This window comes from Nicotiana sylvestris, chromosome 12 (genome assembly GCF_000393655.2).
Source record: "Nicotiana sylvestris chromosome 12, ASM39365v2, whole genome shotgun sequence".
NCBI lineage: Eukaryota > Viridiplantae > Streptophyta > Magnoliopsida > Solanales > Solanaceae > Nicotiana > Nicotiana sylvestris.
The window spans coordinates 134567995-134640083 of NC_091068.1; the positions used below are offsets into that span (position 1 = coordinate 134567995).

Here is a 72089-nt window from a genome sequence, read left to right on the forward strand (position 1 = left end):
ATCCTCAACTGATGGTAGCTAGATCTCAAAATACTCTTCGAAAACACTTTGGCACATTGAAGCTGATCAAAGAAATCATCAATCCTCGGCAATGGATACTTATTCTTGGTTGTGACCTTGTTCAACTACTGATAATCTATGCACATCCTCATCGATCTGTCCTTCTTCTTAACAAACAACACCGGCGCACCCCAAAGCGAGACACTAGGCGTAATAAAGCCTTTATCAAGCAAGTATTGCAACTGCTCTCTTAATTCTTTCAACTATAGCGGGGCCATACGATATGGCGGGATAGAAATGGGCTGAGTGCCCGGAGTCAAATCAATGAAAAAGTCAATATCCTTGTCGAGTGGCATCCCTAGCAGGTCTAAAGGGAATACCTCTGCAAACTCACGAACAACATGCACAGAATCCATAGAAGGAACCTCAGCACTAGAATCACAAACATACACAAATAAGCTAAATACCCTTTTCAACCATACACCGAGCCTTAATATAAGAAGCAACCCTACTGACAGAATGACTGGGAGTTCCTTTCCACTCCAATCAAGGAAAACTCGGCAAGGCTAAGGTCACGGTCTTAGCATGACAGTCCAATAAAACATGATAAGGGGATAACTAGTCCATCCCTAAAATGACATCGAAGTCCACCATATCGAGACGTAAGAGATCTACACGGGTCTCAAGACCCCCAATAATGACCACACACGAGAGATAGACTCGATCTACAATAATAGAATCACCCACCGGTATAAACACATATACTGGTGCACTCAAAAAATCACAAGGCACAACTAGATAATGGGCAAAATAGGATGACAGATAGGAATATATAGACCCTAGATCAAATAAAACTAAAGCATCTATACTGCATACTGAAACTGTACCTGTGATGACTGCATCAGAGGCCTCAGCCTCAGGTTTGGCTGGAATAACATAACATCAGGGTTGGGCCCTACCTCTCTAAACTACATCCCAAGGACGGCCTCTTGTTGGTTGGCCTACACCTTTAGCTGCCTGACCTCTGCATCTAACGACCTGGCCTCCACCTCTAACGGCCTGACCTCCACCTCTAACAACTCGACCCCTACCTCTAGCTGGCTGAGCGAGCGGTGGAACACTTAGTGCCTGAACCATGGCACAGGAACCCTAATACCAAGAACTGCTCGGTGCTCGAGGGAAAAATCTAGCAATATGCCTCGTGTTTCCACAAGTATAACAAGCACTACTGACCTTGACGGCCTGAGTAACCACCCTGAAAACTCTGGAGCGATGGTGCACTGATAGGAGCTGGTGGTGCATTGTAGTGCAACTGATCAGAATACTACATATGAGAACCACTCCCACCTGGAGCAGTGTGAGAAACCTGAAGTGTTGAATGAAATGGCATGGAAGGATGTCCCCTACCAAAAGAATCCCTGCCTCCAGATGAGGCACCACTGAACCTGCCCGAATGACAGGGCCTCTTGTCAGACCCCTGACCACTCCCCTGTGATAGAACCATCTCAACTCTCCTGGCCACATTGGCCGCATCCTGAAAAGAAATCTTGCTCCCTGTTCCTTAGCCATCTGCAATCGAATCGGCTGAGTGAGTCCCTCAATAAACCTCCTCACCCTCTTTCTCTCGGTGGGAAGTATGATAAGAGCATGACGGACCAAGGCAATGAATCTGGTCTCGTACTGAGTGACGGTCATAGAACCTACTGGAGGCGCTCAAACTGCCTCGGATAGTCCTCTCTCTGAGTGATAGGTAGAAACTTCTCCAGAAATAGCTGAGAGAATGATCCCAAGTCAAAGCCGGTGACCCAGCTGGTCTAGCAAAACAATAATCCTTCCACCAAGTCTTGGCAGAACCTGACAGACGAAACGTAGCAAAGTCGACCCCATTGGTCTCCACTATCCCCATGTTCCGAACAACCTCATGACAACTATCTAAATAGTCTTGGGGATCCTCTGATGATATACCACCATAAGTAGTAGTGAAGAGCTTCGTTAACCTGTCCAACCTCCACAAGGCATCAGCAGACATAACTGCACTATCACCAGTATGAGCCATAACACCCAGCTGAACTACCCTAATTGGTTGAGCTGCTGGAGTTTGAAACTGGAGAGTCATCTGCTCTGGAGTGCGAGTAGAGGGAGTTTGTGCTCCTCCCCCATCCTGAGAGACGGCTGGTGCTACAGGAAATAAGCCTGCCTGGGCGACACTCTCCATAAGGCCCATTAGATGGACAAAAGCATCCTGGAGTACCGGGGTAGCGATAAACCCCTCTGGGACCTGAGCTGGCCATGCTGGAATGGTCTAGGCTGGAGCCTCATCCTCGAACTCTACCTGAGGCTTTGCCGCTGGTGCTGCTGCTCTGGGCTAAGCCCTGCCCCTGCCCCTACCTCGGGCTCTAGCATGGCCTCGGCCTTATCCTCCACCCCTCATAGGAGCTACCATTGGGGGCTCGAGTTGTTGATCAGTAGATAAAGATACACGTGTTCTCGCCATCTGTGAAAGAACAGAGTAGAAGTTCAATTAGCATTGAGAAATCAAGTCACATGACAGAAAAAAATATATGTGAAGTTTTCCTAAACTCTATAGCCTCTGGGAGATAAGCACAGGTGTCTCTGTACCGGTCCATTAGACTCTACCTAGTTTGTTCGTGAATTGTGAGAATTAAGCAACCTAGAGCTCTGATATCAACTTGTCACGACCCAGAGTTCCCACCCTCGGGAGTTGTGATAGCGCCTACTCGTAAAAGCTAGGCAAGCCAATTATTAGGGTTCTACACAATAAAACAATCAATCCAAAATAGTTATAAACAGAAACTAAAGTTAAACAGTTGATAAATGCAGAAGAGTTATAACATGAATAAATAATCCAATACGAGTCTACCCACGGATCTGGTGTCACAACTTCATAAATATCTACAAGTTACTACAAATATTGGTCTGAAAAGAAAATACAACCGTTCTCAAAAAAGAAAAAGAGATAGCAGGAAACTAAACAGGGAAATGGGGACTTTAGGCTCTGCGGAAGCCAGTAGATTTACCTTGGTGGGAAGGCAGCTACCTCAGCTACTCATCGGGTCCGGTACCGAAGTCTGCACAAAAGAGTGCAGAGTGTAGTATCAGTATAACCAACCCCATGTACTGAGTAAGTGTCGAGCCTAACCTCGGCGAAGTAGTGATGAGGCTAGGACACGACAATCATATATACATGTGCAGTTAAATCATATACGGACAGAATTATAATAACAGGAATCAATAGGATAAGGTGGGAAGGGGACATGCTGCGGGGAATATCATATTGTAACCGTAGACCAATAAAGAAGCATTAATAAAGAAGTATAATGAACATCACAACTATATCAACAAAATGATAAAACGGTAACACGTGCACGACATCACCCTTCGTGTTTTTACTCTCGTCATCACCATATGAAACATCATCAATGGCACGACATCACCCTTCATGCTTTACCTCACATAGTCATGGCATGGCATCACCCTTCGTGCATTATACCTTACAATATCGGCACGACATCACCCTTCGTGCATTAACTCAAATCATGGCACGACATCACCCTTTGTGCATTAATACTCATAATATCGGCACAACATCACCCTTTGTGCATTAATACTCATAATATCGGCACAACATCACCCTTCGTGCATTACACTCACTCACAATATCATGCACGACATTACCCTTCGTGTTTTACAATCTTCCTCACCTAAACAATAGAAACAATATGTCCCGGTAAGGGAGTCAACAATATCAACAATAACGTCCCGACATGGGATTCAGCTATAATCAATCTCGTTTTTAACAATTACTTTACAAGAATGAAACTCAACTTGTACCAATTCTCAACAATAATCAATTACCAAGAAACTTTCATAAGCTTTGTTCAACATTAATAATCATCAATTTGAGCATGGTCGATACATAATAGAATCACAATAATCATGATATAAGACTCACAGGCATGCTTAACAACAACGTATAGATACTCGTTACCACACCTATACGTCGTATTTCATACAAACACATAGCAAATAGACCACAACTCTTATTCCCTCAAGTTAAGGTTATGCCAAACACTTACCTCGATTCCACGGACAAATTAAGCCTCAACTACCACTTTACTTCTCGGTTCCACTTCCAATTCGCTTCTATCTAGTCACAATGTACTTAATAACATTAATATATGATAAATAAACCAATTCTAATGAATGAAAATAGGTTTCCAATTGTTTTCCCAAAAGGTCAAAAATCGGCCCCGGGCCCGCTTGGTCAAAACCCGAAGTTCAAACCAAAACCCGATCACTCATTCACTCACGAACTCAAATATATAAAAAGATGTTATAGATTGAAGAAAATAAGTTAGAAGTTGTTTACCTATAATTTGGGGAAGAACATTCTTCAAGAAAATCGCCTATGGGATGTTTAGGTTTCAAAATGTGTAAAAGTGAAGAAGAATCCCGTCAAAAATCCCACATAACAGGTCTCAGATGTCGCAATTGCGAACCCTTTAGAATCCTATCATATCCGCAATTGCAAAGGAAAACATCGCATTTGCGATGGCCAGGCTTCGCAATTCCCACCAAGCGTTCGCATTTGTGAAGAGGGCTTGCCCAGGCTTGGTTCGCATTTGCGACACTGGGGTCGCATTTCCCAAACCTGAGCACTTCGCATTTGCAACGCCTGATCTCGCAATTGCGAGATCAGAGGCATGTTACACAGCTGCAACATAACAGCAATTTTCCTAAGTACGAATTCACTCTGTGACCTATCCAAAACTCACCTGAGCCCTCGGGGCTCCAAACTAATCATGCACTCAAGTCTAAAAACATCATATGGACTTGCTAGTGCGATCGAATCATCAAAATAATATCAACAAAACCTCAAATTCATGAAATTACCCAAGAACATTGAAATTTTCATTTTCTCAACTATAGGTCCGTTTTATACCAAACCAATTTCGATTGTTATCAAATTTCACATATTCAACTTAATTATTATTTTAAACTTGTACCGGGCTCCGGAACCAAGATACGAGCCCGATACCATCAAGAAAATGCATCATTTCACTTCTAAAGGCCTTTATATTTTCCAGCAAATAATTTTCTTTAAAAATTCTTTTCTCAGTCTTGGGAACTTGGAATTCGATTCAAGGGCAAACGCTAGAGTCCCGTATTTATTATGGACCCTACAGGACCGTCCGATCATGGGTCCGAGTCCATTTACCAAGAATGCTGACCAAAGTCAACTTTAACCAATTTTAAAGGCCAAATTCATAAATTTTCTTATATTTCACATAAAAGTTTTTCGGAAGCATGCCCGGACTATGCACGCAAATCGAGGTGAGACAAAAAGAGGTTTTTAAGGCCTTGGAACACAGTTTTCACTTCTTAAAAAGAGATGGCCTTTGGAGTCATCACAGAAGCTTGGCTTTTACGAAGGAAAATTCAACCTGCGAGTGGTGATCATAGATGACTTCGAGTTGATAGTTGGATTGGAATTCCTGAGGCAAACCAACATCATGCCCATACCATATGCTGACATGCTACCGATGATGGGAGCAAACGGGGCCAAACCCTGCATTTTCCTGTGCATGCCTATGAAGATGGCCGCTGAGAATATCTCGGCCTTGCAATTGAAGAAGGGGGTCAAAAGACATGAACCTACATTCCTGGCAACCCTCTGTATTGAATATATATAACGCTCCTCGGGTCCCATTACTACACCCATGAAGGAGCTGCTATTAGAGTTTGAAGATGTCATGCCACAGGAAATGACAAAGCGACTCCTGCCTAGGCGCTCTATGGACCATGAGATTGAGTTGGTGCCGGGCGCGAATCCACCCGGCCGGGCACCTTACAGAATGTCACAACCTAAACTCACCAAGCTTCGGAGACAATTGACGGAAATGCTAGACAGAGGGATCATCGTGCCCTCCAAGTCCCCATATGGGTCCCCTGTGCTATTCCAAAAGAAACATGTTGGCAGCCTGCGACTCTGTGTGGATTATCGGGCTCGAAACAAAATAACTATGACGAACAAGTACCCTATTTCGCTAATGGAAGACTTGTTCGATAGATTGGGTGGTGTAATGGTGTTCACCAAGATAGACCTGAAGACAGGTTATTTGCAAGTTCGAATAGCAGAGGGCGATGAACATAAGATGACTCGTGTGACAAGATACGGGTTGTATGACTTCTTGATTATGCCGTTCGAATTAACTATATTTTGCACCCTGATGAACCAAGTCTTCCGAGAGTACATTGATGAATTTGTAGTGGTCTACTTGGATGACATTGTGGTATATAGCCAAACACTGGAAGAACACCTGGAGCATTTGCGGAAGGTCCTAGCCCGATTGCGGGAGCACGAACTATATGTGAAGCTATCCAAGTGCTCCTTCTCTCAAAAGCCGATTGACTTCCTCGGACATGTCATCGAGGAAGGGAGGATTAAGATGGACCAACAGAAGATTCAGGCAATCACATATTGGCCGCCGCCTAAGGATATCCACGCCTTAAGGGCGTTCCTTTGCCTGTGCAACTTCTATCGGTGATTTGTGAAAAACTATTCCCTCAACGTAGTATTATTGACAAAACTCCTCAAGAAGGTCACGCCTTGGGATTGGGGACCCATGTGAGTGGAGGCCTTCAAAGCATTGAAAGAAACTATGTCTAGTAGCCCTGTTTTGGCCCTCCCTGATCTGGCCAAGCCATTCGAGGTACAAATGGATGCATCCGACTACGCTCTATGTGGAGTCTTGTTACAAAAAGGACATCCTATAGCATACAAGAGCCGGAAGCTGAAGGATGTAGAGCGGCGCTATGCCGCCCATGAGAAAGAATTATTGGTTGTCGTCCATTGCATGCACCTTTGGAGGCACTATCTACTGGGGACCCTATTCGTGGTCAAGACAGACAACACATCTATTAGACATTTCATGACCCAGCCGAAGCTGAATGGTTGGCAGGCCAGGTGGTAGGAACTCCTAGTTGAATTCCACTTCAACCTGGAGTACAAAAGTTGGAAGACCAATAATGTTGCTGATGTGCTCAGTAAGAGAGCTGACCTAGCATAGGTGTGCCTAATCGCTGCCCTAAGGGGGAGCGAAGTAGCCACCACCATCAAGGACGAAATACAGGATCTACTCATCAAGGATCCTGCTCCACAATATTTGGTTAATTTGGTACGATGGGGGAAGATGGTTTCCTGAAAGTGAAAGGGAACCGACTTTATGTTCCTAAAGGAGGAGATCAGTGAAGGACTCTTCTAGAGGAATGTCATGATACTATGGGGGTTGGCCATGCTGGTGAAGAACGCACCATGGCATTACTTTGTCGTGCATATTATTGGCCTCAAATAGACGATGACGTTGGTCAGTATGTGAAAACTTGTCTAGTATGACAGAAGGACAAGTCGAGCAGCTTGATACAAGTAGGACTCTTGGAACCACTAGTTGTCCCAAAGAGACCTTGGGAAAGCGTTTCCCTGGATTTCATTACCGGAGTGCCCAAGATCGAAGATCTCACAACTATCTTGGTTGTGGTGGATTTGTTTTCCAAGTATGCTACCTTTATAGCAGCCACACAACATATATTAGCAAAAGATACAGCTCGACTCTTCTTCTCTCATCTCGTCAAATATTGGGGCCTGCCCAAAGACATTATTAGTGATCGCGACTCACGATTCACTAGCAACTTTTGGACCAAACTCTTTAAGTGCCTTGGGACAAAATAGAGTCACCGCTCAGATTTTCATTCGCAATCAGATGACCAGACAGAGCGGTTCAATGGTATGTTGGAGGAATATCTTCTCCACTTTGCAGTCGGATCATAGAAAAATTGGTTGAAGCTTCTGGATGCTGCCCAACTGTGTTTCAATTTACAAAAGAGCTCTAGTACAAACAAAAGCGCTTTTGAAATTGTTACCGGACAACAACCGCTACTCCCACACACCATGAATGCACCAAACATGTCTAAATCTCCTCGAGTTGCCAGCTTCTCAAAAGAATGGAAGATAAATTTGGAGATAGTGTGGAGCTATATTGACAAAGACCAGAAGCGGATAAAGAGGCATGCTGATCAAAATTGTCGTTTTGTTGAATACCAAGTAGGAGACAAAGTGATGATCAAAATCCTAAAGCGGTACTTGTTTGCAGGGGGTCCATAACCTCGCCTATTGAAAAAATACATTGGACCCTTGTCCATTGAAAGGCGCATTGGGAAAGTTGCATACCGGGTGGATACCCCAGCTTGGTGGAAAATTCATCCTGTCTTCCATGTCAGCCTTATGAAACCTTTTCGGGAAGATACGGAGGCTCCTTCACGGATCTAGCTCACAATACGATCCTTCATGGGTTGTATGACTTCTTGGTTATGCCGTCCGTCTTATCTAACACTGATAACTAGGGATTTTGATACATTTTAAACCCCTTCTTACTTATGTTTTGATTAGAAATTTGTACAAAATAGTCCTAAAAAGGCTCACAAGTTGTGCTTGATTGCAGGTTTGATCAACAAAGTTACAAGATGTCAAAGATCGGCTCAAAAAGGAGTGAAACTTGCACAAGTACCAAGACAAGACAAGCTCAAGCAAAGCAGGCTCAATGCGGCTGCACGCCATTCTATCCGGTCCACACAAGTGAGCTTCAGAGAGGCGGACTTCCAGGCCAACAGGCAATGCAGCCGCATGAGATTTAATGCAGTACGTATTGGAGTCACTGCAGCCGCAGTCGATTTAGTGCGGTCCGCAAAACCACGTATCAGAGAAGTGCCAGTTTGGAGATTGAAGCCAATGCGGTCCGCACTCCATTTCATGCGGACCGCACTAGAAGCCACCGCGGCCGCACTCGATTCTGTGCTGTCCGCATTGCCCGAGTTCAGAGAGCTGAATTTTAAGTCAAGAGCCTTAGTGCGGCCACACGTGATTTTGTGCGGTCCGCACTAGCCCCGCAGGGGTATTTTTGTCCAGATTTTTCAGCTTAGTATAAATAGCTTCTTTTCCCTTTTTTTAGGTTATCAGATAGTTTTGGTATTGGGTTGCACTCGTGACTTCGAATATTTTAGCTATTTGAGTAATTTTATCTTCATTTCAACATTGAATCTTCTAATTTATCTTAGCAATTAATTAATATGAGTTTTTCTTCATCCATTTCTTTGTTTTCTTCTCTAATTATGAGTAGCTAGACCCATAAGCTAGGGTTGTGGCTCAACCCTAGTGTGGGTAATTGATGAGTCTTGTGTTTTCGGGCTAGATTGACTATGAGTGTTTGATATTTGGGCTAACTTCATGTTTAATTGCTGAATTGGTGATTGGAAACAATAGTTTATGTTTAGTTGACTTTGGCTCTTCTTGAGAAAGAGAGCCTAAATATCTGAAATTGGTCCAACAAGGAATTGGGGCGTACTCAAGAGATTGATAGCCCCAATTAAAGGGTTAAACTTAGAGATAGTAATACCCGACTTGAACCTTGATTGCTTGTGCAAATTTGCATACTCAATTGGTCTTTAGAAAGTCAATTCGGCCAAAATCAATCGAACCACCGAGAGGTGTAGAGCGGGTAAAATCATGCAACGATTATATCATACTCTCCAAATATGTCAATCATGCCTTAGACTCAAGTATCCGTCAATTGACCACCTAGGAAAAAGTCACTACCCTAGTGCCTTTTAACCATTTGAACAACTAGCAATAGTTTACTCTTAGCTTATTCTAGTTTAATTTAGCAATGTAGTTTGATAAAATTAGAAGTAAATCAAAAACCCAAAAATGTTAAGAAGTACAATTTGGAACACATACACAACTCCACTTTAGACATACACCCAAATCCAACTTCTAGCTCCTTGTGGAAATCGATCCTGACCTTAATCGGGTAAAAGCTTCTTCGACCCTTTCTCGCTACTCAATAGTAGTGCAGGGTTGGCCTCGATCACTTTTTGGCGCCGCTGCCAGGGAGAAAACGGTTTTTTCTATCTATCTAAATAGTTTTGTATATTGTTCTTCTTTTCTTCTTTGTTACTAATTTTGTTTGTGTCACAACTCAGGTACCAAATGGCAGCGAACAACGCCAATGACCCTCTTGGAAATGTGATTGCGGGGGAGGAGGTAGATGATGTCAGAGATGATGAGGTGCCGCTTGTACCTCAAGGACAACGTAGAGGCCGCCAGGCTAATGCTAATGTTAATGACAATATCCCAGACCCTCCTCTGCCACCTTTAAGAGCGGCTCCTAGAGTGCCTCCGAACCAAGGCTATGAAAGTGCTATTGTCCCACCCCGAATCCGAGCGGGCAATTTTCAAATAACCAATGTGATGTTGACCTTACTAGAGCAACGTGGGTACTTCACGGGCACTGCAAATCAAAATGCTTACAAGAATCTCAAAGGGTTCGTGGATACATGTTGGGGGAGCAAGCAAACTAATGTGTTCGAGGATGCTCTTAGGTTGAGACTCTTCCCATTATCACTTAGAGGGAAGGCATTAGATTGGCTCGAGCGACTTCCCAACCATTCCATCACTACTTGGGATGAGTTGGCGGATAAGTTCATTGCAAAATTTTTCTCACCGGGGCATATGGCTACATTGAGAGATGAGATCTTGGCGTTTAAGCAAGAGCCCACGGAACCTTTGCATGAAATTTGAGAGCTTTATAGAATAATGGTGAAGGAATGCCCCAACAATGATATGACTAAGGCGATGATCCAACAAACCTTCTACAAGGGCATTAATACAACAAACCAATGCATAGTGAGCCAACTTGCTGGGGGAAAATTCATGAAGTTGTCATCTGATGAGGCTTGTGACATTCTTAACGAGATGGCTGACACTTTTTATACATGGCAAAATAGAGCCAATGTGCCCCAGGGTGACCCCACGGTTATTCATTTGCACAAGGAATTACATGATCATGGGCAGGCTATAGCTGATTTGACAACCACGATGAACCAACTATCGAAGGAACATTTGCAACAAGTTCAAAATCCTCGCCAAGTAAATGCCATGGAGGGTGTTAACATGCTTGCCAACAATAGAAGACAAAGAGGGCAACAGAACCAAGGGAATTCGGAGTAATTTAGCAATGATTGTGGTGGATTTCAAAATGATGGTTATGATGAACAAAGTGAAGATGTGCAATACGTAAATAATTATCAAGGCCAAAGAGGCAATTCTTCTAACCAACAATAATGGAGACCCCAAGGCAATTGGGGCAATCAACAACAAGACAATGGTAATTGGGGGAACAATAACTAAAACAACAACTGGTGCAATCAGAACAACAATCAAAACAACCAAGGAACTTGAAATGGTAATAACAACAATTGGGGTAGTAATAACAATCAAGGTTGATGGAACAGTGGAAACCAAGGAAACCGGGGGCAAGGCTTTCAAAGGCCCCCAATATACCAACAACCAAACAATCCACCCCCATTTCCATCTCAAGGTCCTAGTTCTTCTAGCAATGATATTGGTAGAATTGAAATGATGTTCGAACTGATGATGAAGAAGAATGTGTACTCGGATGCTTAGTTGGCTTCCTATAATACCTCTATCAGAAACTTGGATGTGCAGTTAGGCCAAATCTCACAGTCTATAAATACTCGCCCTAAAGGTGCACTACCAAGTGATACGGTAGTGAACCTGAAGGGTGGGAACAATCATGTTATGGAGTTAACAACAAGAAGTGGGAGAGGCGGTGATGTGCATGCCTCCAAACAAAAGCAAATTGTGGATGATGATGTTGAGTTGCAAAAAGATGAAGTTCCTTTGGTGGTTGAAAATGTGATTGATGAAAATGTGAATGAAGAAGTGAGGATTGATATTCAAGATATCGACGTGGAAACCCAAAATGACGTGAACCCGTCTAGGGAACACATAATAGACATGCTGGAGCCGGTTGTGCTTAAAGCCAAGGCTCCTTTGCCAAGGCCACCTCCACCTTATCCTCAAAGGCTTGCGAAGCAGAAAAATGAGAATCAGTTTAAAAAGTTCATTGACATGATGAAGAGCTTATCCATCAATGTGCTTTAGTGGAGGCTCTTGAACAAATGCCAGGCTATGCTAAATTCATGAAGGACTTGATAACAAAGAAGCGGTCTATGGATTGTGAAACTATAAAGATGACTCACCAAGTTAGTGCAATAGTGCATTTAATGGCCCTGAAGCTTGAAGATCCGGTTCTTTCACCATTCCTTTCACCAATGGGAGTGCGGATGTTGCTAAAGCTCTATGTGATTTGGGGGCTAGTATCAATTTGATGCCCTATTCTATTTTCAAGACTTTGGGTATTGGGCAGCCGAGGCCGACTTTCATGAGATTACAAATGGCAGATAGAACGATGAATAGACCATTGGGTATTATTGATGATGTGCTTGTCCGGGTGGACAAATTTATCTTGCCCGCTGACTTTGTGATCTTGGATTGTGAGGTAGATTATGAAGTTCCTATCATTTTGGGGAGACCTTTCCTTACTACGGGGAAGGACTTAGTTGATGTGTAAGCAGTGGAACTCACCTTCCGAGTGGGTGAAAAAAAAAATGGTCGTTGATGTTTGCAAATCGATGAAGCAGCCCAACAGTACCGAGGTGTGCTCTTTTGTGGACCTCGTCACAGCAGCGATAATTGATGACACCAGTGCAATGATCAATGTGGAGGACCCTTTGGAGGCCGTATTGTTGAATCTCGATGTCAATGATGATGAGGGCCGAGTGGAGTGCGTGAATGCTTTACATGGAATGGGCTCTTACTCTTATTAGCCTAGGAAATTGTCTTTGGACCTCGAGAATAGAAACACTCCACCAACGAAACCTCCAATTGAAGAGCCTCCAGTGTTGGAGTTGAAACCACTGCCTCCACACCTCAGGTATGAGTTCTTAGGCTTAAATTCTACTTTGCCAGTTATTCCTCTTGTCTTACTAACATGCAGGTTGATGCCACATTGGCGGTGCTTCAAAAGCGGTAAAAGGAAATTGGATGGACTTTATCTGATATTCGGGGGATAAGCCCCGCATTCTGTATGCACAAGATTATTCTAGAAGATGATGCAAAACCCTCCGTGGAGCATAAAAGGAGGTTGAACGAGGCAATGCAAGAAGTTGTAAAAAAGGAGGTGATCAAATGGTTAGATGTTGGGGTTGTGTACCCCATCTTTGATAGCTCGTGGACTTCACTGGTGCAATGTATACCGAAGAAGGGTGGCATAACCGTGGTTGCAAATTCAAAAAATGAGTTGATTCCTACCAGAACCATCACCGGTTGGAGGGTATGTATGGATTACAGTTGAATAAAGTGACCCGCAAAGATCACTTTCCTTTGCTTTTTCTTGATCTGATACTATACCGACTTGCTGGGCGTGCCTTATACTGTTTCTTGGATGGGTATTCTAGGTACAACCAAATCTTGATTGCTCTAGAATATTAGGAGATGACCACATTCACTTGTCCATATGGCACCTTTGCTTTCTCTAGGATGCCTTTTGGATTGTGTAATGCACTGGCTACATTTCAGCAGTGTATGATGTCCATTTTCACTGATATGGTGGAAGACATTTTGGAGGTGTTCATGGACGACTTTAATGTTGTGGGGGATTCATTTGATGAGTGCTTGAAAAATCTTGATAGGGTCTTGGCCCGTTGTGAAGAAACCAATCTTGTTCTCAATTGGGAGAAATGCCACTTTATGGTGAAAGAGGGCATAGTTCTTGGGCACAAAATTTCAACGCATGGTATTGAGGTAGACAAAGCAAAAATTGATGTGATTTCAAGGATCCCTCCCCCTTCATCTATCAAAGGAGTCCGAAGTTTTCTTGGGCATACGGGGTTCTACCGGAGATTTATCAAAGACTTTTCGAATGTGGTGAATCCCTTGTGCAAGTTGTTGGAAAAAGATACTAAGTTCGTGTTTAATGAAAAATGTATGGAAGCCTTTGAACTTCTCAAGCATAAGTTGACCACCACTCCTATCATTACCGCACCTAGTTGGAGCTTGCCCTTTGAACTCATCTGTAATGCGAGCGATGTTGCGGTTGGCGCAGTTTTGGGTCAATGAGTGAACAAAATGTTTCATCTGGTGTACTGTGCAAGCAAGACAATGAATTATTCTCAAGTGAACTACACGGTGACCGAGAAAGAACTTTTGGCTATTTTGTTCGCAATGGAAAAATTTCTCCCGTATCTTATGGGTGCTAAGGTTATTATTTATACCGACCATGCTGCACTCAGATACTTGATGACGAAGAAGGATTCCAAAGCTAGACTGATGCGATGGGTCTTGTTACTTCAAGAGTTTGATTTGGAGATTGTGGACCAGAAGGGTAGTGAGAACCAAGTGGCAGACCACTTGTCCAACCTGGAGGAGGAGGGGAGGCCTCGTGATGGCATAGAGATCAATGATTCATTTCCTGATGAACAACTCTTTTCGGTGTCGATGAATGATATGACATGGTTTGTCGATGTTGCTAATTTCCTTGTGACTGGTATAATCTCTTCTGAGCTCTCTTCAAACCAAAGGAAGAAGCTCAAGCGGGATAGTTTGGATTTCTATTGAGATGAGTCATACTTGTTCAAGATTTGCACGGATGGTGTTATTCGAAAGTGTGTCCTGGAGGAAGAGCAATTGAGTATCTTGGAGGCTTGTCATTCCTCTCCCTATGGTGGCCATCATGGCGGGGCAAGGATGACTTCCAAAGTTCTTAGTTATGGGTTTTATTGGCCAACTTTGTACAAAGATTCAAGTGAACTTGTGAAGAGGTGTGATGAATGTCAAAGAGCAGGTGAAATTTCGAAGAAAGATGAGATGCCTCTCAATACCATTCTTGAGGTTGATATTTTTTATGTGTGGGCATTGATTTTATGGGCCTGTTTGTTAGCTCGTGTGGGAACACATACATTCTTGTAGCGGTGGACTATGTTTCAAAGTGGGTTGAAGTCGTGGCTTTGCCCAACAATGAGGCCCGGAGTGTTGTTGCATTTCTCAAGAAGAGCATCTTTACAAGGTTTGGTACTCCTCGTGCAATAATAACTGATGGGGGGTCTCATTTTTGCAATAGAGCTTTTGACACTTTGCTTTCAAAGTATGGTGTCAATCACAAAGTTTCTACTCCCTATCATCCTCAAGAAAGTGGTCAAGTTGAAGTCTCCAACAGGGAAATCAAAAGCATATTGTCAAAGACGGTCAATGCAAATAAGACCGATTGGTCAAAGAAGTTGGATGACGCTCTATGGGCTTATAGGACTGCTTACAAGACTCTGATTGGTATGTCTCCGTATCGGTTGGTGTTTGGGAAAGCTTGCCATCTACCGGTCGAGTTAGAGCACAAGGCCATGTGGGCATTGAGGAAGCTAAATCTTGAATGGGATGTTGCAGCAAATCATCGTGTGGAACAGCTTAATGAACTTGATGAATTCCGATTCCATGCCTACTCCAGTTCGTCCTTGTACAAGGACAAGATGAAGTACCTTTATGATAAATATCCTCGTAGCAAGGAGTTCAAAGTTGGTGATTTGGTTCTCTTGTTTAACTCTCGGTTACGTCTATTTTCGGGAAAGCTTAAATCAAAATGGAGTGGACCTTTTGAAGTGGTGTGTGTGACCTCATTTGGTTCTCTTGATTTAAAGAACAAAAATGTGGAAGTTTTTAGAGTGAATGGGCATAGGGTCAAGCACTACTTGGGAAAAATTGATGGTGGCACTTCTTCATCTCAAATGATTTAATGGTAACATGCGTCGTGCTGCGATGTTAAATTAGGCGCTTCTTGGGAGGCAACCCATGTATTTTTCTTCTTGTTTTTCTTTGATTTTCATGGTAGTATAGGATTTATTTTTGGACTAACTGGTTTTGAGATGCTACAGGATTGTGTTGACGTAGTGCAGGACATAGTTAAAAAAAGTGTTCCGATCTCTGAAGTTTTCAATGCGGACGCACTACATTTAGTGCAGACCGCACTGGTGAAGGATGAAATGTCCAACTCTCTGAAGTTTTCCACCGCGACCGCATTACATTTTGTGCGGTCCGCGGTGGACCACTGCGGCCGCATGGCATTTTGTGCGGACCGCAGTGGGTTGCCTTCTCAAACTTGAAACATGTAGTGTGGTACGGAACGCAGTCCATTTTGTGCAATCCGCACTGGGTTGGTAAGATGGACCCCAGGTCCTTTTCTATAAATAGGGCCTGTGTAAGGCCCTGTGAAAAACTTGTACTCAAAACCTAGTAGTTCGAACCTTTTGTACTGATCTATGCTATAAAAAAAGTCAAGAAATACTGTTTTCCGAAAAATACGATTCTGCGGTTGAGAATGTGGTCGCATATCAGGTATGCGGACCGCATAATCGCCGCAAAGTGAGTTAGTGTGCTGGTAGAATTTGAGGTTAAATATGTGATCCAATATGCAATTTCATAACCGATATACGAACCGCATAGTCGTCGCATATTTCCCTTGGGATTTTTGAGAGGGGGCAGTTCTGCGGTGCATTATGCGACCGCAGAACGGGTATGCGAACCGCATTTCTACCGCATACCTAGGCAGTGTGTTCAAATGTTGGGAGCACTTTTGCGGTCCATTCTGCGTACCGCATTTCCACTCTGCGATCACATATGCGATCGCAGACCTGACTCGGGGCTCCAATTTTCTAAATTTTAAACTCTCCCCCTTCTTCAATAAAACACCCCAACCCCTTATTTTAACATATTTTCTGAACAAACCTAGAGACAGGGAAGAGAGAATTCTTGAGAGATAAAGTCCTACCTTCATCAATTTGATTCTTCAAAGTCACTCGGGCCGGGGAATTTTAAGTAATTATCTTCATCTCCGTTCTTAAAGGTAAAATCCCCAACCCTTTTTCATTGTTTCCAGATTTAAACAAAAAGGGGGATTCTCATGCGTTAATTCTTGAAAGTGGAAGTTGAGATACACATGCATGTCCTTTAAAACCTAGAATCTAGTAAGAGGAATTGGGTAGAACTAATGATTTGCAAAATAGGGCTTGGAAACCTAAGTAAGTTCAGGCTGAGTTTGTGAACTTCAATTCTAAGTTATATGTGCTAACTTGTGAACTAGATTAATGGTACTAGGCTGTTGGTGAATTGAAAGTAGAAGTTAAAAAGGGAATTCGACTCCAGGTATGTATGGCTAACTTTAACTCTTGTAGAATCCCCTTGTTATGACGAGCATACGGTATGTGTACCTTTTATGAAAATATGTGAATTGATTGACTTAGTTGATTTCCATACCACCAAGTTATATGTGATTATGAGAAGTGATTTGATGTGCCTATCTTATTATGTGCAAAGTTTGTAAATGCTTGAGGATGTCGACATGGAAGTATGTGTTAACGGATGAAAGAATCTTAATATGTCCAAACGTGGTAATGTGTATAGTGGCGTAAATAAATGGTAACAAACCAAGTGTGTGTGTGTGAATATGGTTATATGGTAAGAGCTGTGTAACAAATGATAGAAAAGAAACTGTAATTTATGCAATTGAAACAACAGTGGTAATATCATCGATGACTTGTTGTGTGCAATTATCGCTGTGACTTGAATTGTATACGGGTTATTGTATATGATGGGATTGGTATTGATGTTTATGAAAATTCTTGTGAATTGTTGTTGTTGTGAAATGATATTCTGGATGGCCTGAAGCCATGTGATTGAACTGTGAACTACTGTTGTTGTGTGAAATGTAATTGTCCGGTGGGATCGGGTTGCGCACTGCAACATGAAGTTATAAGGAGTGGGTTGTGGTGATAAGGGTGGCTGAGGTAATAAGGGTGGAAAGTGATCGAAATCACTATTGAAATGAAAATACGAGAAAATTGTGAAATCATTGATGTGATAATGTTGAAGGGGAAAAGGAGAGATTGTGAAACTTGTTTGGCTTTGGTTGTTTCTTTTACGTGCATTTGATCGTTGATTCTATTGATGTCTGTTACTTGTGTGTAATTTGATTTTACTTGGGGTGAAGTTTGTTTATACATACTAGTACAATTCAAATGTACTGACGTCCCTTTTGCCGGGGGCGCTACATTCGTGTTATGATTGTAGGTGGTTCCATAATAGGTACTCCAGCCCACTGATAGTAGCACTCCTTCACCTCCCGTCAGCTGAATTGTTGAGCCCCTTTCCTCTCGGGGCCCTGCGTGGCTCATGCCTCTTTTCTTCCCGGAGTCTTATTTTGGTATTTGTGTAAGGTATAGCTGGAGCCTTGTTGCTGGCATTTCCGTATTATTCTTCAGTTGTATTTAGAGGCTCCGTAGACAGGAAACATGGGTTATGTACTTATGTATTTTGGGCACTATAACTTGTAAACCACGCTAAGTAACTATGTATGTTATGTAAATCTCATAAGAATGTATTTAAGTTTATAAATGGTTATTTCACTTGGTTAATGGGTAATGGAAACGCAGGGTATCACGTGGAATAGGAAAGGCATACAGGTCCACTTGGCTGGGGGCTACCCGGTCGAGCGCTGGTCGCACCCCTTGGTTTTTGGGGCGTGACAAACTGGGTTTCAGAGCCTAAGGTTTTAAAGTGTCCTAGGATGTCTCGGAGCCGTGTCTAGTAGAGTCCTGCTTATCGGTATGTTGTCGACCACATCTATAAGTTGGAGGCTACATGGGCATTTAGGAAATTACCTTCTTCTTTGTTACTCTATATCTTGCGGTGAAGTGAAAAGTGGAAGTATTTACATCTAACTCATGCTCTATTCCAAATTTTCAGTAATGGCACCTGAGAAGAGAGATAGACTCGGCCTCGGGGACAATGCCACCCCAAGTGTGGCTGTGAATCATGTACCTGATGCCGTGGGTGAGAGTGACTCCCCGGTCTCGAATCTGCCTGGCCCATCTATTCCAGATCCAAGTATTCCTGTTCTAGCTGCGGTAGAGGGTGCTACCATCCCTCCCGCTGATATTTCTGATCTTGATGCAATTCCAGCTTCCGGTCCCGGGGTTTCTGATGGGGACCTTAGAGGATCCATCCATATGTTGACCCAGTTAGTGGCTGCTCAGGCCCAAAAATCTCATGATGCCCCTGCGCCCCCCAGCGGACAGGGAGATTCCGCCAGCTCCAAAGTCAACCAGTTTCGGCGGTTGGCCCCTCCAGAGTTCACGGGCACAGACCCAGAGGCCGATCCACAGTATTTCCTTGATGAAATGTATAAAACCCTTCGAGTGATGAAGGCTACAGAGACGGAAGGGGTTGAGTTGGCTTCATACAGGTTGAGGGGAGCAGAGTATTCATGGTTCGAGATGTGGGAGGATTCCCGTGGGGAGGGAAGACCTCCGGCTAGATGGAATGAGTTTGTAGATGCATTCATGGTCCACTTCTTGCCTGTCGAGACAATGGCGGTCCGTGCCACAGAGTTTGAGGTCCTTAAGCAGGGCAGTGTGAGTGTTTGGGAGTACCACATAGAGTTTGTGAGGTTGTCCAAGTATGCTCCTCAGTTAGTGTCGACCATGGATGCTCGAGTTCGGCAATTCGTTCAGGGTCTTAGTCCTTTGGTGATGAATGAGGCTGCTACAGCGGCCTTACACTCAGATATGAATTATGGGAAGATTGTGGGGTTCGCTCAGGCCACAGAGTCTTGGAAGTTGAAAATACGGGCATAAAGGGAGAGTGGCAGCAGGGCCCGATCAGCAGGTCACTCAGGGAGACCAGTACCGGGGAGAGGGCCATCAAGGCCGTCCCAGTCATATGCCCAGTCCTCAACAAGCACACTGCCATCTGTGCACAATTATCAGCAGGGCAGTCACTTGAGATCAGGTTCAAACAGTAGGAGACCCCATCATTCCGGTCGTCTAGGAGGGAGATCACAGCAGCAGGGGAGGGCTTCATGCCTCAAGTGTGGGAGGTTGCATTTTGAAACTTGTTATTTGGATATTCCGGTGTGTTATAGATGCGGGGTGAGAGGTCATATCCAGCGGGACTGTCGTGCGCCCAGTCAGGGCATGAGTGGGGGATTTGCTCAGTCATCCGGTTCTTCAGCTGCCACATCATCCGTGCGTCCTCCAGCCCCAGCAAGGCGCAGTGTAGTTAGGGGTGGAGCTCGTGGTAGAGGTGTATCCAGCCGGTTTTACGCCTTGAGTGGTCGCCAGAGTGTAGTGGCCTCCCCAGATGTTGCTACAGGTATCTTGTCTGTTCAGGCCATTAATTATTATGCTCTTATTGATTCGGGGTCCTCTTTGTCTTATGTCAACCCATTCATTGCTTCAAGTTTTGGGGTAGAACCCGAACAGCTTCATGAGCAGTTCTCTGTATCAACTCCGGTTGGTGATTCTATTACATCCACGCGAGTTTATAGGAATTGCGTTGTTATGGTATGTGGTCGTGCTACCACAACCGATCTTATTGAGCTTGAAATGGTGGATTTTGATGTGATTATGGGAATGGACTGGCTTTATTCGTGCTTTGCTAAACTTGACTGTCGAACGAGAGTCATGAGGCTTGAGTTCCCTAATGAGCCGGTTATTGAGTGGAAGGGAAATGGTGTGGTGCCGAAAGGTTGGTTTATTTGCTACCTTAAGGCTTCGGAGATGATTAGAAAGGGGTGTATCTACCATTTGGTCCGGGTGGCGGACACCACTTCAGAAGTGTCTGTCCTCGAGTCCGTGCCAACCGTGAATGAGTTTCTTGAAGTATTTCCGGATGAGCTTCCAGGGATCCCGTCAGATAGGGAGATTGATTTCAGGATTGATGTATTGCCAGTTACGCGGCCGATATCTATTCCACCATACAGAATGGCGCCAGCGGAGTTGTGGGAGTTAAAGGAACAACTGAAGGATTTAATAGAAAAGGGGTTCATACGGCCAAGTGTATCACTGTATGGTGCCCCGGTTCTTTTTGTCAGAAAGAAGGATGGGTCGCTTTGGATGTGTATTGATTATCGGCAGCTTAACAAGGTCACCATCAAGAATAAATATCCTTTGCCTCAGATAGATGATTTGTTCGACCAATTGCAAGGTGCGAGGTTCTTTTCCAAAATTGATCTACGGTCCGGGTATCACCAATTGAAGATCAGAGAACAGGATATTCCTAAGACCGCTTTCAAAACTCGCTATGGTCACTTTGAATTCTTGGTCATGTCTTTTGGGATAACCAACGCCCCGGCAACTTTCATGGATCTTATGAATCGGGTCTTCAAGCCATTTCTAGACTCCTTTGTGATTGTTTTCATTGATGACATCCTTGTTTATTCGCGGAGCCGGGAGGATCATGCCGATCACCTTAGGGCAGTTCTGCAGAGCCTTTATCAGCACCAGTTGTATGCTAAATTTTCAAAATGTGAATTTTGGTTGGAGTCCGTTACCTTTCTGGGCCATGTTGTTTCTAGTGAAGGGATTCAGGTGGATCCCCAGAAGATTGCAGTAGTAAAAGATTGGCCTAGACCCACAACCCCGACAGAGATCCGTAGCTTTTTGGGTTTAGCGGGGGTATTATCGGAGGTTTGTGGAGGAATTCTCTACCCTCGCCTCCCTTTTGACTAAGTTAACACAGAAAGTAGTTAAGTTCCAATGGTCCGACGCTTGTGAGAAAAGTTTTCAGGAATTGAAGTCGAGATTGACCTCGGCGCCGATATTGACCTTGCCGGAAGGCACGGAAGGATTTGTGGTTTATTGTGATGCCTCCAGGGTCGGTTTGGGGTGTGTGTTGATGCAACATAGGAAGGTTATAGCGTATGCTTCAAGGCAACTCAAGAATCACGAGAAGAATTATCTGACGCATGATTTGGAGCTTGCGGCAGTTGTATTTGCCTTGAAAATATGGCGGCATTATCTTTATGGGGTCCATATGGATGTGTTCTCGGACCACAAGAGTCTCCAATATTTGTTCAAGCAGAAGGAGTTGAATTTAAGGCAGCGGCGGTGGTTAGAATTGATCAAGGATTATGATATGGATATTTTATACCATCCAGGGAAGGCGAATGTGGTGGCCGACGCTCTCAGTCGGAAGTCCATGGGTAGTTTGGCTCATTTGGGAGCGGATCATAGGCCTTTGGCTCGAGAGGTTTATCAATTGGCCAGTCTGGGGGTTCGTATTTCGACCTCAGATGAGGGGAAGGTTATGGTGCGTAATGGAGCGGAATCGTCACTGGTAGCGGAAGTCAAGGAAAAGTAGCTCATTGATCCAGCATTAGCACAGATGAAGGAGGCCGTTTTGAATAACAAGACTTCGACATTTTCACTCGGTGGTGAGGATGGCATATTACGATGTCAAGGTAGGCTATGTGTTCCAGATGTGGATAATCTTCGGGGGAGGGTAATGGCGGAGGCTCATGATTCCAAGTATTCTGTGCACCCAGGTTCTACGAAAATGTACCGTGACCTCAAGGAAATTTATTAGTGGAACGGTATGAAGAGGGGTGTGGCGGACTTTGTATCTAAATGTCCAAATTATCAGCAATTAAAAGCTGAGCACCAGCGGCCCGGTGGGTTAACTCAGCTTATGGAAATACCAATGTGGAAATGGAGATGATCAACATGATACTGCGGAACAATACACTCAACTGTATATCAAGGAAATAGTAAGGCTTCATGGAAGTCCACTTTCTATTATCTCAGATCGAGGGGCCCAATTCACAGCTAATTTTTGGAAGACATTTCAGCAAGGTTTGGGTGCTCAGGTGAATCTCAGCATGGCTTTCCATCCGCAGACTGATGGTCAAGCAGAGCGGACTATTCAGACGCTTGAAGATATGTTATGGGCTTGTGTCTTGGACTTCAAAGGTAATTGGGATGATCACTTGCCACTTATAGAATTTGCTTACAATAGCAGATTTCATGTTAGCATTCAGATGGCCCCATTTGAGGCATTGTACGGGAGGAGATGTAGGTTTCCGATTAGATGGTTCGAAGTGGGTGAAGTAGAAATGTTAGGGCCAGATCTCGTGCACCAGGCTATGGAAAAAGTTAAATTCATTAAGGAAAGGCTGAAACCTGCTCAGAGTCGCCAGAAATCTTATACGGATATTCGTCGAAGAAAATTGGAATTCCAAGTAGATGATTGGGTGTTCTTGAGGGTATCTCCTATGAAGGGAGTCATGCGATTTGGGAAGAAAGGTAAGTTGAGTCCTAGATATGTCGGGCCGTATTAGGTCACCTAAAGGATAGGACAGATGGCCTATACACTGGAATTGCCCCTTGAAATGTCATTAGTGCACCCGGTGTTCCATGTGTCTATGTTAAAGAAAGTGGTTGGAGACCCATCCACCATCATGCCAACCGAGGCTATCGAGGTCAATGAAGAGTTATCATATGAAGAAATTCCGGTCGCTATTCTTGATAGGCAAGTCCGCAAATTGAGAAACAAGGAAGTTGCTTTAGTTAAAGTGCTATGGCAAAGTCAACAAGTCGAGGAAGCCACGTGGGAAGTGGAAAGTGAAATGAAAGAAAAATATCCCCATCTATTTGAACAAGTCTAGTAGTGATCGTGCGAACTCTTGTCTCTAAGTAAATTGATGTTGTATTCAATCTGGTGCAAAGACACCCCATATTTTCCCCTAAATGCTTTACTATTGTAACTCCTCAAGTTGTGCAAGAATTGTATGTGTTGTGATTTATTTGAGTCATGCGCAAGCCCCTTTTTGGTAAATGAAAGTTTTGTAAGAACTCATGTGATAAGTGAATGATTAAAGGTAGTGTAGATTGGTAATGATTAATTGAAATGCATATAGTGTATTGAAGTGGTTGGACTGTATGGAACTCATTGAAGTGGCCAAATTATGTGCAGGTGTTGAGGTAATGAATTGTATACCAGTTGTAGGGATAATAGGGATAGCGTAATGGTGTTTGGAAATAATGTTTTGGGGGCTCTCTGACAGGTAGATAAGTCTAATTTCAAAGGGAACTCTGGCAATTTTTTTTTTTCAAAAATTGGGAGTTTGCATATCATGTTTTCAAAGCCAACCGATTTCCAAAATCCTCATTCGAGGACGAATGATTTAAGTGGGAGAGGACGTAAGGCCCCGTGAAAAACTTGTACTCAAAACATGGTAGTTCGGACCTTTTGTACTGATCTATGCTATAAAAAAGTCAAGAAATACTGTTTTCCGAAAAATACGATTCTGCGATCGAGAATGCGGTCACATATCAGGTATGCGAACCGCATAATCGCCGCAAAGTAAGTCAGTGTGTTGGTCAAATTTGAGGTTAAATATGCGATCTGATATGCGATCGCATAACCGATATGCGGACCGCATAGTCGTCGCATATTTCCCTTGGGATTTTTGAGAGGGGCAGTTCTGCGGTGCATTATGCGACCGCAGAACGGGTATGCAGACCGCATTTCTGCCGCAAACCCAGGCAGTGTGTTCAGATGTTGGGAGCACTTTTGCGGTCCATTCTACGGACCGCATTTCCACTCTACAATCGCATATGCGATCGCAGACCTGACTCGGGGCTCCAATTTTCTAAATTTTAAACCCGACCCCTTCTTCAATAAAACACCCCAACCCCTTATTTTAACATATTTTTTGAACAAAACTAGAGAGATGGAAGAGAGAATTCTTGAGAGATAAAGTCCTGCCTTCATCAATTTGATTCTTCAAAGTCACTTGGGCCGGGTAATTTTAAGTAATTGTCTTCATCTCCGTTCTTAAAGGTAAAATCCCCAACACTTTTTCATTGTTTCCAGATTTAAACAAAAAGGGGGATTCTCATGCGTTAATTCTTGAAAATGGAAGTTGAGATACACATGCATGTCCTTTAAAACCTAGAATCTAGTAAGAGGAATTGGGTAGAACTAAAGATTTGCAAAAGAGGGGTTGGAAACCTAAGTAAGTTCGGGCTGAGTTTGTGAACTTCAATTCTAAGTTATATGTGCTAACTTGTGAACTAGATTGACGGTACTAGGCTGTTGGTGAATTGAAAGTAGAAGTTAAAAAGGGAATTCGACTCCAGGTATGTATGGCTAACTCTAATTCTTGTAGAATCCCCTTGTTATGACGAGCATACGGTATGTGTACCTTTTATGAAAATATGTGAATTGATTGACTTAGTTGATTTCCATACCACCAAGTTATATGTGATTGTGAGAAGTGATTTTATGTGCCTATCTTATTATGTGCAAAGTTTGTAAATGCTTGAGGATGTCGACATGGAAGTATGTGTTAACGGATGAAAGAATCTTAATATGTCCAAATGTGGTAATGTGTATAGTGGCGTAAATAAATGGTAAAAAACCAAGTGTGTGTGTGTGTGTGTGAATATGGTTATGTTGTAAGAGCTGTGTAACAAATGATAGAAAAGAAACCGTAATTGATGCAATTGAAACAACGGTGGTAATATCATCGGTGACTTGTTGTGGGCAATTATCGTTGTGACTTGAATTGTATACGGGCTATTGTATATGATGGGATTGGTATTGATGTTTATGAATATTCTTGTGAATTGTTGTTGTAGTGAAATGATATTCTGGATGACCTGAAGCCATGTGATTGAACTGTGAACTACTATTGTTGTGTGAAATGTAATTGTCCGGTGGGATCGGGTTGCGCACCACAACATGAAGTTATAAGGTGTGGGTTGTGGTGATAAGGGTGGCCGAGGTAATAAGGGTGGAAAGTGATCGAAATCACTATTGAAATGAAAATACGAGAAAATTGTGAAATCATTGATGTGATAATGTTGAAGGGGAAAAGGAGAGATTGTGAAACTTGTTTGGCTTTGGTTGTTTCTTTCACGTGCATTTGATCGTTGATTCTATTGATGTCTGTTACTTGTGTGTTATTTGATTTTACTTGGGGTGAAGTTTGTTTATACATACCAGTAAAATTCAAATGTACTGAAGTCCCTTTTGCCGGGGGCGCTACATTCGTGTTATGATTGTAGGTGGTTCCATAACAGGTACTCCAGCCCACCGACAGTAGCACTCCTTTAACTCCCGTCACCTGAGTTAGTGAGCCCCTTTCCTCTCGGGGCCCTGCGTGGCTCATGCCGCTTTTCTTCTCGGAGTCTTATTTTGGTATTTGTGTAAGGTATAGCCGGAGCCTTGTTGCCGACATTTCCGTATTATTTTTTAGTTGTATTTAGAGGCTCCGTAGATAGGAAACATAGGTTATGTACTTATGTATTTTGGGCAGTATAACTTGTAAACCACACTAAGTAACTATGTATGTTATGTAAATCTCGTAAGAATGTGTTTAAATTTATAAATGGCTATTTCACTTGGTTAATGGGTAATGGAAACGCAGGGTATCACGTGGAATAGGAAAGGCACCCAGGTCCGCTTGGCTGGGGGCTACCCGGTCGAGCGCCGGTCGCGCCCCTCGATTTTTGGGCGTGACAGCCTGAGGCCCTCCTGTTGCACTTTTCGATCTCTTTACTCTTAGAACCCCTAAGAACACTATTCTTCACCCCTTTTGCTTGTAACTAGCTGCTAGGAATCGTTAATCATCACTAAATCTCACATCTGGTAACTTGTCTTATTTTTTTTAATTGCTTTAATTTTGTTATTTTCCTTTACTTTTTCTTTTTCTTGTTTATTATTTTGTTCTTCCCGTATTTTCTTCGATTGTTAGGTTAGGGTAGTTGACTTCTTGATTAAAGTAGAATTAGGTAGTTAAAATCAATGGTCAAACACTTAGGGACCTTATTAGGTGTGAAATTGGACTTAAAATCAAAATACATTGAACCCTAAGTGAGTGTTGCTTCGGGGCACTCAATATGAACTGCGCTCGATTCTGTGCGGTCTGCTATACTTTATTGAGGTCAACAATGGCATTTTGTGCGGACCGCGTTGATGAGTGTCTGTAATCTGATATTCAGGGACTGCGGCCGCACTACATTTTGTGCGGTCCGCATTGGTCCCTGTGCGGCCGCACAACATTTTGTGTGGTCTGCATTTCATGGATACAGAGAGTGGGTAGTCTGAACCCCACCTTTATGCAAAATGCATTTCCATTTTGTGTGGTCCACATTGGCCTCTGTGCGGCCGCACTCCATTTTATGCGGTCCGTACTGTGTCACCTCTGCAACTGTCTGCAACTTTTTCTTTTCTGCAACTCTGATCTTAATTGTTTTTACTAATACTAACAAGCCTAATGGATGATGTTTGCAATAATGGTGAAACAAAGAGGCAAGGGTTCTAAATAAGCTGGTCGAGGTGAATCCTCCCGGGGAGGGAAACAGAAAATGGTAAGATTGACTGCTCAAGCTCGGCAAAACATTAAAAACATGAGGAAGATGATTAAAGCTGCTGATAGGGCCATTGACATGTCTGGGAGTGAGTACGAACCCTCCCGGGAGATATCTTCAAACTCAATCCCAGAGTACATCCCTGACTGGCCAGAGAGAAACAAACTAAGAGACACTCTTCCCACTTCCCCCGCTGCCCAAGCGTCAGTAAATTATCTTCCGGGTCGTCTGAGGGCTCAATTGAAGGCAGTGGGGATGAATACTCTACCTCTCCCACAACTTCATTGTCCGGAGAGGGTTCAGTAGGAGAAGAGGTAGTAGGAGAAGGGGGTGAGCCCTACGTTGGTGGGGTAGAACGAACTAGAAACCCGGAGGTGTGGCAAGACTGGTTTGTGAGCGAGGTAGCTTATCCCAAATTTAGGTAATGGTGGCCGGTGAGGAAGTTGATCCCGGAGAGGAGCTTTGTTGATAGAGACTTATTACCTCACAATCCCAATGTGAGGAGGCAGTTTAGGGAGAGAGCTGGCTGGGAGTATTTCTTGAACAACTGTGAGGATGCAAACGAGCATCTGGTCAAGGAATTCTATACCAATGATGCCCACATCAAAAAGGGCACAAAAGTGGCCAAGGTACGAAATCTGAAGCTGTTTTTTAATGGAAAAACAATAAATTATTACCTCGGCTTTGATGAGGAGGATGAGGAACTGTATATGGAAAAGATGGAATTGGGCGAGGAGGTCCATCCCTAGTTGGCACAGTATCTGGCAATCCCAGGTACCACCCCCAATTTGCTAAATGCAGGAGTGAAAATTTTGAGAAGAAGTCTGCATTTTGAAGCCAAGGGGTGGGAAACATTTGTGTGCATCAGATTGGACCACACTAATCATGACAACTCCCTCCCTCTTCATCGGGCAATTTTGGTGGCATCGATCATGGTGGGGTACCCGATTAATATCGGGAAGGTAATGTCTCGGGTAATTATGCGGGTAGTCAGTGAGGGTGACAGAAACTACCTCTTCCCCAGCTTCTTGACAATGTACTTTAAGGACCTCAAAGTTGAAAAGAGGCCATTTGATATAAAGGTAAAAGCGAAGGCCTCGTTCTCATGGTACAGTATGCAGGGTGATGACAACCAAAGAGCAAGAACTTCAAGGGAACAGCTGCTTCGACCCTCTCTCGCTACTCAATAGTAGTGCAGGGTTGGCCTCGATCAAACGCCCCAGCTATATTTTGCACCCTGATGACCCAAGTCTTCCGAGAGTACATTGACGAATTCGTGGTGATCTACTTGGATGACATTGTGGTATATAGCCAAACACTGGAAGAACACATGAAGCACTTGCGGAAGGTCCTAGCCCGATTGCGGGAACAAGAACTATATGTGAAGCTATCCAAGTGCTCCTTAGCTCAAAAGAAGATTAACTTCCCCGGACATGTCATTGAGGAAGGGTGGATTTAGATGGATCAACATAAGATTCAGGCAATCATATATTGGCCGCTGCCTAAGGATATCCAGGCCTTAAGGGCGTTCCTTGGCCTATGCAACTTCTATCGGTGATTTGTGAAAAACTACTCCCTCATTGCAGTACCGTTGACAGGACTCCTCAAGAAGCTCACGCCATGGGATTGGGGACCCAAGCGAGTGGAGGCCTTCAAAGCATTGAAAGTGGCTATGTCTAGTAGCCCCGTCTTGGCCCTCCCTGATCTGGCCAAGCCATTCGAGGTAAAAATGGATGCATCCGACTATGCCCTCGGTGGAGTCTTGCTACAAGAAGGGCATCCTGTAGCGTACAAGAGCTAGAAACTGAAGGATGCAGAGCTGCACTATGCTGCCCATGAGAAAGAATTATTGGTTGTCGTCCATTACATGTGCCTTTGGAGGCACTATCTACTGGGGACCCTGTTCGTGGTCAAGACACACAACATAGTTGTTAGCCATTTCATGACCCAGCCGAAGCTAAAAGGTTGACAAGCCATGTGGCAGGAACTCCTAGCTGAATTCCACTTCAACCTGGAGTACCGAAGTAGGAAGACCTATCATGTTGCTGATGCGCTCAGTAGGAGAGCTGACCTAGCATTGGTATGCCTAATTGCCACCCTAAGGGGGAGCGGAGTAGCTACCACCATCAAGGACCAGATATAAGATCTACTCATCAAGGATCCTGCTGCACAATATTTGGTTGATTTGGTAGGACAGGGCAAGACTCGCCAGTTCTACATAGAAGATGGTTTCCTGAGAGTGAAAGGGAACCGACTTTATGATCCTAAAGGAGGAGATCTATGAAGGACTCTTCTGGAGAAATGTCACAATACTTTGTGGGCCGGCCATCTCGGTGAAGAACGCACCATGGCGTTACTTTGCCATGCATATTATTGGCCTCAAATGGCCGATGATGTTGCTCAGTATGTGAAAACTTGTCTAGTATGCCGGAAGGACAAGTCGGACCACTTGACACAAGCGGGACTCTTGGAACCACTAGTTATCCCAAAGATACCTTGGTAAAGCATTTCCCTGGATTTCAAATCCGTAGTGCCTAAGGTCGAAGATCTCACAACTATCTTGGTTGAGGTGGATTGGTTTTCCAAGTATGCTACCTTTATAGCAGCCCTACAGTATATATCAGCAAGAAGATACAGCTCGGCTCTTCTTCTCTCATGTCGTCAAATATTGGAGCCTGCCTAAAGACATTGTTAGTGATCGCGACTCACGCTTCACTAGCAATTTTTGGACCCAACTCTTTAAGTGCATTGGGTCAAAATGGAGTCATAACTCAAGTTTTCATCTGCAATCTGATGGCTAGACGGAGCGGTTCAATGGTATGTTAGAGAAATATCTTCGCCACTTTGTAACCAGATCACAGAAGAATTGGGTGAAGCTTCTGGATACTTCTTAACTGTGTTTCAATTCACAAAAGAGCTCTAGTACAAACAAAAGCACTTTTGAAATTTTTACCGGGCAGCAACCGCTACTCCCACACACCATGAATGCACCAAAAATGTCTAAATCTCCTCAAGTTGCTAGCTTCTCAAAAGAATGGAAGCGAAATTTGGAGATTGTGCGGAGCTATATTGACAAAGCCTAGAAGCGGATGAAGAGGCATGCTGACCAAAATCGTCATTTTGTTGAATACCAAGTAGGAGACAAAGTGATGGTCAAAATCCCAAAGTGGTACTTGTTTGCGGGGGTCCATGACCCTCGCCTATTTCAAAAATACATTGGACCCTTGTCCATTGAAAGACGCATTAGGATAGTTGCATACCGGGTGGATACCCCAGCTTGGTGGAAAATTTATCATGTCTTCCGTGTCAACCTTCTGAAACCTTTTCGGGAAGATACTGAGGATCCTTCACGGGTCGTATGACTTCTTGGTTTTGTCGTTCAACTTAACTAATGCCCCAGCTCTATTTTGCACTCTGATGAGCCAAGTCTTCCGAGAGTACATTGACGAATTTGTGGTGGTCTACTTGGATGACATTGTGGTATATAGCCAAACACTAGAAGAACACCTGGAGCACTTGCGGAAGGTCCTAACCCGATTGCGGGAGCATGAACTATATGTGAAGCTATCCAAGTGCTCCTTAGCTCAAAAGCAGATTGACTTTCTCGGACATGTCATTGAGGAAGGGCGGATTAAGATAGACCAACAGAAGATTCAGTCAATCACAGATTGGTTGCCGCATAAGGATATCCACGCCTTAAGGGCTTTCCTTGACGTATGCAACTTCTATCAGCGATTTGTGAAAAACTACTCCCTCATTGTAGTACCATTAACAGAACTCCTCAAGACGATCACACCATGGGATTGGGGACCCAGATGAGTGGAGGCCTTCAAAGCATTGAATGCGGCTATGTCTAGTAGCCCCGTCTTGGCCCTCCCTGATCTAGCCAAGCCATTCAAGGTACAAATGGATGCATCTGATTATGCCCTCAGCAGAGTCTTGCTACAAGAAGGGCATCTTGTAGCGTACAAGAGACGAAAGATGAAGGATGCAAAGCGGCACTATGTTACCCATGAGAAAGAATTATTGGATGTCGTCCATTGCCTGCGCCTTTGGAGGCACTATCTGCTGGGGACCCTGTTCGTGGTCAAGATAGACAGCATAGCTGTTAGCCATTTCATGACCCAGCTGAAGCCGAATGGTCGACAGGACAGGTGGCAGGAACTCCTAGCTGAATTCCACTTCAACCTAGAGTACCGAAGTGGGAAAACCTATCATGTTGCTGATGCCCTCAGTAGGAGAGCTGACCTAGCATCGGTGTGACTAATTGCCACCCCAAGGGGGAGCGAAGTAGCCACCACTGTCAAGGACCAGATACAGGATCTACTTATCAAGGATCCTGTTGCACAATATTTGGTTGATTTGGTAGGACAGGGCAAAACTCTCCAGTTCTACATGGAAGATGGCTTCCTGAAAGTGAAAGGGAACCGACTTTATGTTCCTAAAGGAGGAGATCTGTGAAGGACTCTTCTATAGAAATGTCACGATACTCTATGGGACGGCCATCCTGGTGAAGAACGCACTATGGTGTTACTTTGTCGTGCATATTATTGGCCTCAAATGGCTGATGATGTCGCTCAGTATGTGAAAACTTGTCTAGTATGCTAGAAGGATAAGTCGGACCGCTTGACACAAACGGGACTCTTGGAACCACTAGCTGTCCCAAAGAGACCTTGGGAAAGCATTTCCCTGGATTTTAAATCTGTAGTGCCCAAGGTCGAAGATCTCACAACTATCTTGGTTATGGTGGATCGGTTTTCCAAGTATACTACCTTTATAGCAGCCCTACAATATATATCAACAGAAGGTACATCTCGGCTCTTATTCAATCATGTCGTCAAATATTGGGGTCTGCCTAAAGACATTGTTAGTGATCGCGACTCACGCTTCACTAGTAACTTTTGGACCCAACTCTTTAAGTGCATTGGGTCAAAATGGAGTCACAACTCAAGTTTTCATCCGCAATCTGATGGCCAGACGGAGCGGTTCAATGGTATGTTGGAGAAATATCTTCGCCACTTTATAACCGGATCACAGAAGAATTGGGTGAAGCTTCTAGATACTGCTCAACTGTGTTTCAATTCACAAAAGAGCTCTAGTACAAACAAAAGCGCTTTTTAAATTGTTATCGGATAGCAACCGCTACTCCCACACACCATGAATGCACCAAACATGTCTAAATCTCCTCGAGCTGCTAGCTTTTCAAAAGAATGGAAGCGAAATTTGGAGATAGTACGAAGCTATATTGACAAAGCCTAGAAGCGGATGAAGAGGCATGCTGATAAAAATTGTCGTTTTGTTGAATACCAAGCAGGAGACAAAGTGATGGTCAAAATCCCAAAACGGTACTTGTTTGTGGGGGTCCATAACCCTCGCCTACTGAAAAAAATACATTGGACCCTCGTCCATTGAAAGGCACATTAGAAAAGTTGCATACCGGGTGGATACCCTAGCTTGGTGGAAAATTCATCCCGTCTTCCATGTCAGCCTTCTGAAACCTTTTCGGGAAAATACGTATGATCCTCCACGGAGCCAAATCACAATGCGATCCTTCACGGGTCGTATGACTTCTCGGTTATGATGTTCGGCTTAACTAATGGCCCAACTATATTTTGCAGCCTGATGAACCAAGTCTTCCAAGAGTACATTGACGAATCCGTGGTGGTCTACTTGGATGACATTGTGGTATATAGCCAAACACTGGAAGAACACCTAGAGCACTTGCGGAAGGTCCTAGCCCGATTACGGGAGCACGAACTATATGTGAAGCTATACTAGTGCTCCTTAGATCAAAAGCAGATTGTCTTCCTAGGACATGTCATTGAGGAAGGGCGGATTAAGATGGACCAACAAAAGATTCAGGCAATCACAGATTGGCCGCCGCCTAAGGATATCCACTTCTTAAGGGCGTTCCTTGGCCTATGCAACTTCTATCAGCGATTTGTGAAAAACTACTCCCTCATCGCAGTACCATTGACAGAACTCCTTAAAAAGGTCACGCCTTGGGATTGGGGACCCAGTTGAGTGGAGGCCTTCAAAGCATTAAAAGCAACTATGTCCAGTAGGGCCAAGCCAATCGAGGTACAAACGGATGTATCCGACTATGCCCCTCGACAGAGTCTTGCTACAAGAAGGGCATCATGTAGCGTACAAGAGCCAAAAGCTGAAGGATGCAGAGCTGTGCTATGTCGCCCATGAGGAAGAATTATTGGCTTTCATCCATTGCTCGCGCCTTTGGAGTCACTATCTGCTAGGGACCCTGTTCGTGGTCAAGACAGACAACACAACTATTAGCCATTTCATGACCCAGCCAAAGCTAAATGGTCGACAGGCCAAGTGGCAGGAACTTCTAGTTGAATTCCACTTCAACCTGGAGCACCGAAGTAGGAAGACCAATCATGTTGCTGATGCGCTCAGTAGGAGAGCTGACCTAGCATCGGTGTGCCTAATCGCCACCCTAATGGGGGAGCGAAATAGCCACCACTATCAAGGACTAGATACAGGATCTACTCATCAAGGATCCTGCTGCACAATATTTGGTTGATTTGGTAGGACAGGGCAAGATTCGCAGTTCTACATGGAAGATGGTTTCCTGAAAGTCAAAGGTAACCTACTTTATGTTCCTAAAGGAGGAGATCTGCGAAGGACTCTTCTGGAGGAATCTCACGATACTCTATGGGCTGGCCATCCTGGTGAAGAACGCACCATGGCGTTACTTTACCGTGCATATTATTGGCCTGAAATGGCCGATGACGTCACTCAGTATGTGAAAAATTGTCTAGTATGCCAGAAGGACAAGTCTGACCGCTTGACACAAGCGGGACTCTTGGAACCACTAGCTGTCCCAAAGAAACCTTGGGAAAATTTTCCCCGAATTTCATCACTGGAGTGCCCGATGTCGAAGATCTCACAACTATCTTGGTTGTGGTGGATCGATTTTCCAAGTATGCTACATTTATAGCAGCCCCATAATATATATCAGCAGAAGATATAGCTCGACTCTTCTTCTCTCATGTCGTCAAATATTGGGGCCTTCCCAAAGACATTGTTAGTGATCGCAACTCATGCTTCACTAGCAACTTTTGGACCCAACTCTATAAGTGCCTTGGGTCAAAATTGAGTCACAACTCAAGTTTTCATCCACAATCTGATGGCCAGACGGAGCGGTTCAATGATATGTTGGAGGAATATCTCCGCCACTTTGTAACCGGATCATAGAAGAATTGGGTGAAGCTTCTAGATGCTGCTCAACTATGTTTCAATTCACAAAAGAGCTCTATTACAAATAAAAGTTCTTTTGAAATTGTTACCAGACAGCAACCAATACTCCCACACACCGTGAATGCACCAAACATGTCTAAAGCTCTTGGAGCTGCTAGTTTCTCAAAATAATGGAAGCGAAATTTGGAGATAGTGCAGAGCTATCTTGACAAAGCCCAGAAGCGGATGAAGAGGCATGCTTATCAAAATCATCATTTTGTTGAATACTAAGTAGGAGACAAAGTGATGGTCAAAATACCAAAGCGGTACTTTTTTGCGGGGGTCCATGACCCTCGCCTATTGCAAAAATACATTGGACCCTTGTCCATTGAAAGGCGCATTGGGAAATTGCATATCGGGTGGATACCCCAGCTTGGTGGAAAATTCTTCCCGCCTTCTATGTCAGCCTTCTGAAACCTTTTCGGGAATATATGGAGGATCCTTCACGGAACCAGCTCACAATACCCAGTATTCGAGGCCCCAATTCAACCGAGAAAAGGCGTGTTGAAGCTATACTTGATGATCGAGTGATTCATGCCTCAAGGAAAGATCACCAAGAGTTCTTGGTTAAATGGCAGGGCTGTGATGCAGAGGAGAATACTTGGGAGAGGGGAACAAACCTCAAAGCCCACAAGAGCCTAATTGATGATTATCTTGCAAGTAAGGCGCCGAGGACGTCACCAACTCAAGTGGGGGAGAATGTTATGGGCGTCTTTCCATCCATGCCCATGACCCCTTGGGCACGCCCAGTGATGTCCTAGCAAGCCTCCCAACGTCTAGCGCCACAGACGGCCCCGTGGTCTTGGATGCGCCAAGTGACAAGTGCGCATGTGCCTCTGTCGCCCCACCAATATCCCTAGCCAGCGCCCAGCTGCAGGCAGATATCAACAGCGCCACGCGCGCAGACCGCGATGCCAAAGACAATGTTGCTGATAACGGACTTGTTCTTGCCTTGCAGAAAACTAAGTCCTTTTATTATAAATATTGAGTAGTTTTATTTCATGTACTTCCATTATGTTTCTCTAGCTTAGTTAAGTCTAGTCTTGTAACTTTGGTTTATTTTTTTTAAGGATTATTGGGGGGGGGGATCAAGCTTTCAAACTTTCTAGCAAGCAAACAATTCTCTGTACTGGTGTCTCTCTCCCTCGACATCGTGTTGCCTTTCAGTAATAACTTTCATTAATGCAATCAAACTTTCTTTCATTCTCAATTCTCATTCATGTTCTCTCAATTACTCTTGACATTGGTTTTTCCGTACGGCACTAACAATCTCGTCTAGCATACGAAGGGGACCTCAGTTGGCAGATAGTAACTGCACTGACATCAGTTGCTTAGTCTTATGTCGTCCTTCAAAGGAATCTCAGGATGGCGTCGCGTAATAGATATTATATCTTGCATTTTGATCCACACTAATCATAATCTTAATGTTAGAGATAAATCCAGAATTTAAATTAAGTTTAATGGATACGGTCCATCAACCCCTGCTTAGTATATATGTAAGATATAGATACATAATAGTAAATATTTCTTCCGCTTGGCCAAGAGTTAAGTATTTTTAGAATAGAGTATAATTTTTAATATATTATTGTAGTGGTACGTAGCAAGGTCCACTTTTTAAAGTTGTAACAAAAAGTTGCCTTGAATCCATATTTCCTCTTCTATACTTTTACTTTAAGAAGTTCCAACATACATCTCGTTCAAAAAAAACATGTTGATTTGAGTTTTTAATTGTACGTGAGGCATCTACTCCACTTCAAATACTTTTAAGTTTTAATTTCACCAACCAGTATTTGTCAAATAGTATGTTGATTGTGTCGCTTGTATGTGGAAGTATTTTTAGTACAAGTATTTCACATGCATGTTCGATTGGGGGCGCAGAGGTAATTATTTTAGTTGTTGAAAACTCATTTTAAACATGCGAGGAAATAGAGAAGTTGCTTTGCGCAATATACCCTAATAAATTTATTACATTTCCCCACCATTAACCTTTTCTAGCTGTTTTTTTTTAAAAAAAATTTCCTATCCAGTGTTAGTATATGCTTTGAAGTCCCAATTAATCTGTATTGGCTCCACGTAAAGCTCATTATGGGAAAATATTTCCTACTAAGAATTTTTCTATTTCTAAAGTTTTAATTCGAGATTTCTAGTTTCAAAGATAGAGAAATCCTACCTATCCCATCACAGCCGAATTAACCTTTTCTATTTGCCAACTATGATTTGTATTTGTGAGCACTCCACCACTTCGTACCTTCTCACCAAGAAGGACAAATTAAGAGATATCGTGATCTATTCTTGCGTCAAGAAAAAAAAAAGGTTATTAACCTTGATTCTCATCATAATACCATATCAAAGATTATTTATACATATTTAATAAATTTTTAGACAAAGCAAAAGCTATGGGCTCAATTAAACCCATAGTTTTTACACTGCGGGATAAAAGTGTATCTAGGTTTGTTATAAAAGGAAGATTCAAAACCCTATCTTGAATTAGCATATAAACAAGTTACATATAGGGGTGTACAAAGGAAACCGACACACCGCACCAACCCGATAATCCGAGTCAAACCGAGAAAAAAATCCGATTATGATTTGGTTTGGTGTTGGAAAAAAAAAACCGGACCATAATTGGTTTAGCTTGGTTTTAACTAAAGAAAGTCAAACCGAAACCAAACCAACCCGACATTACATATATAGAAATTTTAGATACATTTAATATATAAATATACTTACTGTGATGTAATTTATAAATATTTCTTAACCTTTTTCATAATTTTATCTTTTAAGGTATTATTTCAAGGTTGGACTTAGAACTTTTGAATGTTCCAACAAATTTTATAGACATTAATATTAGTAACTTAAATAATGCTAACAAAAGCCCAAACCAAAATCAAATCAATACTAATGCTAATAAAAAATATTCAATTCAATACTACAAACGGCAATGTATTGAATATCTATTTTTTGTTTTGCAATAATTTGGATAAAAATGTATAACCTATTTTTATTTTTTCTTTAGTGTTTAGTCATGTAATTAATACTCCCTTATTAATCTACTTATTCTATCATGACTTAATACTTTTAGATTATGTTTATTTCTATTATAGCTTGTTAATTAGCAATATTTACATTACATAATTTTATTGTCTTTATTGTTGAATATTTTAGGATAATGCCATGACACATCTCATATTTGGTACTATTATTTTCTTGAAAAATACCTTATATAATCGGATCTTACTAGGATTAAAGAAATATTTTGAGCAATGTTTTGTGCTACAAAGATTTTACCGGAAAAAAATCCGAATAACCCGAAAATCTGAGAAAAATCGAGATTGAAAAACCCGAGTTTTATTGGTTTGGTTTGGTCTTTAGATTTAATAACCCGACACAATTGGTTTGGTTTAGTAATTGTAAAATCCGAACCAACTCGATCTATGTACAGCCCTAGTTATATATTTAAAAAGAAAAATCGTTATTTAAGTTTGGGTATTTGATATTGACATATAGTATTTTAAGAGTTAGTGTCTAATATGGGCTTCTATTTTTACTATCACTATTTCACACGAGAGCCGACTAACCTTGAAACTCAAGAAACTAATTAATTTTGTAACGTAGAAGCTGGTTTGTAATTGGATGTTATTATCAGACATTGCCCATTAGGTGGTCGGTAGGTTAAAACTTAACTAGTTAGAATTGAAGAACAAAGACATTACTATCATTAATATCAGGTGATAGTGATACAACATAGTCAATCTGGGGTCATTTTGGGGGTGTCTCACTTTTCAAGAGAATCAAATTCTTTACTCGTAATTGCATCCAGAAAGGCAAATCTTGGCAAACACCAAAATTTGACTTTGCTATACTTGGTTAAGACTATATGCATGCATTCACAGTGGTGACTGGTCAACCTTATGGAGTAGTATTTTTGGTTTAACATTCTCCTAATTCAGAAATGGAGCCACAAACCAACAGAATTTTCTTCCAACTACAACTCTAATATAATAGAGTTAAAGTCACTGACTTTCTAAAGAAATTAAAATAAATTTTCGTTTTTACTTGTGAGATGGGATATATATATCATGTCATGTATGTTAATCCGCGTAGTATTAGAGACGAATTTAGAATTTAAATTAAATTTAATATGTACAATAGGTAACAAATAGATACAATACTAGCTGGTTATTCCTTCCCGCTTGGGCTTCGCTAAGAGTTAAGGTGTTTTTAGAATAGGCTATAAATTTTATTAAGTATATTATTGTAGAGGTACGTTACGTAGCAAAGGTCCACTTTATACAGTGGTAACAAAAAGTTGCCTTGAATCAATATGGGACAAAGTTCTTCCTCTTGCACACTTCTACTTTAAGAATTTCCAACACGTTGATTTTAGTTTCTTAATGTACGTGAGGCATCTACTCCACTTTAAAAACTTTTAGGAAGTTTCACTCACCTGTATTTGTCAAGTAACATGTTGATAGTGTCGCTTGTATGTGGGAACTTTTCTTAGTACATACAATTACTTTCACATGCATTTGCGATTGAGGGCGGCGAGGTAATTATTTTAGTTGTTGAATACATTTTGATCATGTGAGAAAACTGAGAAGTTGCTTTAAGGAATATTACCCTAATTAAATTTAATACGTTTCCCACCGTTAACATTTTCTATGTTTTTTTTTCGATACCTACTTTGAGCTCCAACTAATCCGTATTCACTTTACACGTAATATCCACTAAAAGAAAAGCACTTTGTACCAAGATTTTTTTATTTCTAGAGCTTGAACCCGATATCTCTAGTTTAAGAGTGGAACAACCTTATTCATCCTACCACAACCAACCTGGTGATGTTAACCTTTTATATTTAATGTTACATATATAATTTGTATTTTTGAGCATCCCACCAGCCTTCTCACCTCCCTATCAAGAAGGAAACATTAAGAACTTTTTATAATTAATTCACAAATCCGAAGTTTTCATAAGTAATCTCCTCCAAAAAAACTAAACTTGAACTATAGTTTCCACCACACCTTCATGATGTAGAGGAGTGGGTTAATGAAGCACAAAAATTCAGCTTAAAATACTACTGGTGGAAGAACATGTTTATAGTAATTGTTCTTACATAGCATTGACTTCCAGATATCCTATTTAATTGTAGCAGTTAAGTAAAATAATTATAACCTTGATTCTCCTATTAATATACCAAATTAAAGCTATGGCTTTGAGATATGAACACACTTCATTAGGCAACAACCAGCAATGAACTAAATGGAAAAAATTCAGACCCTGGTTGCTGTCTAATGCAATCCTGCTTTTTGAATATTCTCTTCCTTCCCCAAAAAGAATTACAACTTTGCAATACTAAAATCAAAGAATCAATTTGTTACATCAGACATTTGTTCTTTTTAAAATCTAAATGTATTTTCAAATAGTCACATTGTCTAGCTCTCCAAATAACCAAGAAAATATTTGTTAAAAACCGCTCAAAATAACAAGCCTGTCATGTAAAATGGAAAGAATGTACTAATCTACTTTGTGGAATCAGATATATCAGTGGCCTTTATTATCACCATTATCTTGTTGTAACAGTCACCAAGATGAACCAAGCCAGGAAAGTAAAATAAACAACTGACTTTTGGGTAAGTATGATTCAAAAATATGACTTAACTCTCATTTACTTCATCGTCGATCCATTGTATCAAACATAGTTTAAAACTATCTTCAAAACTAATTAGGGAAGCTTGTAGTTAGCTTCAGCTCCCTCAGATCATTGTACTCTTTTTTGTTGGAAGACAAATAAAATGCCAGTTTTGTTTATACAAAAAAGGAAGAAGTTTATAGTACTTCCAAGAACGACAAAAAATTTACCTACAGTTACTAGGAATTACAACAAAATTCCTCATATTTTGAACATTAGTTAAAAATATCAGTTATTGCACTTTGTTTGTGAGAATGATGTTCGGACTAGCTAGTGTGTACCTCGACTAATCCATCAGGCTGCCTACTGCAACCCACACAAACATATGTCAGGTGAAGTTTGCCTAAAAAGGTCGAGATGATCTCACACTATATAACTAGGATTAGAACCTGAGACCTCTTGGTGGTTACTCCTATATATCCTTCTAATAGTAAACTATCCCCTTAATAAGGACCCTAATATTACACTCTTCCTCAATAGCATCTGATGTAACACCATACATGAGTGCAATCCAACATTTCACACGCACAGTATGTATTCGAATCCTATCAACAAAATAAAAGATAGAAACAAGGAACAGTGTGAACAAAAAGGTGTTAATATTTCAAAGGTGCAAAATAATACAACCGTCAAAACACTTCTCTGATGCCTCTTGTAATAAGGTCAATTTAGGCCTCTGCAATACCTATCATGACCACTTTTGTGCCAAGAGTTCCAAATAGAAGAATCTGATTGTAGCATCGATGCCATTCGCTGTTAAGAGCCAAGTGCTGCTTTAATTTAGTGGAAAGAGTTGTCTGTCTACCTCAAGTCACAATCATTGGCTATAATTCCATTTACTTTCACACTTCTTGGCACTCACACTCTCAGGAATTTCCACAATAGTAGTGAGCAGGGATTCTTCTTCCTATATAATATGTACAAACTCATGCAATATCCAGCCAACAAGCTTCTTATCTCAGCTGCTTTAGTACTGATATATCTTCTCTGATATCATAGAGCCCGAAAATGGATAGGATAAATATGGAGATAGAACAGGTAATGAAAGCAGAATCAGTAGAAATAGATGGGGAAAAATGGGTTTATGATTCTTCTATCGATCATAAAGGAAGAGTTCCTCTTAGGGATTCAACTGGTGTTTGGAAGGCCTCCCTCTTCATCATTGGTAAGTATCTATCCAACAAATGGAATGCACTCATGCAATAGCTTCAATTATGTGTCTAATTTTTCTCCCTCTCATGATTTATAATTACTTGAAGATAAAGAAATTTTGGAATGGCTTCTTCAGTTTGGATTGTTCATAATATACAATTATCTCTCCAGTAAGTTCCAGCTATCCATAGAACTAAAGATAAAAAAGAGCTCTAGCTTATCGTAAACAATCATGAGCTTAACACAAGCTAGAATAGATGCTTCTAACATATACAAGTGATGTTGGTGAAATACTAAATTACAAGTCACTCTCTTAAAAATACAAGTCAAAACTAGGTTTCAGGTCTGTTAATCATTCCATTTCGATGATGCTCACGGCTGCATGATTGGAATAAGGTAAGTAATAACAAGAGGTAGGAGTCAAGTTACTATTATTATATTGTAAGTTTGATAACTGCGTGGTGTTTAACAAGGAAAGAACTCCACGATTAAGAAATATTCAGGACTTCCTGAAACCAGCACTTAAACCAAGAATTTGAAGCACAAAGAACAGACAGATATGGGGAGGGTGGATATTCCTCAAAAGTGCTTATTTTTCATGTTATTGAAACTGTTCCTTCTAATACTGTTTTTTAGCTCAGTCGCTTCTGTGCAACCCAAACTTATTTGAGTAAGCTCCTAAATCAAAAACTGGCTAAGAATTTCAGAATTTTGTGATTCTTCTTTTCCCAGATTATTTTCTTGAGTCATTCTTTCTCTTCAATTACCCCGCGTATAGCGGGAGCTTAGTGAACCGGGCTGCCCTTTTTTTATTCTTTCTCTTCAATTATTTTGTCTACAGAGGATAACAGAAGAATTATACCATCCAATAAATGCTCATAAACTTATATGATTTAGTAGTTCATCTGTCAGGAAATGACTAATCAAGAATTAACTGAATAGAATCATTACCTTTTAAGCGCTACAGCTTGTTCAAGAAATAGATATTTCTACACTTGGTTGGCCATGGTCCGATAGAAAGCCTGTGGTCAATGGAGAAGTAAATAACTCACTGCTCTATGCAAACATCTTTTCATTTTTCCAAAGTTAAGGAACTGAAAAAAAAGTATATGGTAACTATATCCCAGGATAAATTGCATAATAGAGTGATGCCTTCTCTTGCTGCTGCAATTGTCCTTGATTTGTCCTAGTATAAGGTTCCATCCTACTGGCCCCAAATATTATGCAGTATCTTAGCACAATACTTTTGTTCATTACATCTTTGTTTATATTAAGAATTACAACTTCTTTTTCTTTTTATAAGGATATTAAGAATTACAAGTCATACATGAAGACTATTCTATATGCCATTACACGAAGCGGTAGAAAAATTTACCCCATATAGTGATCTGGGATTATACGCAATTTAAGTTGGTTAAAATTAAATGTCATTAGATTTATTACTTTGTTGAACATGCTCCTTTATGGTTATGTAAATGGAGATACTGAAAAATTGTTACCTTTCAAACAGTGATTGAATTCAGCGAGAGGCTGAGTTACTTTGGAATAGCCACAAGTTTGATCATATACCTAACAAAAGTCATCCATCAAGACCTCAAAACAGCAGCAAAAAGTGTGAACTACTGGTCAGGAGTTACCACTTTGATGCCATTGCTTGGAGGCTTTCTGGCTGACGCATACTTGGGAAGATTCTCCACCGTTCTTGTCTCTTCCACGGTCTACTTCCTGGTAACCACAATTTCTGCTCCTTGCAAGTTACAACATGGAATGGCAGTTAAGAGTATATCCATAAAATAAAGAAAAGCATGTGCAAAAGCTGTTGACTCTACTAAGTAGTAACACTATGAACTGTGTAAGAAGCTGAAATCGGCTAATATCCATATTGTAGCTTTCAATGATTGGTAACAATCCTCTACTTATAGATAGCAAATAAATACTTCCTGGAAATCATATTTAAACAACAGGAATTTGGATCACATTGTCGTCTCTGCATAAACACAATTTTTGGTTGTAGAATCATTGGAACTTTTAGAAATTATAAAAAAAATAATTGTTTGCCCAGCACCCAAAAATGCTCTCTTATTTGTTCTCGCTTAAATGTGGATCAGGGCTTGCTTCTCTTGACAATGTCTAGAGTGGTCCCAAGCTTAAAACCTTGTGATGGTAACCTCTGTGATGAACCGAGGAAGGTCCACGAGCCAATTTTCTTCCTTGCGATCTACTTAATCTCTCTTGGAACCGGAGGACACAAGCCTTCTCTAGAGAGCTTTGGAGCTGATCAGTTTGATGATGGAAATCCTGAAGAAAGGAGAAAGAAGATGTCCTTTTTCAACTGGTGGAACTTTGGGCTATGCTGTGGCCTATTACTTGGTGTTACTCTTATCGTTTATGTCCAAGAGCATGTTAGCTGGGCTATGGCAGACATAATACTCACAGTAGTTATGGCTTCTAGTATAGCCATCTTCATTGCAGGGCGGCCATCCTATCGTTATAGAAAAGCAACTGGAAGTCCATTAACACCCATGCTACAGGTGCTAGTAGCTGCAATTAGAAAAAGAAATCTTCATCTTCCTTCAAATCCTTCTCATCTACACGAAGTTCCCAAGTCAGAAACTACCCAAAGGAAGCTCTTAGGCCACACCACAAAGCTGAAGTAAGATTCGAAACGTAGTCATGATTAATTATGCAATTACTCAGGAAAGGTGGATTATAGTATTGAATACAATTTTTTTATTTTACTTTACAGGTTCCTTGATAAAGCCGCAATCCTGGATCACAGACAAGATTCAATAGAACAGAATGCATGGAAACTTACAACCGTGACCAAGGTGGAAGAACTGAAGCTACTTATCAACATGATTCCTATTTGGCTAACCACTTTACCATTTGGTATATGTGTAGCACAAGCTGCAACTTTTTTCATAAAACAAGGCGTGACAATGAACCGGAAAATCATTCACAATTTTGAGATTCCCCCAGCCTCAATCTATGCCCTGACAGCAGTTGGCATGATAATATCTGTCACAATCTATGACAAAATCCTTGTACCTATCATGAGAAGGGCAACAGGAAATGAGAGAGGCATTAGTATTCTCCAAAGGATCGGTATTGGAATGATCTTCTCGGTTTCTAGTATGGTAGTTGCAGCTTTGGTTGAGAGAAAGAGACTGAATGTTGTTCATAAAAATCCTTTTGAGGGTTCAGCTTCAATGAGTGTGTTTTGGCTAGCACCACAATTCCTTATCATTGGAATAGGAGATGGGTTTACCCTAGTGGGATTGCAAGAATACTTCTATGACCAAGTACCCGATACCATGAGGAGCTTGGGCATCGCACTTTACCTTAGTGTGATTGGTGCTGCAAATTTTATTAGCAGCCTCTTGATAACTATTGTGGATCATATCACAAAGAACAGTGGCAAGAGTTGGTTTGGGAAGGATCTAAATAGCAGCCGCCTTGACTATTTCTACTGGTTGCTGGCTACAATCACAGCAGTAAATTTGTGTGTCTATGTTTTTGCTGCAAGGAGTTATACCTACAAGAATGAGCACAGCACGACAACTATAGCTGTAGCTGATTGTGATGATGGGGATAATCGTAAAGGAATGGTTTAGTTCATGTAATATTCCTCAAGTTTTATTTAGTACAATAGTAATGTCTGTGTATTCTGATAAGATAAAAGGAAATAAAATTCCTCCATTTCCTTGTTCAATCCCAGTCACGTCAATTTCTTTTTCCTCTATAGAGAAAGGATGAGATATTAACAAATATCAAGCGTAGTCATGACCTTTGCAGCTCAGAGTGAGATGAAGTTAATGGTGCAAGTATTGAATTAGAAGTATCACCAACCTTATCCCTTCGTTCCTGTTCTAGCAACATTTATGTCATTTTTATATAACTTACTCGACCAGCAACATATATGGAATATATAGCCGCCTCTTTTTAAGAAGAAGACCAAAAGAACATGCTAATGCAAATTGCTTCATGAAGTAACATGTTCAATGAATTGATAGTTCATTGCAGGGAGTTTCACACGTTGTTTAACGGAGATATATCTTTTCATAAAGAAATCTGTTCAAAAAACTATAATATCAGTTGAAGGAATTAAAATAAATTAACATCTGGTAAGGAAACTAGATTTAAAAAAAAACAACTTTCATGACAAAAGAACTTTACAACCAACAGATATCTTTCGATAAGTTCAGCACTTGTATAAACCAGGCAGACAGGAAAAAGATACTATGGAAATTAGAACAAAACTATGGAAAGATTGGTCAATCACTGTTTCATAAGACTGTGACAGCACTTACTCTTATCACCATTGAGATATCCCAAGCTACTGTTTAAAAACACATATTTATTCAATTATTTAAACTTTTCTAGTCATTACATTAAGATACATTATTCAACAACCACTGCTATAATACTTAAGTCAAATTAGTGTTTGACACTCCATATCCTGGTGGCTTTCTCTGCTGGTTACTAACACTATGAGAAGAGCGTCCCGACTGACAAAGAAGTAGAGGACTAATATGCAACGGTGCAATGCATTTAATTAGACAATAATGAGAAACCAAAATAACTGTCTAAATATAAAGGAAAAACAAGGAACATATTAAACATCTATGAGTTTTATACCAATTAAAGAAATACCTGATCCCAAGCACTCTTTGGAATTTCATGCTCAGCTACCAAAATACAAATACCTGTAAATTTAAAAATCGATTAGAAATGTGCGCATTTGCTCAAAACAGTGTTGCAATTTGACAAATGCCAATAATGTTTTAAGAGATTGAATTTCAAAATTCCATCAAACTTCCTTTTTTGGATGAAGTAATAAGTTACATTTCTAAGCATCCAAGGTATGCAATCAGATATGAAAAGAGTTGTTGAATATGTCAATATCCCACATCGGTTGGGAAGTAAATTGGGTTGGTACTTCACCCTATAAAAGAATGTCTAATGTTTAGAATTTATAAACACCTCTCATTTGTCTTCTTATCTTCTCAAGGCATTTGTATCGTCTCTCTTTAGTATTATTTCACTTGTATTTTTGGAGTGGAATAAAATATTGGTTGTGTCCGAGGAAGTAGGCAAAATTGGCCGAACCTCGTAAATTTTGATGTTCCTTTTATTGTTGCTTTGTTGTCTTATTTATAATTTAGTGGCTGCCATAATTTTTGGTATAGTAGTTGTGACTCATTCACACTATATACATTTGGCTTCCGTAACAATTGGTATCAGAGCCAAGGTACTGTCTAAGTATGCTCTGTGGTTGCAGCATAGTCTGATATTCCACATTAGAAAAGATTTATCTTGGTAACTGAGTCAAGGTTCTATCTGAGTATGTTTTGTGGTTGCAGCTTAGTCTGATCTTCCACACCAGAAAGGAAATAATCTTGATTTGTGACGTCAGCTATTAAATAATATTTGTGTTAAAAATGGAAGACAATAAACAAGAAGAATCTACATCAAGTGTCAATAATATGTCATCGTTGGCATCTTCGCTTATGATAAGAATTGTGTCAAATGCGAAATTTGCGGTAGAAATTTTTGACGGGTCAGGACATTTTGGGATGTGGCAAGGCGAGGTTCTAGATGTCTTTTTTCAACAAAGGCTAGATCTTGCCATTGAAGAAAAGAAACCAGATGTTATTGGAGAAGAAAATTGGAAAATTATCAACCGTGTTGCTTGTAGTACCATTCGATCGTACCTTGCTAGAGAGCAGAAATATCCATACACAAAGGAAACTTCTGCAAGTAAATTATGGAAAGCACTGGAGGATAAATTTTTGAAGGAAAATAATCAAAATAAATTGTACATGAAGAAGAGAGTGTTTCGCTTCACCTATGTTCCTGGTACCACGATGAATGAACATATCACCAGATTCAATAAGTTGGTCACGGATTTGCAAATATGGATGCAACTTTTGATGATGGTGACTTGGCCTTGATGTTGTTGAGGTCACTTCCTGATGAGTATGAGCACCTTGAAACTACTCTACTCCATGGAAATGACGAAATTTGTCTCAGAGAAGTTTGTTCGGCATTGTATAGCTATGAACAAAGAAAGGGAGAAAAACATAAGGGCGGAGAAGGAGAAGCACTAGTTGTGAGGGGTCGTCCTCAAAATCAAACGAGGACAAAGAAGGGAAGATCCAAGTCAAGATCTAGACCCAACAAAGATGAATGTGCCTTTTGTCGAGAAAAGGGGCACCGGAAGAAAGACTGTCCGAAGTTGAAGAATAAGGCCAAACATAACAATGGAAAGGCCATTATGGATTCAAATGTAGCTGATTGTGATGATTCATACTTCTCATTAGTTACAATAGAGTCATCAACATCATCAGACATATAGTTGATGGACTCAGCTTGTAGCTATCATATATGTCTCAACAGGGACTGGTTCGTGGATTTTCAAGAAGGAGAATATGGAGTCATCCACATAGCAGACAACAGCCCTCTTACCTCATATGGCATTGGTTCAATACGATTAAAGAACCATGATGGAATGATCAGAACATTAATAGATGTTTGATATGTACCCAATTTGAAGAAAAATCTCATCTCTATGGGAGCCCTAGAATCAAAAGGGTTCAAAATCATTGCAGAAAATGGAATGATGAGAATATGCTCCGGTGCACTAGTGGTAATGAAAGTCAATCGGAAGAACAATAATATGTACCGATATCGTGGTAGTATAATTATTGGGACAACGACAATGACATCCAATGACGACAAAGAGGCAGAAGCAGCTAGGCTATGGCACATGCGCTTGGGGCATGTTGGAGGAAAATCCTTGAAAACTCTATCAGATCAAGGATTGTTAAAAGAAGTAAAGACTTGCAAGTTGGAATTTTGTGAGCATTGTGTCAAAGGGAAACAGACAAGGGTTAAATTTGGTACAGCGATCCATAATACTAAAGGCATTTTGGATTATGTACACTATGGTGTTTGAGGTCCTTCCAAAACACCTTCATTGGGTGGGAAGCACTATTTTGTAATCTTTATTGATGATTTTTTCCGAAGAGTGTGGGTGTATACAATAAACAGGAAAGATGAAGTGTTGGGAATTTTCTCAAATGGAAAACAATGGTGGAGAATCAAACAGGCAGTATGATCAAGTGTATCCGCTCAGACAATGGAGGTGAATACAAAAATAATCATTTCAATAAGGTCTGTAAAAATGATGGCATCGTCCGACACTTCACTGTCAGACATACACAACAACAGAATGGAGTGGCAGAACGTATGAACCAGACCTTACTGGAGAAGGTACGGTGCATGTTGTCCAATGCTGGGTTGGGCAAAGAATTTTGGGCTGAGGCAATTATATATGCATGACACCTCATTAATCGTCTACCATCTGCTGCTATTGATGGAAAGATACCATTTGAAAAATGGTATGGAAAGCCTGATGTAGATTATGACTCTTTGCACGTGTTTGGCTCACCTGCATATTATCATGTGACAGAGTCAAAATTGGATCCAAGGGCAAAGAAGGCTATTTTTATCTGGAGTCAAAGGATGCCGCTTATGGTGTCCTATGACAAAGAAAGTAATATTCAGCATGGATGTTACCTTTAATGAATCTGCTATGGTAAATAAGGTAACAAAAGATACCAAACAAAATGAGGGTGCTTCTAAGCAGGTGGAGTTTGAGGGAAAATTTATTTTTTCTACACAAGAAATAGAGGAGGAAACAAATGAAGATTATCCTCTAGAAGAAGAGCTAGTAGAGAGGGAGATTTCAACTCAGGAACCTCAACAACAACTTGAATCAATAGCAACCAGCAGGCCAAAAAGGACAATTACAAAACCTGTTCATCTTATAGAGACGGTTGCTTGTGCCGCCTCAATTGTAGCTGATGATGTTCCTACCACTTATAAAGACGCAGTCCAAAGTTCAGAAGAAGATAAGTGGAGGATTGCCATGAATGATGAAATATAGTTCATTCATCAAAATCATACATGGAGATTGACCAATCTCCCGAAGGGAAAGAAAGCAATTGGGTGCAAATGGGTTTACGCAAATAAAGAAGGATTTCCTAACCAAGTAGATGTTCTCTACAAAGCAAGATTGGTGGCCAAAGGATATGCTTAAAAGGAAGGAATTGATTATAATGAAGTGTTTTCTCTAGTTGTAAAACATTCCTCCATTAGAATTATGTTGGCTTTGGTAGCATAGTTGGACCAAGTAGATGTTCGCTACAAAGCAAGATTGGTGGCCAAAGGATATGCTCAAAAGGAAGGAATTGATTCCAATGAAGTGTTTTTTCCAGTTGTAAAACATTCCTCCATTAGAATTATGTTGTCTTTGGTAGCACAGTTGGATTTGGAACTAGTTCAGATGGATGTAAAAACTGTGTTTTTACATGGAAACTTGGAGGAGTAAATCTACATGACTCAGCCAGAAGGATTCAAAGTTGCTGGAAAAGAAAATATGGTATACAAACTTGAAAAATCGTTGTACGGATTGAAACAATCTTTTAGACAATGGTACAAGCGATTTGATAAGTTTATGTTGCGGCAAGGGTACAAGAGAAGCAAATACGATCATTGTGTGTATTTGCGCAAGCTTAAAGATGGTTCCTTCGTATATATTCTCCTATATGTTGATGATATGTTGATAGCTTCTAAGAATTCGGAAGAAATTGATAAGTTGAAGATTCAACTAAAGAAGGAGTTCGAGATGAAGGATCTGGGTGAGGCAAAGAAAATTCTTGGCATGGAGATAATAAGAGATAGACATTCAAAGAAACTCTGTTTATCTTAGAAAGAATATTTGAAGAGAGTACTACAGCGCTTTGGCATAGATGAGATGACTCAGCCAGTTAGTACTCCACTTGCTCCCCATTTTAAGCTAAGTACTATTATGTTGCCAAAAGATGAAGCTAAACATGAGTATATGTCAAATGCAAATGTTATTGGTAGTTTGACGTATGCGATGGTCTGTACGAGACCTGACATTTCACAAGTTGTTGGAGTTATTAGCAGATATATGCATAATTCAGGAAAGGAGCATTGGCAAGCTGTGAAGTGGATTCTACGGTATATTCATAATATTGTAGATGTTGGGTTAGTTTTTGAGCAGGAAGGCAATTAGTCTGTAGTTGGATATTGTGACTCGGATTTTGCGGGTGATCTGGACAAACGAAGATCAACTACTGGTTATGTGTTTAATTTTGCTAAGGCACCAGTTAATTGGAAATCTGCTTTGCAGTCAATAGTTTCTTTGTCTACAACAGAGGCAGAGTACATGGCTATTACAGAGTCTGTGAAGGAGGCAATTTGGCTTCAGAGGTTGCTAAAAGAGCTTGGTGTTGAACAAAAAAATATCACAATTTTTTGTGATAGTCAAAGTGTTATTCAATTAGCGAAGAAAGTTTATCATGCAAGGACGAAGCACATTGATGTTAACTATCATTTCGTACGAGTAATCATAGAAGAAGGTGGAGTCACGGTGAAGAAAAATCATACTATGAGAATCCTGCTGATATGCTGACAAAAGTGGTGGTTGCGGTCAAGTTTCAACATTATTTGGATTTGATCAATTGTTGAACACTGAAGATTGAAGATGAAGAAACAACCAAAATTTGTTATTGAGAGAGAATTGAAGATGTGAAATTTTGTCAAGGTGGAGATTTGTTGAATATGTCAATATCCCATATCGATTGGGAAGTAAATTGGGTTGGTACTTCACCCTATAAAAGAAGGCCTAATGTTTAGGATTTAAAAACACCTCTCATTTCCCTTCTTATCTTCTTAAGGCATTTGTATCTTCTCTCTTTAGTATTATTTCACTTGTGGAATAAAATATTGGTTGTGTCCGAGGAAGTAGGCAAAATTGGCCGAACCTCGTAAATTCTGGTGTTCCTTTTATTGTTGCTTTATTGTCTTATTTATTATTTAGTGACTGCCATAATTTTTGGTATAATAATTATGACTCACTTATATTATATACATTTGACTTCCGCTACAAGAGTATCTCCTGCACATTGAATCTGTTACCACTATCTACAATTCAAGAAGCTAAGAAAATTCATGAACAAATATTTTCTTGTTTGCATAGTAATTGCCGGAAAAAATGTGATTCAGAATATTTGTTTACTTAATTTAGGACTTCAGAAACCCGCCTTGAATGCAGGCCTTTTAGTTTTATAACTCCTATTAAGTTTTAGGGTGGGTTTGGTACGAATAAAAATGTTTTCCTACAAAATATTTTCATGGAAAATGAGTGTCACTTATTTTCTCTTGTTTGATTGGTGAGTGGAAAATATTTTTTCATAAAATATTTTTTAGTGTTTGGTTAGAGAGTAAAAAATATTTTTTTATGCTACTCTCCTCATCCTCCCTACCCCCTTCCCTAAGTCTCTAAATATTCATACAAACTTAAAGGAACTAATGTGTTGCTTTACGTTTTACGTAAAAAATAACATTGCAACTTGTGCTCCATAACAAAAAAGAAAATACTCTTTTTTTGGTTAAAAAAGAAAGTACTCTTCTACAATATGAAAATAAAATGCTCATTTTATTGAAATAAAAGAAAATACTTGACAGAACTTCATTATTTTGTATGCCGAAGCTGTTAGATAATTTAAATCATGTACTAAAACTGTAGATTTAGTTTCTTAAGGAATCAAAGGGAAGGAAACCTTAAAAAAACAAGCTTTTAAAGGTATTAGCAACAGATAAATTTTTAAGGTCAGCCAGGAAATTTTCACTATAAGTATGTAGTGAGAGAGGAAAAATTGAGACAAATTCGAATTACTGACTTCTTCAGTCGAGTTCGAGCCTGGGTTTATTAGGGAACGCTTTACCTAGTAAAGATTGTACGGGGGCTCTATTTGGTCGCCCCCATTTAATCTATACTTATTTTTAATTTTTTTTAAACTTGTACCCACTTTTTAAACAACTTCAGTCCCCTTTCTCCTCCTCATTCTCCTCCTTCGTTTTCTTCTTGTGCTTCTTCTTCTTTCTTCTGCTGCTTTTGGTGCTGCTATGAAACTTCAGTTCATGGGATGATTTTTTTAAGCATGTTTATCAGATTTTTTAAAAACAAATTATAAATAATTACGTAAGTTAGTAGACAATAATTTGTGAATATTTTCACGTAATTCTGTTCTTTTCACGTTTATTATTTCCAAAATTTATGATTTAGATGTTGTTGGTAATCTGATTATTTCATAGTAGTAATACACTATGAAAGAATAAGGTGATTATTTATCTAATATGCTAGAAAGCTTTTTCAAAAACTTCACGTTATATAGTGCTGAAGTTTTTATAAATGAACTAAATAACTTCAGCATCTTCTGTTGAAATTTTTGGAAAAGCTTTATGATAAAACTAATGAATCCAGGACAAAAAAAACTTCAGCTTATATAGTGCTGAAGTTTTTACAAATGAACTAAATAACTTCAGCATCTTCTGCTGAAGTTTTTGAAAAAGCTTATCCAGGACAAAAAAACTTCAGCTTATTGAGTGCTAAAGTTTTTATAAATGAACTAAATAACTTCAGCATCTTCTGCTGAAGTTTTTGAAAAAGCTTTATGACAAAACTAATAAATCCAGGACAAAAAAAACTTCAGTTATTTCAGTGCTGAAGTTTTTACAAATGAACTAAATAACTTCAGCATCTTATCCAGGACAAAAAAACTTCAGTGTATTGCCTTTGCTACTTCATGTCCGTCTACTAGAATGCTGAAGTTTTGCATGATTGTCTTTGCTACTTCAGCCATGTATGCTAAAGTTACGCGAAAAAGTAGATATGCTTGCAATATTTTTTTTGCAAAGCAGACACAAGTTAAAACATGACCCAAAAAGCGGATATAGATGCAAATTCCTCCTTTACCTAATATAGACTTTCCGCCCATCTAAATTTAATTGAGCAGTATGAATACCGAACACTATGGGAAAATTTAAACAAACAAAAAGGCTCACTTGAAAAGAATTGGGATTTTTACCTAGTTATATTATATTAGAAACTTATTTACCTATGTTCTCTATGTTTTGAAGTTTTTAATAAATATCTAGGTTTTTCTTACAAATTGTATATATTTCTTCTTAAAATAATCCTACCCCATTAAAATAATCCTCTCCTCTTCTCTCTCCCCTTTTTAACATCAAAATTCATTAATCTAATCCTCGAATCTCCATCTTCTCTCTTTCCACCATTATCAATAGCTTTATATTATTAAAAAACATTCTGAAATTTTATGATAATTGTATGATAACTGTATCATAATTATATTTGAATTGCATCAAATACATCAATGCCTAGAACATAAATGTATCATACTTGTATCACAATTGTATTTAACTTGCATCTGGTATATTAATACCCAAAATAATACATGATATAATAAATTAATATACAATTATTATACTTGTGATACAAACTGTGAAATTCGTCACGAAGGCACAATTGCCTGTAACAATATACAATGAATATACAACTATCATACATTTGTAATACAATTCTTGCAACAATTATGATACATATACAATTATAATACAATCACGATACATCTCTGAAAAATTATGAAAGAATTATGATCTTCATCTTCTTCAAGTTTCAATCACAAATATACACAAAAAATTTAATATAACCGTATTATAATTGTATTAGTGTTGTATCGATTATTATTTTAGGTATTGATGTATCATATACAAGTTACATATAATAAAGATTTTAGAAAGAAAGAAAACAAGATTCAACGCTTACCCACAACTAGATTCTAGAGCAATATTTTGAATTTCGTCTGCATTATATCAATAAAAAAATAGAGATTTTGAGTGATTAGTAAGAAAGAGAGAAATTAAATTTCAAAAGCTTTGGAAGAGCAAAAAAAATCTGCAATTTTTTTTTTGGGGGGGGGGGGGGAGGGGGAGGGGGGATAAAAATGGGTAAACAAGATTTTGGATAATAATAGGTAAAAGAAATTTCTTGCTGTGGGTAAGATTAATTTTGGATAATTGTTAAGAAAGAGAGATGATGTTTTTATAATCCTTTGGAAAAGGAAAGAATCTTAAATGTGTGGAGAATATTGAAAATAGGGGTTGAGTGTCATGTAAATAATAGGCTAGATTTAAGGGATCTTGAATTTCTTCTTTTTATGATTTTGTATATAACTAGTAAAATAGATATACAAAGTAATTAATAAGGAACCTAAATAAATGTGGTGAATAGATTTCTATTACAATATAGCCAGGTAAAACCTCCAAAAGAAATTGTACCAGAGAGGCTCTGGCCCGGGGGAAAAAGGGGGAGGTTTGGTTTGAAAGAGGGATTTGGGGCGTGTGATTAGAAAAGGAGGAATAAAGAAAAGAAGTAGGAAAGAAAATAAGGAGGAAATGAGAAAAAATTAAGGGTGTGTTTGGAATAACAGAAAATTTATTCCGTGAAAAATATTTTCCACAAAAAATATTTTGTTGAAAAAAAATAGTAATCTTACTCTTTTTTTGGTATTTGGTATGAAAATTAAGGAAAATAACTTCTCAAGAGTATTCATAAATAATTTAGATGCAACAAACATAAAGCCATAAACTTTCGAACCAACAACCTTCCGAACTCACAAATTTCATAAACTTCTGAACCTGTAAATTCTATAATTTTTTTAGGGAAGTCATTTTCCTAAAATTTTAGAAAAATGTGATATCTAGAAAAATATTTTTCAAACTATTTTGTGCAACTAAATAGTGAAAAATGAAAAGATATTTTATGAAAAATATTTTCCGTCATACCAAACACACCCTAAATATAAATGTGAAAGAACAAATGTATAAAGAGGAAGAGAAAAAAGAAAATGAAGACAAGATAAAAGAAGATGTTAAGGAACTGGGGAAGGAAAATAAAGTAGATTGAAATTTAAAGCGATAGGATTAATTTCCATTAAAATAAAAATATTTATTTTTCAAGAAATTCTTGTCGATTAGTGCCAAAATAAACCATCAGTAAAACTTAGCATCAAAGTTTGCTTAAGAAAAATAAAATCTCATAAATCTCACAACAATATTAATAATCCAATTTGAAAAAACAGTCTCGCAAGGCATAGTATGTAGAAGAGATAAGAAAAATTTACTAGTTAAATCCAATTATAATATTTGTGTTAGATGTAACTCATCCACTCAAAACTTGATGAATCGAATTATTTTGAAAATTGGTGCTTGTAAACTGGATAATCCACTAAAATATTTGGCTGAACCTATTACTCAAAATTTGGTGGGTAAAATAACATTGACAACCTGGTGCGAAGATCTACTTATTTTTAACATCTTTTTGAGGAAGCAGATACAATATAGATGAACTTGAGAGACAAAAGGAAGTCGAACTATAAAGGAGAGACTTAAGCTCTAATACCATGAAAGAGTGGAGAGACTTAAGCTCTAATACCATGAAAGAGTTCGTATTCCTTGATAAATATTGTGATAAGTGCAACGAGATACAATATATAAAATGTACATCCATGGGGAATCTACTAAGAGTCAAGGACATGTCACGCCACCCGCAAGTCTTGATCGAGACTCTGTATTTATGTGTGTGTAATAAAAAAAGATAAATAATTAAAGTAGCTCTCGAATTACAAAAAGCACTCAAGGTGATGCTGGCATAAAGTTAGGTATTCCTCCCTCGTGATGGGAGTCGGATTTCTACCGGTAACGATTAGAAACTTCTTTTAAGTTTGCCCAAAGATGGGACAATTACAAGGGAAGGGAGTTGATTTTATCTATCTCTTTTTTTTTCCGCTTCATCTATTCTTTTCTCTCTTTTTTCTCTTTCCTGCTAAATTGCTCTTTTACTAATTCTTATTGACCTTTTTCTTTGTTGATTTGATGGTCTTTTTTGCTTCCTTCAGTTGTAAGAAATAACAAGTGTTCCTTTATTTTTTTTACAAAATTTGTAATAGTTTCTTTCTTCTATATAAAAACCTTTTTTCCTCTAATAAAGAAAAACCCTTCCTTACTACCATTTTTTGTCGAGCGGTTTTTTTTATTATATTTATTTATTTATGCAACTTGAACAAAATAATTTAAATTGTTGGTGTTGACATCCAATTTTGTCCCTCCTTTATTCTAATTAAATTTCTTGAACTTCTAAGTTATTAATACATCAAATACTTTATTTTCATTACAATTTTCCATTTACTACTACTGCTATTACTACTAATATTATCATCATCATCATTACTATTATTATTAATAGTAATATTGTTGTTACATTAATTTTTATTAATATCTACTTAGTATTTGTATCGACCCGACTGGTCATTTTGAGTATCTGCACTTCGCTCTGTATTTTAAGGGCTCGGGTACCTCCACATGATGTATTATGACTTGCATAAATCGTTGGTATTGGTTTTCAAGTTATCCAGAATCAATTTGGAAGAATGAACATCAAGATTTAAGTTCTAAGTTGGAAGAGTTGACTAAGTTTGACTTGTTAACATTTGACCTCAAAATGGAGTTTTGTCAGTTCTGCTAGCTTCTTTGGGTGATTTGGATTTAGGAGTGCGTCTGGATTGTGATTTGAAGGTCCGTACTTGAATTTGGCTTGAAATGGCAAAAGTTGGATTTTTGGAAAGTTTGGCCGGGAGTGGACTTTTTGATATCGGGGTCGAATTTCAATTTCGAAAGTTGGAATAGGTCCGTAATGTCAAATGTGACTTGTGTGTGAAATTTGAGGTCAATCGGAGGTGATTTGGTAGATTTCAACATCGGTTGTGGAAGTTGAAGTTTCAAAGTTCATTGATTTCGATTTGAGGTATGATTCATCATTTTGAGGTTGTCATGCGTGATTTGAAGCTTCGATTAGATTCGTCTTGTCATATGGAACTTTTCTGCAAAATTTGGCGCCATTCGGAGTTGATTTGATATGGTACGCACACTTCGTTGTGATTCTGGAAGTTCTTGAAGTTTAGTTTGATTTTCATGCGTTTTGGTGCCCGATTCGTGGTTTTAGAAGTTATTTTGATTATTTGAGCATGCGAGCGAGTTCGTGTTGTGTTTTCAGACTTGTGTGCATATTTGGTTTGGATCCCCGAGGGCTCGAGTGAGTTTCAGAATGTTCTTGCACAATTTTTTAATTTCTGGTTCTGGTATCTTCGCATTTGCGAGGTTTTGATCACAAATGCAGCCATCGCATTTGCGAAGGAACCTCGCATTTTCGAAGCCTGGGCGACAGGGTAGTTTTTCGCATTTGCGATGAACCAGCCGCATTTGCGAAGGCTGGTCTTCGCATTTTCGAAGTTTTTGTCGCAAATGCGACCTCAATAGGCATCCTTCAGGTTCGCAATTGCGAGGTATTTTTCTCAATTGAGGGGCTCGCAATTGCGAAACCCCATATCGTAAATGCGACATCTGCAACCTGTTAAGTGATGAGAATTCCGAGTTTTTGCTTTGTTTTTCATATTTTTCAACCCTAGCTTCGAGGTGGGGCGATTTTGAGAGGGGATTTTCATACCAAAATATTGGGTAAGTATCTTTAATCAATTTCCAAATATATTTCATGATTTTATTTAAGGTTTAACATCAAATTCATATGGAATCTATGGAAAAATTTGGGGATTTTGTCAAAGTTTTGAAAACAAAATACATATTTGAACTCATGAGTCTATGGGTAGTTAAGAGCTACCCTTGGACCCGGGTTTTGACCGGGCAGACCCGAGGTTTGACTTTTGTTGACTTTTTAGAAATTGAATGAAAATCATAGCTTTATTAATTGGAATTATTTTCTCTTGCATTGTGTGGAATATTCAAGTCGTCATTGGCTAGATTGAGTCGAGCGGAGGCGAATTTGTAGAGGAAAAGACTAAATTGAGTGTTGGATTGGCCGAATTGAGGTAAGTGTTTTGCCTAGCTTTGTTGAGGGAATTTTTCCTCCTATCTGTCATTGTTTGCTACATGCGGGGGTGATACATATATGAGGTGACGAGCGTATATGTATGTGCCAGGGTTAATCATGCTCGGGTGGAGGATTATGTATATTTGTGTTTGTAGAATTTTGTGACGTTCTGTTATATGCCTTACTCTAATCTTAGACACTAAGGACATAATATTAAATGATAGATATCAATACTTAGTTTGTTATAACTTGATCAAACTTGATGGAAATTGCAAGAATACATTGATGTGTCTAATCCGGTCATCTCTATGCGAAATCATTACTACATTACTATAACCGATATTTTTGAGATGTTAGACTCTATACTTGTGTGGTAAATCATTTATGAGATTCATGGAAATATTTGAATAATATGGTTCTTGAGGGTTGTTGAACCATTGTTGACTTGGAAAGTTGTGATTGGGGATTGTTTGGAATATCCGTTAAAATGCTCTCCTTGATGTCAGTTATGTTTCCTGCCTTGTTTGTGACTGTTATATATATATATATATATATATATATATATATATATATATATATATATATATATATATATATATATATATATATATATATATATATATATGCTTGGTAAGTAAGAGTGTAAAGCACGAAGGGTGATGTCGTGCCATTGTTTATACATTATCATGTGAGGAAGAGTGTAAAGCACGAAGGGTGATGCCGTGCCATATTATTGAGAGTGTAAAGTACGAAGGGTGATGCCGTGCCATATCATTTGAGAGTAAAAGCACGAAGGGTGATGTCGTGCCATAATATTGAAAGTAAAAGCATGAAGGATGATGTCCTGCCATATCATGTGAGAGTAAAAGCACGAAGGGTGATGCCGTGCTATTTCATTTATATTGCTATGCTTGTATGTTATTGTGAGGTCATGACACGGAGGGTGTTTTCGTGCAGGTGAGGACGAGGGACATACATTATGATGTGATATCTGTTTCCCGTGTATACGTTTGTGCCCTTACTTTGAGCTGTTATTGTTGTACTTACATATTTTGTGTGACCTGTTGTTATTGTCATGTACTTGACCTCTGTCTCAATTGTTGTTGCGCTGTCCATGTCTTTTACCTTCTTAATTTGTGAATATCGTGCCTATTTCCTGCTTTACAATTATACTCATATTGTATCTATTCTGTTGTACTTTAATATAAGCCTTCCACCATGTTAGCCATTCATTCCCTTACTTGTCAACTTGTAAATATCATGTGTTTCCTTCTTAATTATTATATTTGTACTTAGGCCTCCAATATGCTAGTTAATTAAATGTGATATTTCTTGTTTTTCGATTGTTGATATTACTCACAGGCTTTCCGCTTGACCCTTTACTGTGACCCACATGTGTATCCTTGTCCTCTGTTGTTTCTTGTGTATTCCCTATTTTGTAATTCCTATTATTGTGTTCCTGTTATATGGTTGGTTCTATTATACATTTATCTGGAAAGATGAGTTGAACGCACGAAGGGTATTACCGTGCTAATTGAATTATTACATAAATTTATTGATACATGGTGAGGAGGAGATAAAGGCACGAAGGGTGTTACCGTGCCATATGATTTGACATTTTGACATTTTGGGCATACATCTCATAGCAGGAAATACCGTAAATATTCTTCTGTGGTTCCTGTTAGTAGTTATTGACTGTCTCGCTAGGTTATTTATGATACTTTTATCTGTTATGCTTTGAATCGCTTTTACTGTTAGTCTAATATACATGTTATAACAATAAGCATCTTTTAACTCAAAACCTCGTCACTACTTTGACGAGGTTAGACAAAATACTTACCAGTACATGGGGTCGGTTGTACTGATACTGCGCTTCTGCACGTCCCGTGCAGATTTTGGAGTGGAGCTGCTGGTAACGTCGGGTGCTGGTTCGGAAGATGTTTGTGCGTTTGGATATAACTGCCACTTGTCCTTGGTAGTCTAGATTATTGTTAATCTGTTTATGTAACCTTCAAACAGAATGTGTATTTATCTGTATAAGTTTTGAACTTCCAAATCATAGAAGCTCGTGATTCGTACTACCAGGTCTTGGTAAACTTGTAAAGGTTCAGTTAGCTATTCTCTATTTTCTTATTATCTCAATCGTATGGTATTTTTCATATTAGTTGGCTTACCTAGCGGGTTGAGTTAGGTGCCATCACGACTTGTGATTTTTGGGTTGTGACAAGGTATACCAGAGCACTAGGTTCGTAGGTTCTACGAGTCATGAGCAAGTGTCTAGTAGAGTCCTTGTCATGACCCTAAACCGGACCCAGTCATGATATCGCCTATCGTGAGGCAAGGCCAGCCGACACAAACCCCCAAACTAATTAAACAATTATAATAATTTATTTTAAAATATAAGCCATAAATCCCAAAACATAGAGTAGAATAGAACAATGTGGAAATAAACACAGCCCGACATCGAGGTGTCACCAGTCATGAGCATCTAAAAATATGTCTAAGAGTATGAAAGGATTACACAGTCTAATACAAAACTAGTACAAGGAAAGTAAAGATAGCAAGGAGAAGCACTGGGCTGCGAACGCCAAGCAGCTACCTAGTCAACTCCGAACAAGCCTGCGGTGGAAGCAAATTAGCCCTCGCTAGAGTGACCCGAGACTCCTGAATCTACACACAAGGTGCAATGAGTAATGTGAGTACGCCAACTCAGTAATTAATAAAAGTAAAGGCAACTGAGCGATAAGAAAACACGTAAAACACACAAAATGCTACAACGAGGTAGTATAAAACCAGAACAATGAAATAAAACAGTAAAATCTCGTAGAAACACCTTAGTTCAGTAAAACCCTTTTTAAAACATCTTTTAGCAGTTTAAACGAGTGAATGAAAATAGGGAGAAAAGATAGATACATAAATCAGCACCTCGGGCAAAATACCGATAGAATCAACCCTTCGGGCTATCTCACAATCACTCGTATCAGCCCCTCGGGCAATAACATGGAACAACATCAGTCCCTCAGGCTATATCACATTTCACACTAGGTACCCGCGCTCACTAGGATGTACAGACTCCGGGAGGGGCTCCTTATAGCCCAAGCGCAATAACAAGCCATCTCATGGCATAATCAAACTGGCTCTCAGCCTCATAACAAGCCACCTCGTGGCATAACAAATCAGGCCCTCAGCCTCATAATCATGAATCAATAACAACTTGTTGCGGCGCGCAGCCTGATCCCATAATATCCTCATAACACAGGCCCTCGGCCTCACTCAGTCAGAAATCTCTCAAGCCACTCGGGCAATAGTAAAACATGATGCTCAGCCCAAAATGTCATTTAAAATATCAAAACGGAGTAAATACGACTGAGTTATGAAAATAGTAGAATACAGTATGATTGAGTACAAATATGAAGTCAAAACAGTGAGGAATAGTAGTAAAAATTCCCTAAGGGCCCAAAACAGTTGGCATGAGGCCAAAATATGGCACTCATCCCAAAAATGATGATAGCAAACAGTTTTCAATCAAATACGCGGTTAAACAGTCATACGAGACGGACTAAGTAACAATCCCCAACGACGCACGACCCCACGCTCGTCATCTAGCGTGTGCGTCACCTCAAAGTAGCACAACGATGTGAAATCCAGGATTTCATACCCCCATGACAGCATTTACAATCATTACTTACCTCTATCCGGTCCAAACTCTAGTTCGTGATGCCTTTGCCTCTCGAATCATCCTCCAGATGCTCCAAATCTATCCAAAAACAGATTTATACCATTAAAATATGATAAGGGAACAAAGCCCACTTGAAAATAAACTAGTTTACATAAAAAATCCCAAAATTGGCCAAACCCGACCCCCATGCCCGTGTCTCGGATTCCGATAAAAATTACAAAACTAGAATCCTTACAGTCTCACGAGTTCATACATATTAAATATATCAAAATCCGACCACAAATGACCCCTCAAATTCCTAGATTTAGGTCTCCAATTTCCAAGCCTTAACTTCTTATTCTAGGCTTTAGATTCCACAAATTCCATGATTAATTAGGTATAAACCACATTAGTATTGAGTATTAAGACCATAATTCTTACCCCCAAGTGTTTCCCCTTGATTCCCTCTTCAATCCTCCTCAAAAAGCTCTAAAATCGCCCAACAATGGTGAAACTTAGAACTAAAATCGCGGATATGGCCTTTTAAAACATTCTGCCCAACACTTAAAATCTCTTCTTAGCGAATGCAGTCAATGCCTCGCATTTGCGAAGCACAAACTTATGTTGACCACTTTTCCCTTCCTCGCTATCGCGACTCCCTGTATGCGAACGCGACAGGTTAGCTTCCCAACTCATCGCAAATGCGACTACAAGCTCGCGAGCGAGAAGAACAAATCTTTCAGGACCCCATCTGCTCACTTTCCTCTATGTGAACGCAGAGAAACCCTCGCAAATGCGGTGACCATTGATATCAACCCTTCGCGAACGCGGAACATGCTTCACAAATGCGAAGATCAAAAACCTGCAACACCAATAACAGTTTTTCTGCGATTTCCTCCAACATGAAATGATCTGTTCAACCACCCGAAACTCACCCGAGGTCCTCGGAACCTCAACCAAACATGCCAACATATCCCATAACATCATTAAAACTTGTTTCAACCTTCGGAACGCTCAAAACAACATCAAAACACCAAATTCACATCCGATTCAAGCCTAAGAATTCCAAAAACTTCTAAATTTCGCTTTCGATCAAAACATCTATCAAACCTCGTCCGAATGACCTGAAATTTTGCACACACATCACAAAGGATACAACAGACCTACTCCAACTTCCGGAATTCCATTCTGACCCCTATATCAAAATATCTCCTAACAACCGAAAAAGGACAAAATTCCAATTTTGCCAATTCCAGCCTAAATCTACTCTGTACCTCCAAAACACATTCCGATCAAGCTCCTAAGTCCCAAATCACCTCCCGAAGCTATCCGAACCATCTGAACTCACATCTGAGCCCTTTTTCACATAAGTTAACTTCCCGTTGACGTTTCCAACTTAAGCTTACTCAAAAGAGACTAAGTGTCTCAAACATTACCAAAACCTCTCCGAACCCGAGCCAACCAACCCGATAAAACATAATACAGCTGAACAAGGCAATAAGAAGCAAAAATGGGGGGAAATAAGCGGTAACTCATAAAACGACCGGCCAGGTCGTTATATCTTCCCCCTCTTAAACAAACGTTCATTTTCGAACGAGTCAAGAAACATACCTGAAGCCTCAAACAGGTGAGGATATCTGCTTCGCATCTCCCGCTCAGTCTCCCAGGTAGCCTCCTCCACAGGCCGACCTCTCTACTACACTTTTACTGAAGCTATATCCTCTGACCTCAACTTTTGAACCTGATGCTCCAAAATGGCTACTGGCTCCACATCATAAGTCAAATCATCATCTAACTGAACCGTGCTGAAATCCAAAATATGAGACGGATCGCCAATATACTTCCAGAGCATAGAAACATGAAATACCGGATGCATACTCGACAAGCTGGGTGGCAAAGTAAGCTCTAAGCCACCTCCTAAATCCTCTGAAGCACCTCAAAAGGCCCAACGAACCAAGGACTCAATTTACGTTTCTTCACAAATCTCATAACACCCTTCATAGGTGAAACCTTCAATAGAACCTTCTCACCGACCATGTAGGACACATACCGAAACTTCCTGTCATCATAACTCTTTTGTCTCGACTACGTTGTACGAAGTCTCTCCTGAATCACCTTCACCTTGCCTAAAGCATCCTGTACCAAGTCTGTACCCAATAGCCTAGCCTCACCCGGCTCAAACCAACCAATTAGAGATCGACACAGCCTCCCATACAAAGCCTTATATGGAGCCATCTGAATACTCGACTGGTAATTATTGTTATAAGCAAACTCTGTGAGTGGTAGAAACTGATCCCATGACCCTCCAAAATCAATGACACAAGCACGCAACATGTCCTTCAATATCTGAATAGTGCGCTCGGACTGCCCGTCCGTCTGAGGGTGGAAAGTTGTGCTCAACTCAACCTGAGAACCCAACTCTCGCTTTACAGACCTCCAAAACTGTGAAGTAAACTGAGTAGCTCTATCTGGAATAATGGAAACTTGGACACCATGCAAACAAACAATCTCTTGAATATAGATCTCTACCAACCGCTCTGAAGAATAGGTAGTACACATCGGAATGAAGTGCGCGGACTTGGTCAGCCGATCCACAATCACCCAAATAACATCGAACTTCTTCAAAGTTTGTGGGAACCCGACTACAAAGTCCATGGTGATCTACTCCCACTTCCACTCTGGAATATCCATCTGCTGAAACAAGCCACCCGGTCTCTAATGCTCATATTTCACCTGCTGACAATTGAGACACCGAGCTACAAATCCCACAATGTCCTTCTCCATTCTCCTGCACCAATAATGTTGTTTCAGATCCTGATACATATCGCGGCACCAAGATGAATGGAATACCGCGAGCTATGGGCCTCCTCTAGAATCAACTCCCGAAGTCCATCTACATTGGGCACACATATCCGGCTCTGTATCCTTAACACCCCATCATCACAAATAGTCATATCTCTAGCATCGTCGTGCTGAAATCTGTCCTTAAGGAAAAGAAAATGAGGATCATCATATTAGCACTCTCTGATGCGCTCAAATAAGGAAACCGAGAAATCATACAAGCCAATACCCAACTGGGCTCCGAAATATCCAACCTCACGAACCGATTGGCCAAGGCCTGAAAATCAACTGCAAAAGGTCTCTCCCCAACTAGAATGTACGCCAAACTCACCATACTCACTGCCTTCCTACTCAAAGTATCGGCCACCACATTGGCCTTCCCCGGATGGTACAAAATATTGATATCATAGTCCTTTAGCATCTCCAACCATCTCTACTGCCTCAAATTGAGATCCTTCTGCTTGAACAAGTGTTGGAGGCTACGATGATCAGTGAACACCTTACAAGACATACCATACAAATAATGCCTCCAAATCTTCAACGCATGTACAATGACAGCTAACTCCAAATCATGAACATGGTAGTTCTTCTCATATGGCTTTAACTGATGAGAAGCATAAGCAATAACTCTACCCTCCAGAATCAACACACACCCAATACCAACTCTCGAAGCATCACAATACATAGTATATGAACCTGAAGCTGATGGTAAAACTAACACTAGAGCTATGGTCAAGGTAGTCTTGAGCTTCTGAAAGCTCTGCTCACACTCATACGACCACCTAAATAGAGCACCATTTTGAGTCAACTTGGTCAAGGGTAATGCTATAGAGGAAAATCCCTAAACAAACCGATAGTAATAATCCGCCAAACCAAGAAATTTGCGAATCTATGTGGCTGAGGACGGTCTGGGCCAACTCTGAACTACCTCTATCTTCTTCGGATCAACCTGAACACCCTCGCTGGACACCACGTGCCCCAAGAATGCCACTGAACTGAACCAAAACTCACACTTGGAGAACTTTGCATAAAGCTTCTCCTCCTTCAATCTCTGCAACACAAATCTTAAATGCTCCTCGTGCTCCTCCCGACTACGCGAATACACCAGAATATCATCAATGAAAACTATGACAAACGAGTCGAGATAAGGCCAAAACACGTTGTTCATCAAATACATGAATGCTGCTGGGGCTTTGGTCAGCCCAAAAGACATCACCAAGAACTCATAATGACCATATTGGGTCTTGAAAGCTATCTTAAGAATATCCGAGTCTCTGATCTTTAGCTAGTGATAACCTGAATGGAGATCAATCTTGGAGAACACTCTCGTTCTGTGAAGCTGGTCAAACAAATCATTGGTATGAGGCAAAGGATACTTGTTCTTGATTGTTACTTTGTTCAACTGCCTGTAACCAATGCACATTCTCATCGTGCCATCCTTCTTCTTCACAAATAGAACAAGCGCACCCCAAGGCGACATACTAGGCCGAATAAACCCTTCTCAAGGAGTTCCTGAAGCTGCTCTTTTAACTTTTTCAACTCTGCCTGTGCCATACGATACGGTTGAATAGAAATGGGCTGAGTGCCCAACACCAAATCAATACCAAAATCAATATTCTTGTCTAGCGGCATTCCCGACAGGTCTGCAGGAAATACATCGGGAAAATCCCTTACAACTGGAACAAAATCAATATGAGGAGTCTCTGTACCGACATCCCTCACAAAGGCAAAATATGAAAGACAACCCTTTCCAACCATCTGTTGGGCCTTCAAAAACGAAATCACCCTACTGGGGACAAAATTAGTCAAACCTCGCCACTCAATCCGTGGCACACCCGTCATAACTAATGTCACTGTCTTAGCATGAATGTCCAAAATAGCACGACACAGAGATAGCCAATCCATGCCCAATATCACATCAAAGTCCACCATACAAAGCAATAATAGGTCCACTCGGGTCTCTAGAACCCCAATAGTCACCACACACGACCGATACACATGATCTACAACAACAATATTGCCCACTAGAGTAGATACACAAACAAATGAAACAAGAGACTGACGAGACTTATCCAAATAATGAGCAAAATATGATGACACATATGAAAAAGTGGAACCACGATCAAATAATATAGATGCATCTATGTGGCAGACTAAGACAATACCTGTAATCATAACATCTGAAGCAATAGCATCGGGTCTAGATATGAGTGCATAGAAACGGGACTGACCACCACCTGATCGACCTCCCCCTCTGGGGCGACCCCTAGCTGACTGACCTCTACCCCTAGCTGGGTGGGTGGGTGGTGTTTAAGTAACTGGCACTAAAACCGATGGATGACTCCTCTGCTGAGACAAACCCCCAAGATGATAAGGACACTGCCTCCACATATGGCCCAACTCTCCACACTCATAACAACTCCCTAGTGCTGGAGACGGGGACTGAAGGGAACCCCTATCACTAGAATGACTAGCAGATGCACATGGCATAGAAGAGCCCTGAACTGATGGAGCACGGGACAAACTTTCGGCTGGAAGGGCACTGAGTGATGAATGGCCCTGATGATAACTGTGAGAACCATGACCTGATGACGCCCCACGGTAACCTGGGCGAGCTGACTAAGCATGTTTGAATGGACGGCCGCTGCCGTGCTGAAACTAACCTCTCGAAGGAGCACCACCATAACTACCAGATCCCCAAGGCCTCTTGGCCTCCCTCTCATATTGCTCCTGGCCATGAACTGACTCAATCGTGCGGGAAATGTCAATAACCTCCTCAAAAGTAGCACTAGACACCCTCTCCCTGGTCATGAGAATCCGAAGCTCATACGTGAGGCCATAAACGAACCTTCTAATCCTCTCTCTCTCTCCGTATGAACCAACCACACAACATGACGAGCTAACTTCGAGAACCTTATCTCATACTGCGTCACAGTCATATCTCCCTAACACAACCACCGGAACTGCCTGTGCATCTCCTCTCTGCGAGACTGTGGTACATATTTCTCCAAAAACAGAATGGAGAACTGCTGCCAGGTAAGGGGTGTTGCACCAACAAGCCTACGCCTCTCATAAGTCTCCCACCAAGTGAAGGTAGCTCCAGAAAACTGAAAAGTAGTAAATGCGACCCCGCTGGTCTCCAGAATACCCGCTGCACAAAGAATCCTCTGACACTTGTCCAAGAAACCTTGGGCATCCTCACCTTCTGTACCACTAAAAGTTGGAGGCTGAAGCCTACCAAACCTCTCCAACTTGCGCTGCTCGTCCTCTGGCATAACAGGAGCTACATAGTCCTGAACAGCTGTAACTGGTTGGGATGGATATGTCCCCGGTATCTGAACTCCCTGCACGACCTGCTCAGGTGTGCGAGCGGCGGGAGTTTGAGTGCCTCCCCCGCCCTGAGAAGTAGTTGCAGTTGTAGTGACTGAGATCGCCTGAGCGAGGCCAGTGCATACTGATAGAATCTGGGCTAGGGCCTTTTGAAAACCCAGAATCATAATGGGCACAGCTGGTGCCTGAGCCGGTGCTGCTGGAGCATCCACAACTAGGACCTGATCATGAAATGGGGCGGCTGGTGGATCTGCAGGTGCTGCCCTAGCTGCTGTGCGGGATACGCCCTTGCCCCTACCACGGCCTCGGATGCGTCCTTGGCCTCTAGTGGCCCTAGCTGGTGGTACTGGTGGTCGTCCATCCTGACCGGTAGCACGTGTCCTCACCATTTGTGAGAGAATAGAATAATAGAAGTTTAGTACTCGGATCAACGGATTCGCACAACAAAAATTTCAAGAATATGAAGTTTTCCTAAAGGTTCTGCATCCTTCCAAGAATAAATACAGACATCTCCATACTGATCTGCAAGACTCTACTAAACCCGCTCATAACTTGTGAGACCTATGTAACCTAGGCTCTAATACCAACTTATCACGACCCTAATCTGGACCCGATCATGATGGCGCCTATCGTGAAACAAGGCCAGCCGACACAAACCCCCAAACCAATTAAGAAGTTATAATAATTCATTTTTAAATCATTAATAAGCCAGAAATCCCAAAACATAGAGTAGAATAGAACAATGTGGAAATAAACACAGCCCGATATCGGGGTGTCACCAGCCATGAGCATCTAAAAATCCGTCTAAGAGTATGAAAAGACTATACAGTCTAATACAAAGCTAGTACAAGGAAAGTAAAGATAGGAAGGGGAAGCACTGGGCTATGAACGTCGGACAACTACCTAGTCAACTCTGAACAAGCCTGCGGTGAAAGCAAATCAGCCCTCACTAGCGTGACCCGAGACTCCTGAATCTACACATAGGGTGCAGAGAGTAATGTGAGTACGCCAACTCAGTAAGTAATAAAAGTAAAGGCAGCTGAGCAATAAGAAAATACGTAAAACACAGCAAAATGCTATAACGAGGCAGTATAAAACCAGAACAATGAAATAAAATAGTAAAAGCTCGTAAAAATACCTTAGTTCAGTAAAAACCTCTTTAAAACATCTTTTAGCACTTTAAACGAGTGAATGAACATAGGGAGAAAAGATAGATACATAAATCAGCCCCTCGGGCAAAATACCAATAGAATCAGCCCCTCGGGCTATCTCACAATCACTCGTATCAGCCCCTCGGGCAATAACATGGAACAACATCATCCCCTCGGGCTATATCACATCTTACACTGGGTACCCGCGCTCACTGGGGCTGTACAGACTCCGAAAGGGGCTCCTTACATCCTAAGTGCAATAACAAGCCCTCTCGTGGCATAATCAAACTGGCCCTCGACCTCAGAACAAGCCACCTTGTGGCATAACAAATCAGGCCCTCGGCCTCATAATCATGAATCAGTAACAACTTGCTATGGCACACAACCTGATCTTATAATATCCTCACAACACAGGCCCTCCGCCTCACTCAGTCAGAAAACTCTCAAGCCACTCGGGCAACAGTAAAACATGATGCTCAACCCAAAATGTCATTTAAAATATCAAAACGGAGTAAATACGACTGAGTTATGAAAATAGTAGAATACAACATGACTGAGTACAAATATGAATTCAAAATAGTGAGGAATAGCAGTAGAAATCCCCTAATGTCCCAAAACAATTGGCACGCGGCCCAAATATGGCATTCAGCCCAAAATACGATGATAGCAAATAGTTTTCAATCAAATACATGATTAAACATTCATACGGGATGGACTAAGTCACAATCCCCAATGGTGCATGACCCCACGCTTGTCATCTAGCGTGTGCGTCACCTTAAAGTAGCACAACGATGTGAAATCCGGGGTTTCATACCCTCAGGACATCATTTACAATCATTACTTACCTCTATCCGGTCCAAACTCTAGCCCATGATGCCTTTGCCTCTCGAATCAGCCTCCGGATGCTCCAAATCTATCCAAAAATAGATTTATACCATCAAAATATGCTAAGAGAACAAAGCCCACTCAAAATAACCAATTTACATCACAAATCCCGAAATTGGCCAAACCCGATCCCCGAGCCCACGTCTCGCATTCTGATAAAAATTACCAAACTAGAATCCTTACACTCTCAGGAGTTCATACATATCAAATACATTAAAATCCGACCAAAAATGGCCCCTCAAATTCTTAGATTTAGGTCTCCAATTTCCAAGCCCTAACTTCCAATTCTAGGCTTTAGATTCCACAAATTTCATGCTTAATTAGGTAGAAATCACATTAGGATTGAGTATTAAGTCCATAAATCTTACCTCCAAGTGTTTCCCCTTGATTACCTCTTCAATCTTCCTCAAAAAGCTCTAAAATCGCCCAACAATGGTGAATTTTAGACTCAAAACCGCGGATATGGCCTTTTAAAACATTCTGCCCAGCACTAAAAATCTCTTCTTCGCGAGCGCGGTCAACGCCTCGTGTTTGCGAAGCACAAACTTATGTTGACCACTTTTCCCTTCATCGCGATTGCGACTCCCTATACACGAACGTGAAGGCTTAGCATCCCAACTCATTGCAAAAATGACTACTAGCTCGCGAACGCGAAGAACAAATCCTTTAGGACCCCATCTGCTCACTTCCCTCTACGCGAACGCGGCGAGACCCTCGCGAACGCGGTGACCACTGATATCAACCCTTTGTCAATGCGGGACCACCTTCACGAAGGCAAAGGATAACTCCGCAGACTCACATCCTAACTCTTCGCGAACGTTGGACATGCATCGCGAACGCGAAGGTCAAAAACCTGCAACACCAACAACAATTTTTCTACAATTTCCTCCAACATGAATTGATCCGTTCACCACCCGAAACTCACTCGAGGCCCTCGGGACCTCATCAAAACATTCCAACATGCCTTATAATATCATTCAAACTTGTTCCAACCTTCGGAACGCTCAAAATAACATTAAAACACCAAATTCACATCGGATTCAAGCCTAAGAATTCCAAAAACTTCCAAATTTCGCTTTCGATCAAAAAGTCTTTCAAACCTGGTCCGAATGACCTAAAATTTTCAAACACATCACAAATGATACAACAGACCTACTATAACTTTTGGAATTCCATTCTGACCCCTATATCAAAATCTCACCTAACAACCAGAAAACGCCAAAATTCCAATTTTGCCAATTCAAGCCAAAATCTACTTCGGACCTCCAAAACACATTCCGATCATGCTACTAAGTCCCAAATCACCTCCCGAAGCTATCCTAACCATAGGAACTCACATCCAATCCCTTTTTCACATAAGTCAATTTCCGGTTGACTTTTCTAACTTAAGCTTACTCAAAAGAGACTAAGTATCTCAAACCTTACCAAAACCTCTCCGAACCCGAGCTAACCAATCTGATTACATATAATATAGCTGAAAAAGGAAATAAGAAGAAGAAATAGGAGAAATGGAGCGGTAACACATGAAACGACCGGTCGAGTCATTACATCCCATGGATCGGTGTGATGACGTCCATACCTATCTTCGGGAGGCTACATGGCATTTAGGAAAAAAATCCCTTTATTTTTTTCTTATCGTGCGGCTTTTCTTCAACTTGAAATCTTTGACTTTGACTCTTCTCGATTGCTCATATGTGATGTTGTGCGATCAATATTCGCTATATGCCAACGATCGGTGATACTGAAGATAGATTACGACGGGCTGTGGATTCTTGATTGTCATCGCGATGTGTTGTCTAACCTTAGAAGCAGATATAGTGTTAAATCTTCTAGTCATTCATTCGTGGTATGAGGAAGGTTCATATGTCTGGTTGGAAGGCACAAATATAGGAAGATTGGTTGGTGGCCAAGCTATTATTGTTAAGGTGAGTTCATGCTATGGCGTTGATTTGAGTATAACCAGTGGGCCATCTCTTACATGATGAGTTTAGATCGTGTGTCTCGTACGAGGTTTCTATTCGGTGGAGTGCATATGTTATCATTTAAGAGCATTTGGGAAAGTTGTTTGACTATTGCAATGATGGGTAAGTGTTTGGCAGAATCTTCAGGGTGTTCTATGGCTTCGAGCTAAATGGTGGAGGCTGCTAA

General features: G+C 40.6%; 2 protein-coding genes across 2 annotated transcripts; both read left to right on the forward strand.

The window, feature by feature from the left end:
• Positions 1-40950: 40950 nt before the first annotated feature.
• On the forward strand, positions 40951-44948 carry LOC104222089 (protein NRT1/ PTR FAMILY 5.6-like). Its single transcript, XM_009773267.2, has 4 exons — positions 40951-41249; positions 42747-42964; positions 43345-43889; positions 43983-44948. The coding sequence occupies exons 1-4, from the start codon at positions 41093-41095 to the stop codon at positions 44848-44850; spliced, it is 1788 nt and encodes a 595-aa protein (XP_009771569.1). The 5' UTR covers positions 40951-41092; the 3' UTR covers positions 44851-44948.
• A 3380-nt stretch (positions 44949-48328) lies between these two features.
• Positions 48329-49187, forward strand: LOC138883779 (uncharacterized). Its single transcript, XM_070164491.1, has 2 exons — positions 48329-48511; positions 48846-49187. Exons 1-2 carry the CDS (start codon positions 48329-48331, stop codon positions 49185-49187), a joined length of 525 nt encoding a protein of 174 aa, XP_070020592.1.
• Positions 49188-72089: the final 22902 nt, after the last annotated feature.

What these genes read in the sequence shown, in the direction of transcription:
- LOC104222089 (XM_009773267.2), top strand. Translation starts at nt 41,093, where the DNA reads ATGGATAGGATAAATATGGAGATAGAACAGGTAATGAAAGCAGAATCA. An exon ending in GGCCTCCCTCTTCATCATTG is followed by an intron (nt 41,250 to 42,746) that starts GTAAGTATCTAT and finishes CCTTTCAAACAG; the next exon opens with TGATTGAATTCAGCGAGAGG. An exon ending in GGCCACACCACAAAGCTGAA is followed by an intron (nt 43,890 to 43,982) that starts GTAAGATTCGAA and finishes TTTACTTTACAG; the next exon opens with GTTCCTTGATAAAGCCGCAA.
- LOC138883779 (XM_070164491.1), top strand. Translation starts at nt 48,329, where the DNA reads ATGGTGGAGAATCAAACAGGCAGTATGATCAAGTGTATCCGCTCAGAC. An exon ending in ACCAGACCTTACTGGAGAAG is followed by an intron (nt 48,512 to 48,845) that starts GTACGGTGCATG and finishes ATGGTAAATAAG; the next exon opens with GTAACAAAAGATACCAAACA.